Source organism: Mustela lutreola, chromosome 1 (assembly GCF_030435805.1).
Source record: "Mustela lutreola isolate mMusLut2 chromosome 1, mMusLut2.pri, whole genome shotgun sequence".
NCBI lineage: Eukaryota > Metazoa > Chordata > Mammalia > Carnivora > Mustelidae > Mustela > Mustela lutreola.
In genome coordinates, this window is record NC_081290.1 from 288,708,099 (window position 1) to 288,760,266 (window position 52,168).

The 52,168-nt window shown below is 64.0% G+C and overlaps 2 protein-coding genes and 1 long non-coding RNA gene across 3 annotated transcripts; 2 read left to right on the forward strand and 1 right to left on the reverse strand.

The window, feature by feature from the left end:
- Window positions 1–4,731: 4,731 nt before the first annotated feature.
- Window positions 4,732–14,302, forward strand: CTSD (cathepsin D). The gene is made up of 9 exons (XM_059151475.1): window positions 4,732–4,892; window positions 6,789–6,948; window positions 8,857–8,980; window positions 9,376–9,494; window positions 10,654–10,880; window positions 12,511–12,633; window positions 13,000–13,144; window positions 13,249–13,347; window positions 13,426–14,302. Exons 1-9 carry the CDS (start codon window positions 4,825–4,827, stop codon window positions 13,591–13,593), a joined length of 1,233 nt encoding a protein of 410 aa, XP_059007458.1. The 5' UTR covers window positions 4,732–4,824; the 3' UTR covers window positions 13,594–14,302.
- LOC131817814 (uncharacterized) lies at window positions 6,893–8,380 on the reverse strand. Its single transcript, XR_009348590.1, has 3 exons — window positions 8,297–8,380; window positions 7,180–7,321; window positions 6,893–6,981 (listed from the first exon to the last, which is right to left on the reverse strand). It is a non-coding gene; the product is annotated as an uncharacterized LOC131817814 (long non-coding RNA).
- Window positions 14,303–18,380: 4,078 nt separating the features above from the next.
- IFITM10 (interferon induced transmembrane protein 10) lies at window positions 18,381–25,409 on the forward strand. Its single transcript, XM_059151500.1, has 3 exons — window positions 18,381–18,638; window positions 19,059–19,511; window positions 24,780–25,409. Exons 2-3 carry the CDS (start codon window positions 19,269–19,271, stop codon window positions 24,927–24,929), a joined length of 393 nt encoding a protein of 130 aa, XP_059007483.1. The 5' UTR covers window positions 18,381–18,638; window positions 19,059–19,268; the 3' UTR covers window positions 24,930–25,409.
- Window positions 25,410–52,168: the final 26,759 nt, after the last annotated feature.

The window sequence follows — 52,168 nt, forward strand, 5'->3', positions numbered from 1 at the left end:
TCTTCACCGAGGCCCATCTCTGACGGCCGGGCTCACGCCCCGTTGCAGCTTGGGTGGGTTTTGACAAGTGTAGGGAGTCCCGCGTCCGCCCTTCCAGTCCCGCACGGCGTAGTTTCCCGGCCGCGAGGTTCTGTCCTCCTGTTCCCTTCCAAACTCCCAGCAACCAGGGGTCTCGCTCCTGTCTACACAGTTTGCCTCTTCCAGGACGTCCCCACGTTCAAATCACAGAGCGTGGGGTTTCCTTCACGTGGTGAGACACGTAAGTTGCCTCCGTGAAGTTTCATGGCTTCCTAGCTCACTCCTTTTCTGTGCCGAACGGACCAGGGTTCACCCATCCACTTGCCGAAGGGCCTCGGCTGCCTCCGAGCGCTGGCAATCACGACGACACCTTCTAGAAACATCCACGTGCAGGTTTCTGTGTGGACATCAGTCCTCGACTCCTTTGGGTGTGTGCCATGGAGCATGATGGCCCATCGCGCGGACGCGGATGTTCGGGGCTGTGCCTCCCAGAGCCGCTGCAGCATCTCGCGTCCCCAGCAGCAGTGGACGGCCGTGTCCGGTTGCCTGTGTCCTCACCGGCATTTCGTACTGTCCGGGGCCGGACTGTGGCCTTCCTAGGAGGCACATAGAGTAGTTTGAGGTGCGTTTCCTACATGGCGGGAGCGCCTTCTCGTGTGCGAACGTACCCTCTGGATTCTTCTGAGGCCACGTGCCCGTTCAGGCCTTTGGCCCATTTTTGAGTGGGTTGTTTGTTTTCTTATTACCGTGTTTGGAGAGTTCCTCACGTACTGTGGAGACCGGTCCTGTACCAGATGTGTACCTCACCGCGGCGTTCTTCTACGTGAGGGTCGCCTTGTTCTCTTGACGACGTCTTTGGCAGGTTTGGCATTTTTTGTGTTTCCTCCTTAAACAAATCTTCGTTGGTTAAATTCATGATTCCAAGAGCAAGTAGACATTCTCCTGCGTCTTCTTCCCCCGAGAGGATTCTCCGCTGGCGTTCGGGTCTCTGACCCCCCGGGAGTGGACGGCCGTGTATGGTGTGAGGATGGGCTCGACGTCCTCCGACCCGTCCGTTCGTGGAGAAGACTGTCCTTCTCCGCAGGTGCGACTCTCCCCTGTCCCGGACGTCTACCTGTCTTCTCTGGGTCAACACCACGCTGTCTTCATCACGGGGTCTACACCCCGGCCTGACACTGCTCTCCTCGAGGTCAGATTGCTGAATCCAGGGCCAGCGTGCGGTCCCATCCTCGCCTGCTCCGCGACGGGGCACACGGCACGGCGGGCCACAGTACCCTCCGACGGCTCTCGGCCGGCTGCCAGGCACCCCCTCCTGGTCTCTCCTGTCCCGGCTGCTCAGGCTCAGTCTTCCTTGCTGCTCCCTCTCGATTCCCTCACCTCTCAGACTCGAGCGGCCCGGCGGCCTTCCGCGTCTGTGTCTACACCTCGCCCCGGCCGCCTCCAACCTCAGGCCCCAGCTCCCGCAGCTGCTGCCCGTCAACAGCGCCCCTTGCACGTCCCAAGGGGCACGAGCTCAACCGGACGCATCCAGAACAGAGCTCCCCGCCCTCCTCCCGGGTCCCCTGCTCCCGCCTCCCTTCCTGGCTCTGCCAAGAACACGCTACCCCCCTGGACATTTTGCCCAGAGCCCAAGTCAGCATTGACCCCTCTCTCACACAGCACCTGTCCAGCCCATCGGGGAATCCTACTGCCTGGCCTCAGAAATGGGTCCTGAACCGCTTCTCCCTGCCTCCTGCCCCACCGCCTTGACCCAGGCACCGCCTCCCTCCCGCCCCTCCCCCACCAGCCGCCCCAATCTCAGAACAGTGGCAGGGAGATGCTGGTCAAGGCCCACCTCTGCATCCGCTCAGGACCCTAAGCTCATCCCCCTCAGAGGCAAACCAGGGGCCTCCCAGTGGCTGCAAGTCTGAGTGCCCCAACAGGCGGGCCCGCCTCTGACCCCTTCCCCGGAGCTCAGCTGCCTCTTCCCCAGTCTGCTGACCCATCACCTGCTTCGTCGGCTCACATGAGCTCCTCTCATGCAACGTGTTCCTCCTCGCCCCTCTCGCCCTCCCCGTGCCCCAATTCCCCCGAGCTGTCCCCGACATTTCCTTGGTGCCCCGAGCAGTGCCTGGCACGCGATGGTGCTGGACGGTTGCACAGGAGAGAGACAAATGGGTGCACAGGGTCCCAGGGGCCTGACCCGTGAGGTGTGGGAGTGGAGGTCAGATGGATGTGGCTTCTAACCCACTCTCATTCTCCGGCTCACCCAGGCCTACCCTACCCATCGGGGCCTTGGCTCTCCCTGCTAGAGAGTCCAGGGTTGGGCAGGACAGTCTCTAGACACTGGCCCCCACCCACCAGGAGTCCGAGACACCAGAGCCATACTCTGGGCTCCTCACTGCGTTCAGATTTCCAGGACACTCTGCACCTGCTGAACGGACTTGGGAGTCCTGTTCCCACCCCCCCCCCCAGGTTTGCCCTAGGGCACCTGGTCAGTGGGCACTGGAATGCCCTTAAGCCCTGTAGTTCTGTGCCGGGCCCACTGCCTTTGGTCCATCAGGGGAGTACGTCTCCCTAGCCTTGCCTCACATTTAGAAGGGGCAGGGGCCTTTTGGGACCTTTGCACTTGCCTGAGGCTAGAGGGATTTGGGGCACACCGGGCCCCAGACCAGAACAGCTGTGGAAGGAGGGTCATGGCGTTGTCTGGAGCTGGCTGGAGGAGGCCCCGTAGGGCCCAGATATGCCCCCCAGGGAGGGAGCCCCGAGTTGCCTTCTGGGGAGCAGCTGCAGGGCCCAGGGGCGGCCTCTCCCACTCCTTTTCCGCCCCAAACCTCTCCTGGGTATTGGTGAGGTGAGGAATCAGGGCACCGTGGAAAGTCTTGGAGGGAAGGAGCACAGAAGTCAGCCAGGAACCCTGAACACCACTCAGGACCAACGGATTTTGGTGGGCACAAGACTGGGTCTAGGGGGCCTGTGTATCTCTCCACATGTCACTGTCCAGGAGCGCCCCCCACCCCATGCCAGGCCTCGCTCTGGGTGCAGGGGGGTCACGGGAACAGCACAGAGACAATGTCCTCCCTCTCTGTGGAGTAGCCGGACACTTGGTCTCTCCAGGCTTTAGGTCGCCAGCGGTCCCTTCCCTGCTCAGGGAAAGCCCAGGGTCTCCGCCTGGCTGGCACCTGCCCCAGCCAGACACAACCGGCTGCCATGTCACACCGCTGGGCCCTCTCACCGTCCACACTGTGGCTGGCTTTGTAAGTGCCCTGTGGACGAAGCAGATCGCCCCCCGCCAAGGCTGTTTTCTCACATCTATATCTGAACATCACACCTGTAGTCTTGTGGGCAGTGGGGACCCAGGGGGACACCAGCTGGGACCACCTTTGAGCGCATGTGGTGTGCAGCCCATCGGAGCCCAGCTGCCCCGTCTGAGACAGCGGCCCACCAGCAGGGAGGTGATAATGTCCCGAGTCAGGGTCCCACTCCGGGGCCTGCACACCTGGGGGCAGATTCTGAAGGCAGGGGTGTTTGCCAGCTTCCCTCCTGGCCCCAGTCCTCATAGCTGGAACCGAACCAGGTGAATCTAGTACAAACGGGCAACAGGCAGGTGTGGAGGCAGGGCGAGGCCGTGGTCCTTCATCTGTGGCCATCAGGCTGACCGGGGTGGAGGGTGACGGCTGGGGTCAGGGTCCTGACTGATTCGGTGGTCGCAGAAAAGATGGGGACTCCCGTCCGTCCTGCCATGGGCCACAGAACCCACTGCCCGCCTTTAAGTGGGGCAGCCCGCAGCGTGAGAACAAGTGCCCTATAGGCGAGTCCCATGAGGAAATGTCCTCATTGTTCACACCTTCTCAAATGTCACCTCCCCAGAGGGGCCTGCTCCCAGCAAGGGTCACTTTCTAGCACATTCTCAGCATGCACCCTCTCCAAAGTCACCTGCCCAGACTCCCTTCCTCTTTCATGCTTGCCCGGCCTCTGCCTGGAGAAGTGGACAGGGCCCTCCCCTCCGACAGCAAGCTGGCATGCCTTAGTGACTGGGGGAGGTGGGAGGTCCTGGAGGGCCCAGGGTCACTGCGGCCCCAGTAGGGCTGAGCACGGGCCCTGGGGAGGGACTCTCCCCAGGCTGGTGAAGACGACCCCAATCGCTCAAGGTGAGAGACCCGGCTCCTTATGTGATCCCGCCGCCCAGCATCCTTGGAGATGGGCCTGGAGGGGACCGTGGGCCCCCAGAGGACGGAGGACCCGAGGTAGGGTCAGGCGGGTGCTGCTCTGGGGAGCTGGAAGGGGACGCCTAGGAACGCTTGGAGACAGGATGAGGTCTGCTGGACTCCGGGTCGAAGAAGAGTGGCTGGCGGAGGTGGACGAGGAGGCCTGGGCGGAGGCCGGCGCCGCAGCAGGTGCAGTGGAGGGGGGCGGGGCTGGGAAGGGCGGCGCGGCCTGGCCTCGCGCGGCGCACGGCCCGCGGGTTCGGGGCGGCGACGGAGCCGCGGGCTCGGGGGCTGCCCGGCTGCCGGTCCCCAGGGTCCCAAGCCCGGTCCCCCGCCGCCCCGGCCCGCGTCCCCCGCCGCCCCGGCCCGCGTCCCCCGCCGCCCCGCCCGCGCGCCCCTCGGGCTGCGGCGCTCCGGGAACTCGCCGGCCTGCGTGCGCGCCCTCGAGCGGCGTGCGCGGCCCCGCGGGGGGCCGGCCCGGATGGCCCCGCCCCGGCCGCGGCCCGCGTGACCCGCCGGGTGCAAACAGCGCGGTCAGCTGACTCGGCCGAGTGCGCCGTCATCCCGGCTATAAGCGCGCGGCCTCCCGGCGCTCGGCTCCGACCCCGCCGCCGCCACCATGCAGCCCCCCAGCCTGCTGCTGCTCGTCCTCGGGCTGCTCGCTGCGCCCGCCGCCGCGCTCGTCCGGTGAGGCCCCGCGCGCCCCGGCGCCCTCCGCGCGCCCCGGCTCCGGAATGCGGCCGTGCGCCCGCGCCGCCTCCTGCGGGGCCCCCCCCGCGGCCCCGGGCCCCTTCCTGCCCTGCCGCCCTGCGCTCGGCCGTGGGGGGCGGCGGCTGCGCGGGCGAGGGCGGCTGGGGCCCGGGCCGACCGAGCGAACCCAGGACAGGTGCATCGCGGTCCCTGCGCTCGCGGCCGCGTGCGGAAGCCGGGACCCCCGCGTGCAGCCCGCACAGCCCCAGCGCCCGCTTGGCCGCCTCCTTTGCCGGCTGTGAACTGGGCGTGGTTGCCTCGGTCTGTGCCGGGGGCTCTGGGGCGGGGGACCCTGTGGCGCGGGGAGCCCCCCGGCGTCTCAGAGACACAAGGGAGGAAGCCTAAGGGGAGGGTCTGGGGGAGTGGCCGGGCTGCAGCAGCCTTCCGCACCGGCCCCTGCCCTCGTGAGGACCACACCTTCCTCAGGCCCAGGACCCTGTCCCCGGTACCAGGGCATCCACCGCCGGGCCTGGATGCGGCGAGCCAGGCCCAGGACCAGCACGGCCACCGCCCACCCTCCCACTCTTGCCAGGCAGCCTGCTTTCCCAGATGGGGGGGGTGGGTACAGAGGGCCAGCCCCTTCTCTCCCTGCACCCACCCTGCCCCATGGGGCCTGGTGCCTGGGAAGGCATCCTTGTGCCTTTGCCATGGGCCTTTTGCCCGGGGGCAGGTGGGTGAGGTCACAGAGCTGTGGGAGCTGGCTGGGGGCCGAGTGGGACTCACCCTTGCCAGAAGGCCACTCTGCGTGGGCTTTACCATGGGCTGTGGCTTGGGGGCACGTAGCCCCAAATGGAGTCTTTGTGGGGAGGCACCTGTAGGGCTGCGCCTACCCTGGTGCCACCCACAGGCCTCCCCGCCGGGAATGGACGGCCGTGGGGAGCGGAGGATGCGGCTGTGCGGGCCTCGCAGCCAGACCAGAGCCCCTCACACCTCCTCCTGGCCCTGTGGGACTGATGGCACCTATTTCCTGGGTTACTGGAGGGCGTGTCCCCTTCCCCCAGGGGAGAACTGTGGACTCTCACAGCCTACTAGGTCTTGGGCAAGAGCCCATCTTCCTTAAGCACGCCCTTGGTGTGCCAGGAAGGGCCAGCTGTGACCTTGAATTCCCAAATCACCTGGGCTGGGAAGACCTGCCGTCCAAGGGTTGGGGTGTGCTCGGGGGTGTTTTCCTGTCCCCTGCACCGTCGGAGCTGGGAGCAAGCTGAAACCCAGGAGCAAGGTCCCAGGCCAGAGAGGGACCCACATGCACAAGAACCGGTCACCTGACCTCAACCCCGTGCTCTCTCTGCCCAGGCAGACTGCCAAGGCTGGGAGGGGCTGGCACTGGGGGAGCCGTGGGCATGTCAGGGGAAGGCAGACCCAGAGGCAGAGACCTCCACCACCCCAGGGCAGGCCTTGCCTTCCTGGGGTCTGCACCGTGATGGGGACAGAGGACGCATCGGCAGGAAATGAATTCACTACTGCGAGGGCCCTGGGGGGAAACAGGGTCACATTGAAGGTTGGCCAAGGAGGGCTTCTCGGAGGTGGTGTTGAAGTCCCATCTGATGACCAGGCATAGCCTGCCCTGGCGGCCGGGCAGGGAAGTGGGCACCACCTCTTCATGGGGGCTGCGTGGAGAGCAGCAGATTCGGAGGGCAGGTGAACGGGTCCCCTCAGAGGGCATGGGGCAGGTGTGACGCATGGGCGCCCATGCCCTAACGGACCCCACGGGCCGCTGTCCCGGGAGGGACCGGAGGAGGCACCGACTGTGGACAAGGGATGGGGGAGGGTACGGAGCAGTCCGGGGGGAGGAGGAGGCGAGCCCTGATGAGCCCCTTTCGCTCCTCTTGACAGAATCCCGCTGTACAAGTTCACCTCTGTGCGCCGGACCATGTCGGAGTTGGGAGGCCCCGTGGAGGATCTGATCGCCAGAGGCCCCATTTCAAAATACTCCCAGGGGGTGCCCAGTGTGGCGGGGGATCCCGTTCCGGAGGTGCTCAGGAACTACATGGACGTGAGTATGGGGCTCGTCCTCTCGGGGCGTGGGCTGGGTGGACAGCAGGCCCGGGTTAGGACGGAGCTGGCTCTCGGGGAAAGCGCTGAGTGAGTGTTCTGGAAGCCCTCTCCTCTGCACCTTGTGGTTTTGCAGGAGTCACCTGCTCCGTGGGGGAAGGGGCTTCTGCCCAGCCCCGCCCTTCCCTGCTGGGTGCTCCTCCCACTACCCCCGCCCCTTGGGGACTCCCACCTGTGTCCTCATGAGGGTCCTGGCCCTGGGGGGCGGGGCGTGCAGGGAGGTGGGGGTGCCCTTGGCTTCTCCGGGACCTCTCGCGCTGCATCCCACTGACAAGGGCATCGGGAGCTGTCTTGTTCTTCAGGCCAGCCTGTGGCTGTGGGGGACAGGGTCACAGCTGCAGATAAGCGAGCTGGGCCCGTGGCCATCAGCTGGGTGTGGAGGAGCCCAAATCAGACTCAGGCCCCAAGGGGCTGCCGGGTCCTTGTGCTCCGGTCATCCGGGCCTGCCTGTCCAGGCCTAATTAATGGCTCTGGAGTTCTTTTGTTTCTGCCTGTCCTGCTGGAAGGCCTGGCGCTCCCCATGACCCTCTCCTGCCTCCACCCCTCCTTCCTCACTGGTCAGCAGCCAGTGCTAATCGCACCCAGTGCTCCTCGAGGGGCAGACAGGTTGGAGTCGGGACATGCTGTAAGCCCCAAACCAAGCCAGGGCTGGGTCAGCCTGGTCCCAGCTCGGGGTCAGGTCCTGGGACCCGGCCTGCACCTCTGGGGCAGCCCAGGTGGCGTCTTCCTGCGTGGCCCGCCCCCGCGTGGTGGACCTAGCTCCTCGCTGATATCCGGACGCTGGTCCACCTGGGGTTGGGACATGTGGCCATGCCCTCTGCCCTGTCTGGCCGGAGCACCCGCTGTGCCAGGAAGCTGTGGCCTCACAGGCATGTGACTGGGCTGGTGGCGGGGGGGCATCTGTCTCGGGGCCTGAGCAACCAGTTCCTGATCCCCTAGTGCAAGCTCTTGTGTGGACACACACACACACACACACACACGGAGATTTGCTGAGTCATCCCCCAGCCCCCCAAATCTGGACACTTATTTCAGGTCATGAGGCAGCAGCTGCTGCTTGTCCCTGGAGCCAAGTAGCAGGAGACTCGCTCCTGCAGGGACTGGAGCCGGAATCCCTTAGTGACCCAGGGCCCAGCCTCTGTCCCTGGAGAAGGGGTGCCCAGGCTGGTAGGGCCCAGGGGGCCCCAAGCACACGTTTTCCTCCAAGCCACCGTGTCCTCTGACCTGGGAGAGCCCCAGTGACCGGGTTTCCCTTTGAGGGTCCAAGGGGCATATGCCCCCTTCATGCTCACCTGTGGCTCAGTGGCCCCGGTCTTCCCACAGGCTGCCTCCTCCCCCGTGTACTGATGAAGAAACTGAGGCCCTGGGTGCGAAGGCAGGGTCTCTTGGCAGGGAGGGATCTGAGCCAATGCTCTGGCCTCCAGGGTGTACCTCCTCCCTTTGGTTGTCCTCATGCCTCTGCCTAGGAGCCCACCAAGCTTGGTCCGGTGGAGCAAGGACAGGGTGGGAGTGAGGTGCCAGAGGCAAGTCCTGATGTGCCCCCCGCTGTGGGGAGGCAGTCGCCCCTTGCTGGGGGCCTGGGGCAGAGGTGTCTTCTCGGCAGGTCCTCCGGGGCCCTGGGTCCGCCGAGCCGCTGTGACTGCTGGTCTCACCTTTTACATGGGGTGGTCGTCCCCCACCCTCACGTGTTCAGGCAGGAATCCACAGTGCCCAGGGGTGTGAGGACCAAGGGCCGCGGAGGGGCGGGAGCGGAGCCCGGGTGTCCGTCCTCTGGCCTGGGCCTCGCGAGGTCTGGCCGCAGGCTAACCAGGGGCGCGGTGCCCACGGCCCTGACGGACCCCGCCCCGCGCAGGCGCAGTACTACGGAGAGATCGGCATCGGGACGCCCCCGCAGTGCTTCACCGTCGTCTTTGACACGGGCTCCTCCAACCTGTGGGTCCCCTCGATCCACTGCAAGCTGCTGGACATCGCCTGCTGTGAGTCTCCGCGCCGCCTCGTGCAGCGGGGGTGCGGGCAGGGGGACGGGGCCTGGCCGCCACCTGGCAGAGAAGCAAGCCCCCCACCCCGGGCCCCGGGCCTTCGGTGGCCCTGCCTCGGCCCCTGTCGGCCGCGGACGCGTCTCGGCCACACCGGGTGGGCCTGGCCCCGCCGCCCTGCCCCAGGGCACCCCACTTTCCAGGGGAACCCGTTCACGGCAGCCTAGCTTTGCGTCCTGGCTGGGACCGTGGCGGCAGAGGATGGGGCAGGGCAGGCCCGACCACTGCCGCCCGACACCGAGCCTGGAGTCACGGGTCTGGCCGACACCGGCGGGTGGCCTGGTGGGGGGCTCCACAGCAGGCCGGGCGGCGGCTGACGGGCCTCGGCCGCGCAGGGATCCACCACAAGTACAACAGCGGCAAGTCCAGCACTTACGTGAAGAACGGCACCAGCTTCGACATCCACTACGGCTCCGGCAGCCTCTCCGGGTACCTGAGCCAGGACACCGTGTCGGTGAGTCCCTGCTGACGCTGCCCCGGGCCCCGGCGCGGTGACAGCCCCCCAGGGCAGGGCCTCTGAGGCGCGAGCAGGAGCGTGGCGGGGGGCGGGGGGGTTGGCTCGGGGCTCGGGCAGCGGACCTGGTGCTGTGCGTTTCTGGGGTACGTGCGCCGTGACAGCCTGAGCGCTGTAGGGAAAGTGGAGCCACGAGGGCGTGGGTGTGAGAGCCGCGCGGGCCGAGTCTGGGACCAGGACCCAGAAGCGATTCAAATGAGGCTCCTCCTTGGGTCGCGGCCGACAGCTGGGTGGGGGAGCCGGTCGCAAGGGACTGACTTCTGTTCCGATACCTTGGCCACTGGGAGGGGAGGGCAGAGATGTGCCGGGGGTCCCCGTAGAGGACACTGGCGGTCCCTCCGGGCACCGTGCCTGCCGCAGAGAATCTTTGGGGTGAAGCAGGTAGGCAGGCCCTGGACGGACCTGCCCACGCCTCTGTGAGACCTCTTAGTGTGCAGCCACCAGAAGGGTCAGGACTGAGAGTCCTGGGGGCAGAGGAGCAAAGCAGAACATGGCACAGCCCCTGCCCCGCGGCCTCTGGCCCCCCAGCCCCAACCCCAACCCCAGCCCCAGCAGGAAGGCGATGGGGCATGGTGGCTACGGCCCCTCCTGCAGCGGCACGGCCCCTCCCCGGACCCACCTGCCCTGCTGGGGTCTCCTCCTGATCTCTGTGGCCCAAAAGAGGATGTTGGCGAGGACACTGCCCTGTGCCCGCTGTCAGGGTGTCGGCCCCAAACAGCCCGTTTCTCCCCACATCCTGCTCAGTGTTTGTCAGCTGCTGCCTGGCCTGTGGTGGGGGAGGGGTGGTGTGGCCTTGAGTCTGCTGAGTTGGGTCATAGTTGGGTCATGGGGATCCAGTAGCCCAAGGTCAGGAGCAGGCCTGGGTGGGGCTGGCCCAGGGCCCACCTATCTGTTAACTCCGATGGCAGCTGTCCTGACGATCTTGGACCCCTGTGTCCCTCTACTCAGCTGTGTCCCCACCCGGTGTCGCCAGCCTTTCCTCCTGGGTTTTGTGCGAGGTCGCGGGTGATGACTGGGGCTTGGGTGCACGCACACGCGGGGCCTGGGGCTTGGGTTCCGAGGTTCCCATGGCCCGCTGACCATCCCACTCGGCCCACAGGTGCCCTGTAAGTCAGGTCTGTCGAGCCTGGCTGGCGTCAAGGTGGAGAGGCAGACGTTCGGGGAAGCCACCAAGCAGCCGGGCATCACCTTCATCGCGGCCAAGTTCGACGGCATCCTGGGCATGGCCTACCCCCGCATCTCGGTCAACAACGTGCTTCCCGTCTTTGATAACCTGATGCAGCAGAAGCTGGTGGAGAAGAACATCTTCTCTTTCTACCTGAACAGGTGGCGTGGGAGGGGCTCGGCCCCCGGGTGGGAGGGGCTCAGGCCTCACCCCTCCTCCCAGCTCTGCGGGGCTCAACACTGGGGGCTTGGGCTGCCCACCTCCCCTCTCGGCACCGGGCTGCGGCTCCTGACCTGCAGCCTCTGATCGGGAAGGGGACTGGTCACTCCTTTACAGACGAGTGGGGAGCCCTCTGGGCAGGCTGTGGGGCCGGGGCTTCCCGTCAGCAGCTCGGGCTGTGGGCCCAGGATCTCCCTCAGTGGGCCCCCATCCCGCAGAGCCAGATCTTGGTCAGGGCTCATGGTCAATCAGCCCGGGCTTCCCTGGGTCTGATGGTGGGCGATGTGGCCCCAGAGTCACTGACGGCCCAGAGGGAACAGAGCCACAAGCTCCAAACTGTGGCCAGACCTCCAGAGGTGAGGGGCTTCCCAGAGGAGGTGACCCCGGTGGGACCCTCAGTGCCAGATGCTGCTAGAGGGAACCACGGCGTAGGGTTGACGGTGGGGAGCGGCCCCCACCAGCCACCCCTTGGCAGCTATGCCGAGTGTCCCAGTGGCCTTGGCCCTGCACGGAAGGGTGGGTGATCTGTGTGCTGCGCCCTCGAGAAGGGGCCCCCGTCTCCGTCGGGGCAGTGCCACAGGTCCCGATGAGGGTGTGCCAAGGACGGATGTAGGTGACCCCCGACGGCTGGTGGCCACTGCCCGCACGCCCCCTCCTCACCCTCGGGGTCCAGCCCCAGGCACTCCGGCCGAGTGCCTGCCCGGAAGCCTCCCCTCTTGCCCGGCGCCTGCTGTCAGCATGGGGGCCACCCTCAGGGGTAGTTCAGCAGCCACGTGAGGCAGAGTCCCCTGCCAGAGGCCAGGTGACCCCAGGCCGCTGACTAGGGTGGGGTCTTTCCCGTGAGCCCTCGGGCCCAGGCTCAGGCCTCCTGGGTGAGGGTGGAAGGGCAGGGCAGCAGGTGCGGAGCAGATGGAAGCCAGCCGTGGGGTTTCCCTGCCGGGATTTCAGGGGTGAAGCCTGGGGGAGGGCAGGCGGACGGGGCTTGGCCTGGTGTTTCTGAGTGGGGCCCGGCCGGGAGGAAGGTGAGTCCAGCGCAGAATCTGGAGCAGTCTGGAGGCGGGAGCAGGGCCAGCAGTGCAGGCTGTGTGTGGGGAAGCTGAGAGGTGAGGGGGAGCGGGAGCAGTTGGGTGAGGGCAAGGGCATCCTTGGGAACAGAAGGTACAAAGGCCCTGGGGCAGGAATGAGCGGGCTCAACTCCCCGTGCTGCCCAGTGCCTCCCCCAGAAGCCTTCCCTGGTTGGTTTTTCTCAGGCAGCTGCGGCCCCCTTCCTTGGGCTCCTAGCATTCACTTCCCCCTGGCCGCTCGCCTGCCCCCGGCCTTCCTCACTGGCGGGCTGGGCACCTCTGCAGGCCTCACCGGGTGTGGGGTCGGAGCCCTGCCCCTCAAGAAGGGAGTCCTCCCCCTCCTGTGCTCCCTCCAGGTCTTTCCGTCTCTGCAGCGCCGCCCACCCCTCCTGGCTTGGCCCCAGCGTGTGGCTGTCCTGTCAGCAGTCAGGCTGGACCCACAGGGCGGGCGTGGGCAGCCCGCGCCCCAGGAGCGAGCGTGGCTGACTCCCACCCTCTCTTCCCCCAGGGACCCCGGCGCGCAGCCCGGGGGTGAGCTCATGCTGGGCGGCACAGACTCCAAGTACTACAAGGGTCCCCTGTCCTACCTCAACGTGACCCGCAAGGCATACTGGCAGGTCCACATGGAACAGTGAGTGCTGGGCAGGGGGGCCGGAGCTCGGACCTGCGGGGAGCCTGGCGTGCGGGGCCCTGCCCAGCCGCCCACTCAGCCGACCTCTGGGTAGCTACAGCCCTCCGGCCCCTGGCCCTGGGTGTCCGTTCCCACCTCCTGGTGCCCAGCTGTGCTCCTGGCCCCTGGGCTCTGACCCTCCGCTTGCGATCTCGAGGCCGGCAGTTAACCCGCTCTTGACCTCTTGAGTCTGTGCCGCCGCTGCGCACAGCCAGAGGGGGGGCAGGCAGGATCCCCGCAGGGCTGCGGTGTGGAGGTAGGACTGTCCCCCAAGGCCCGCCCTGAGCCCAGGCCCAGGCCAGCGTGCTCACGCCCCCTTCCCTGCAGGGTGGACGTGGGCAGCAGCCTGACCTTGTGCAAGGGAGGCTGCGAGGCCATCGTGGACACGGGCACCTCGCTCATCGTGGGCCCCGTGGACGAGGTGCGCGAGCTGCAGAAGGCCATCGGGGCCGTGCCGTTGATCCAGGGCGAGGTGAGCGGGCCGGGCCGCGTGGACGGGGTGAGTGGGCCGCGTGGACGGGATGCCCCCACCGCCCCTTCGGTGCCCCCCGAGCTGTTCCGTCTTCTCTCCCTCAGTACATGATCCCCTGTGAGAAGGTGTCCACCCTGCCCGAGGTCACCCTGAAGCTGGGCGGCAAACCCTACAAGCTGTCATCGGAGGACTACACGCTCAAGGTCAGCGGCGGCCGGGGCGGGGCGGGGCGGAGGCCCCTGGGGCTGCGGGCCGGATGCTGACCACAGTGGCCGGCCCAGGTGTCGCAGGGCGGGAAGACCATCTGCTTGAGCGGCTTCATGGGCATGGACATCCCCCCACCTGGCGGGCCGCTCTGGATCCTGGGGGACGTCTTCATCGGCCGCTACTACACCGTGTTCGACCGGGACCAGAACCGCGTGGGCCTGGCCGAGGCCACCAGGCTCTAGCTGCCCGCCCGCTGGGGAGTAAGGGGTCCGCAGGAGGAGGCTGGCCGCCCCCGCCCTCCCAGCCACCCCTGCCACACACACTCACGCTCAGACTCACACTCACAGCCCAGCTCTGCAGGCGCCGGGCTGTCGGGCTGCCGTTTTGTTCTGTGGTTTCCCCGGCCTTGGCGTGTCTGTCTGTCTAGTAGAGGGCGGGGTGTGGGGCAGCAGCCGCTAGGCTGACCCCGAGTCTGGAGCCACGTGACTGACTGGGAAGCCCCAGCCTGGCTTGGCCGCCCGTCGTCTTGCAGCCGGGACCCCCCTCCCCCAACCCACCCCCAGCCCGTGCCTCGGGGGCCTGGCTGCCCCGGCAGGACTTCTGGACTGAGCCCCCACCCCAGGCCAGGCTGTTCTCTGGGCTTCTCCTCCTGGGGTCTGGCCTGGGGTCCAGAGCGGGGCACTGCTGGCCCATCTTCCCGTGTGGCCCATCAGGAAGGGGCCCCGCCGAGGCCTAAGGACAAGCAGGAAGGGTCGAGACTCAGGGACAAAAGGCAGCCTTGTGATGCCTTTGGGGTCCTCCTGGGGCTCGACCCCATCCAGGAGGGCGTTTGCTGGTGCCGGTTGGGGAAGAAGGAGAGGAGGGGGGCTGGTGCCACCTTCTGTGAGCTTTTCCCCTCTTGAGTGACCAGGAGCCAAAGTGAACATGGAAATACAGTCGTCTGGGCCTCTCTCTTCTGTGTTGGCGTGTTTTGTTGGGGGGGGGAGGGCGGTTCTGAGTCTGGCCGTGGGAAGGAGCTGGAGTGGCTGGTGTGAGGCCGTGGTTCCCGAGGGCTGACTCACAGCCAGGCGGGGGGCGGGGGGAAGCTTTGGAGGTGCCCCGGCTCCCAGCCCCCAGCCCTCAGACCCCCTGCCCTGAAACAGGATCCTGGAGGCTCGAGCTTGCTGCCCAGCCTCGCTAGCGGAGGCCTGGCGCGTCCTGAGGGCTGGGGCCTGGAGCCGCAGGATGTGGCCTTGGCGGGAGGGTTGGGGTGGGGCCGGGCGAGGTTGCCAGGGCCTGCTCTGGGCACGGGTCAAGGGGAGTGGCCCAGGTGAGTGGCTGCCATGCTTCCCCGGACGACATCTCACCAGCAGCGGGGCCCCGGGCTTCCCCAGCCCCCTGACGCCCATGAGAGCCCAGGACGCGAGCTGGTGAAGGGCTGATGGTGAGTGGGCAGCCTGCCTCCCTCTGGGCCTCCTGGCCACATCTGGACGCCATCTCTGCGCAAAGCAAGTCGATGTTGGAGCATGCCGGCCTGGGGGCCCGAGCCTCAGGGTTCAGGGGTCCCAGGTTAGGAATCGCCTCAGGCTGCATTGACCTCCCCGCAGATCTGGCCTCTTGGGAGTTCACTGAGGGGGGCTTGGGCTCATCAGCCCAGAGGCAGCCGCACAGGCAGGAGGTCTGAAGGGATGAATAGGAGTGTCTGAGCCACTGGGACGATGCCCGCTGCGATCAGCCACTCTGGACACTTGCCTGGAGCCTCCCCCACCCCCGCAGGTGTAAGGGAGATGGCAAATATGACCGATGTCCGCGTCCTGGGGCCTTCTCAGCCTTCAGTGCTGTGGCTGTCCTTGGCCTGGCCCTAGGGAGGCAGGGACTGCACCCCACAGCCAGGCCCTAGCTGGCTCCTTCAACAGACACTCGACCAGATTTGCAAGGAGGCTTACAAACACATGCCCTGTGTTCCCCGCACCGGAAACATGAGCAGGGAGCCGGCGGGCCTGCTGGGGAGATGGTGTCATCCAAGCCTTTGTGCCCTAGGACACCTAGAGTCAGAGCTGGCCAGGAAGGAGTCAGCCCTGCCCCGCCCCCACTTCCAGTCCCTGCTGGCTGCCCTGGACCTGCCTCTGCCTGCCAGGGCCTTGGAGGGCGGCTCCCACGCTGCTGGCCCTGCCATTGTGACCCTCAGCTCGGGGCCACCTCCACCCCCTCTCTGGAACATGGGGGCGAGCACAGCAGGGTGGCCCTGTGCCCAGGCTGAGCCTCCAGCCCCCATCCGGCCACGGATCCGGTGCCGACGCTCGAGCCCAGGACCAGGACGACTGCCCTGTGCTGCTGGCTGGGTCCTCTGGACCCTAGTGTCCGACTCCCGGCTCACATCCAGCTCTGTGACCCAACCCCAAGCCTCTGGTCTGACCCTAGAAGCTGGGTGACGATAGGCCGCCCCCCCGCCAGCCCAACACCTGGCCCCAGTCCCGGCTGGCCGGCCGTGCTCTGCGCCAGTCCAGCAGGCTCCGGGGCACATTTCCTGCCTCTACCCTTGCCCGGAGGACGCCCGGCCCGAGGAGAGCGCCTTCCCTCACCCACCGGGTGGCGGCCAGCGGGGGCTATGGCTCCCTCCCCTCGCTCCTGCCGCTCTGGGTCCTGGGGCCCTGAGAGGCAGCCTCAAGGCTGTGTGGAGCAGAGGGCCCCGAGCCCGCCCTGGGACCTGGGGCAGGCAGCCCTCCCCTGCTGTCTGGGGACTAGCGGGCTCCTGTGCCCACCAGCCGCGCTGGCCGCCGCAGCCGCCCCCGGGCCGAGCCTGTGGCAGGTGGGGCCGCGGGTGAGCTGGGCGAGCTGTGGCTCCGCATGTCTGCCTCGGCTGAGGCCTGGGGTGCAGGCCACGTGTGCCCTTGGGAAGGGGGCAGCGGGTGCGGCATGAGGGAGCACCGACTCCTCGTCCCCACCACCGTCCCCACCCTCCCCATGCCTGTGGGCTCTTGGACCGGGCCGGGCCCTGCCGAGGGCGTGGCCGGGGTGGGGGTGCGGCGCTGGTTCTTGGGGCCTCTCCCGCTCACCAGGGCTTTCATCAACCTCCTGGAGGTCCCTGGGGTTCCGGACAGCCACGGAGGAGGCTGGACCAGGGTGGCCGGGGGCGGGGCTGGCAGGGGAGGGCTCGGGGAGGAGCTGGGGCCTGTCCAGCGAGGGGGTTCCCAGAAGGCCTCAGACTCAGAGAGAGGTTTGGGGAGAGCAGGGCTCGGCAGAGGCCCCAGGCAGAGGCGGGCGAGCACTGCCCCTGAGAAGACTCGGGCTCGGAGGAGAGGCTCCTGGAGACGGGAGAGGCAAGTCGGCTGGTCAGGGAGCAGCCAGGGCCTCTGAGGGGACAGGGGCTTGGGGGAAGCTGGGGTGGGGGGGGCGGAAGTGTAGGGCTACCACACACAGGCACAGCTTCTGGGGGGCTTTGGAGGGTCTGGGGTCTGTGGAGGCTGGTGGGTTGGTGAAGAGGGCACTCGCACGGGGAGGGGAGGGGCTTCGGGAGAGGCGGAGAGGGTTAGGGCTTCCTTTTCCCTTGCTGATGGGACTCACTGGGACTTTTGCGGGAAGGAGAGGTCATCTGGGGATAAGTGTGAGAGAGAGCAAGAGGGTGTAGAGTGACTGGAGGCTCTCAGAGGGGGCTGGGGCTGCGGCTGGGCAGGGGGTGTTGGCTGGAGGAAGGGGCATCTGCCAGGGTTGCGGCCCAGGTGGGACAGGCAGGACTGGCAGAGAGACATGGGCAGGTGAGTGGACTTGTCCCCACAGAGACAAGTGCCGTTAGGGGCTTGGAGAACATCTGGCCCCATGGGCTGAGGGAGCCAACCAGTGAGAGGTCAGGGCCTTCAAGACTGGACGCGTGAGGGCTTCACATTCAGGAGGTCGGGCTGAGGGGTCTGTCCTGGGTTGCGCAGGGTCAGAGGGTCAGGAGTCTCTGTGGGGTCAGAAAGGGTGGGGCCGCTTGGAGGCCACCAGGGTCCAGCGACCGCTGGATTTGATAGCCTCTGGTGCTAGGGCCTCTGCTAGGGGCCACACTGTGCAGAGCTGGGTGTGGGGTTGGGGCTCAGAGAGAGGCTCCATTTGGGGGTGGGCTGGGGAGGAGTGCAGGTGGGGGTCCCTGGGCTCTGGGCAGGGTGGGGGCCCCGCCAGGCCAGCACTAGTTCTTGAAGAGGGACAAGGACTTAGACGTGGGGAGAGGAGGGACCGGGCAGTGGGAGAAGGGGCAGCGGAGGGGAAGGGGCTCAGCCAGCCGCCCGGGGCAGCGGAGGGGAAGGGGCTCAGCCAGCCGCCCGGGGCAGCGGAGGGGAAGGGGCTCAGCCAGCCGCCCGGGGCAGCGGAGGGATGGAGGGTCTTCCTCCTGGAGAGACAGTGGCCAGAGAGACTGGGGGCCCAGCAAGAGGGAGGGGCAGGGAGGCAGGGGAGGCTCAGCGTGGGGACACCGGGTGGCACTGTAGGAGGACCCATCCCCGCAAGCCCCCCCCCCCCCCACGCCGGCTCTGTAGCCCCCGAGGGTCCCGCTTCCCGCGGGCGCGCGCGGCCCCCACCCTGCGGGCGGGAGGAGGCGGGGAGGTGGCGGCGCCCGCCGGCGCCGTGAGTCAGGCTGGGCTGCAGCCGCGCGGCCGGCCTGGCGCTGCGGAGGGAGCGCAGGAGCGGGGACAGCGGCGCCGCCAGCCCCGCGTGCTCCCCCCGCCGAGGCTGGGCCGCCGGGACGCGGAGCGGCGGGACAGACAGCGAGCCGCGGCCGGCGGAAGGACGCGCGGAGCGCGGCGCAGGGGTTGGCCCGCCCGCCAAGGAGTCGCCAGCAGGTAAGGGCGCGGGGCGCGCCGTCCATGTGGCCACAGCAGCCCTGGGCCGGTACCCGGGTGACGGCGCAGACCCCCCTGGGGTGGGGGGAGGGCGCGGGGCGCGGGGGTGCCTTGGTGCCTGCCTGGACAAGTGCGCGTTTCGCGGAGTGTCCTTTTGCGTGTCCGTGGCACCGGCTTGGGGGCTCCCTGCGAGGGAGCGCTTGGGGTCCCAGCAGCCGCTCTCGGGCAGCGATGGGGGGCGGGGACGACGCGCACGGGTTTGAGGCGCCCGCAGTGGCCATTTCCATGCCCCGGCGATTGCGTCTGAGCCTGTGTGGCTGTGTGTGTCCACGCTGCGTGTCACAGTGCAGAGCTGTTTACCTGGAAGCATCTGAGCGCAGGGGCGTGCCCCGGGGTCTGGAGAGCCTTGGGGTCCGATGTGTCAGCCGTGTCAGCCTGCCAGTGCTCCGAGAGCTCTGCTCGTCCTGCCAGACCGTGGCTGAGACGCTGTCATTGTGGGTTTGCGTGTCCTGTGTGTGCCGCGGCGTTAGGGATGCCGGTGTGCTCTGTTGCACAGCCTGTCGGCTGGGGCGTTGCTGGGCATAGGGGGGTGTTGCTGTTGTGGGTCAGTGGGTGAGTGTTTGTGCGCAGACGGCAAAGTGAGGAAAAGCCCCCGGTGCTCCTGCCAAGGCTGCTGGGAAGGGCTTTGGCATCGGGGTGGCTGGGGCAGGGGGTGGGGAGGCAGGTGGCAGGCGGGCAGCTGGCTGCCTCGGTGGGGATTTCCGTCTCCTTTGGGGCCGCTTGTGAGTCTGCAGGGGAGATGCTGCAGGACACCGGGGCAAACCCTACAGGGCGGCAGGACCCAGCTCGTTCTTCCTCTCCCCCTCCCTCCCTCCCCCCCTCCCTCCCCCTCCCTCCTCTCCCCCTCCCTCCAGGCCCAGGGCCCCGGCCAGTGCCCAGCCTCGCTGGGAGCCCCGGCCAGCACCACGGACGGCGCCCAGGAAGCTCGAGTCCCCCTGGACGGGGCCTTCTGGATTCCAAGGCCCCCGGCAGGCTCACCCAAGGGTTGCTTTGCCTGCGTGTCCAAGCCCCCGGCCCTGCAGGCTCCGGCGGCCCCAGCCCCCGAGCCCTCAGCGTCGCCCCCCATGGCGCCCACCCTGTTCCCCATGGAGTCGAAGAGCAGCAAGGCGGACAGTGTGCGGGCCTCGGGCGCCCCCCAGGCCTGCAAGCACCTTGCCGAGAAGAAGACCACGACGAACCCCACCACGGTCATCGAAGTCTACCCGGACACCACCGAGGTCAATGATTACTACCTGTGGTCCATCTTCAACTTCGTCTACCTCAACTTCTGCTGCCTGGGCTTCATCGCGCTGGCCTACTCCCTCAAAGTGAGTGGGGCAGGGGAGGGGGCCAGAGCAGCGGGGGGTGGGGGGGCAGGCGGGGGCACCTGGTGGGATCCAGAGACACATGGCTGTCGGCTAGCTCTGAGCCGGCAGGGAGGGGCTGCCCTTCCCAGTCCTGAGCTGCGGAAGCTTCCAGGCTGCCTTGCGGGGCTCAGGGGCCCCGGGCTTGCATTCTCTACCCAGCCAGCTTCCTCCTTGCAGAGCAGACCCAGGGCTCAATGTCCTATCCTCTGGGCCAGGGTCGCTGAGCTGTCCCTGGGGAGGCGGGGATGGAGCCAGCTCCCCGATGAAGACCCTTGGAGCCCTTCCCTGTTGACAGGAGGACAGCATGGAGACCTTCCTCTCCAAGACCCTCCCTGGGGCCCTGAAATCAGGCAGGCATTCAGAAAGAGCCCACGGTACACAGGGTCTCGCTCAAGTCACTGCTTTTTGCCTTCCCTCTCCCACACGGTTTCTAGACAGTCTCTCCTGGTGGCCAGAGTGCCCAGGGACAGAGAGCCACAAGCATGTCCCATACACCCCTGACGCCCAACCTGGAGTGGGTACAATTTCCAAAAGCCCCTCACCGCTGGGAGAGGAGCTGGCTGGGAGCCAAGCAGGGTGCCAGGAAGACGGGCCTCATGTCCCCGGGACAAGGCCGAAAGCAGTGGACTAAGATTGCAGGGGAGAGGCTGTGGCCCACTCACATTTGAAGCGGGGAGCTCTGGGCAAATGTGTAAGGACTGAAGGGCCCCACGGCCAGGACCCGTCTCCCTGTCACTCGGAAGGGACCGGCTCATGTCCGGCCAGATCGTCACGGTCCCCAGATTGCGGGTCCAAGCCCAGGTGCGCGTCACTGATGGCGGCACCCAGTGAGGTGGGGGCTGAATGTGGGGCCGGAGGGAGGGGAGGCTGGCCCAGGAGGAAGGGCGGAACCTGGCCGGCTCTGCCTCTGTGCATCCCTAAGCCGCACCCCTCCCCTGGCCTCCCGCGCCCCAGCCACCTGGCTTTCCCCACCTCCTGACTCATCGTCAGCGTCACTGCCGCCAGGCGTACCTTCGCTCCCGGCCTGGGCGCTGAGCTCCGAGCTCCGCCGTGTGGGGCCCGAGTGCGTGTGTGTGAGTGTGCATGTATTCACGAGTGTGTGTGCCCCTGTAGCGTGAGTGTGTACGGGTGTGGACGTGGAAGTACAGTTGCCCGTGTGAACATGTGTGCGTGTGAACTGTGTGTGTCATGGGCTTCAGTGTGCGTGTGCAATAGTGTGTGTGCGTGTGTGTGTACACGCACGTGTGTGCCTGTGTGTGTTGTGGAGGCAGCAAAGGGAAGGGGCCCTAGAGATTGGGGGCTGGAGGCCCCAGACCGCCCTCAGCTCTGGATCCATGGGGGTGGGATTGTGGGGGCAGCCGGCAGGGCTCTGCTTGCCCAGGGGTCCCTTGCCAGGCCCGACAGCGGCCTGTAGAACGGGCCCGGAGCGTGGGCTCCTGTCCGGAAGCTGTCCCCTCCCCGCCTTGGCTTGGCTGTGGCGCGGGCTGGCCCGGGGCCGGCCCATCTGGTGCAGGTTGTAGGTAGGTCACAGATTTCTCAATGGTGCCGGATTTGCACTGGGGTGGGGGTGGGTAGGAATTAGTGCTTCTGAGGGGCAGATGGGAGTCCACAATGACTCCCCCTCCCCAGGGCTGCTCCCCCACGTCCTTCCTGGGGGACAGCCAGGGAAGGAAAAGCTTGAGGCTTGCAGGGAAGGGGGTGGAAGGTGAGTTGTCTCTGGCCTGAGCGGCGGGCAGGGGGCAGGGACAGGGCGGGCGGGCTGGCTCTGACTCCTGCCCCTGGGAACGTGTCCATCTGTCCAGCCCGCTGCATGCCCCCCAGCCCGCTGCACCCCACCCCATGTGTAGCCAGGCAGGGCCACTTCGAGGGCGCCAGATGGGCTTGGGGTCCGAAGGCCTGGGCCCGAGTCCCAGCCGGGTCCCTGCGGGCGGTGGGCTCTTGACGGGCGCCTCACCTGAGCTCCTTCCTTCATCCGCTCACAAAACAAACCGAGAAGGAGCAGCGTTCGAGTAAGCACACCTGGGCAGGGCCGAGGCTGGCGTTTCGTGGCTGTGAAAACCCCTGTGTCCTTGTCTGCCTGTGACTGTCTGTCCACCCGTCACGCCGTCCGTCTGCCCTCTCCAACCACAGGGGCCAGGGCGGTTCGGGGCAGCTGGGCGTGCAGCACACAGACTGTGAAGCCTCGTGTCGCGGAGCCTCGTGTCCGGGGAAGGCAGAGATGCAGGAGGTCAGCTCTGCACTTGCAGTCAGCACGAGTGGCTCGTAATGACCCTGGCCCGCCCCGCCCCGTTAGCCCAGAGTCCTCACCTCAGCACTCAAGGCTCTTCAAGCTCCATCCTCCGCCATAGCTCACCCTCGCCGCCCGTGCCCTGCCCCATCCCCCCCGCACACCTCGGTCAGCGCGTGCCGCTCCCGCAGCCTGAGGGCTTTCTGTCCGCAAAGACTCCACGGACTCACTGTGGCCGAGCCCCCGCTTCCCAGCAGGGACCCCCCTGCCGCAGGGTTGGCCATGGCAGGGGTCAGAGGGTGCTGTAGGAACGAGCGGAGGGAACGGAGGACCCCTCCAAGACAGGAAGTGCCCCCATGTTTCAGAAAAAGAATACTTCATTCCTGATTTGGGACGAGTTTGGAGCCAGGTGTGGGAGATGGACGGGAGGGGGCATCGTTTTCATCGGGCAAGGAGGGTAAGGGGACAGGTGTTCCAGGACATGAGGGTGGGGCGACCTGGGAGTGGTGCAGGGCCCCCATCTTCTGTGGGGGACGAGAAGATGGTCCCGGAAAGCCGGACATGGCCATGCAGGGAGGATTTGAAAAATTATATGAGGAGTTTGGATTTCATTCTGTGTAAGACACAGAAAGGGAAGATACGGCCAGGGCTATAAAACCTGCAACCCACGTGCAGGAGAGGGACAAGAGAAGCCCAGGGGCAGAGCACAGTTAGCGTTCCAGTGCGGTGGCCAGGAAAGGAGCGCATGGCATGGGTTAGGGGAGGGATGGGGGGCAGGAGAGGAGAAGCAAATACAATGACACGGTGTCTGCTCAATCTGGCATAAGAGATCATGGACCTCCCGGTAACAGGAAAGTAAAAGAGGTTGGTTAGGAGGGACAGTACCATGACAATTTTTGTATAATCATATTTCCCCATTACTTGTTTTCTGAATATCAACATCATCCACCACCCACCCACCCATCTAACTATCCACCCACCCACCCAGCCACCTGCCTGTCCACCCACCCACCCACCCACCCACACCCACCCATCCAACCATCCACCTGCCCATTTATCCACCCACCCACCCGGCCACCTGCCCATCCAACCATTCCACCATCCATTCATCTACCCCCCCCATCTACCCATCCATCCATCCATCCATCCACCCAACCGTCCATCCATCCATCTACCCATCCATCCATCCATCCATCCATCCATCCATCCATCCATCCATCCACCCAACCGTCCATCCATCCATCCATCCATCCATCCATCCATCCATTCACCCACCCACCCAGCCACCCACCCATCCAGCCATCCAACCACCCATTCATCTACTCACCCATCGACCCACCCAAAAATCCAACCATCAAACCATCCACCCACCACCCATCCATGCATCTGCCCGCCCACCCATCCACCTACCCATCCAACCATCCATTCACTCAACCATCTGTCCACCCACCCATCCAGCCATCCACTCATCTAACCATCCACCTGCCCATCCATCCACCTGCCCATCCATCCACCTGCCCATCCATTCACCAACCCACCCACCTATCTACTCCCTCATCCAACCATCCACCCACCAGCCATCCACCCATCCATCCATCTGCCTGCCCATCCCTCCACCCACCCATCCACCCAGCCACCCACCCATCCAGCCATTCAACCATCCACCATCCATCCACCCATCCAACCACCACCCACCAAATCATCCACACATTCACCCATCCACACAGCCACCCACCTGTCCATCTGTGCATCCATCCATCCATCCATCAATCCACCCACGATCCCTTATACATCGATCCACCATCTTTTATTGTCTTCACCCCAACCATATAATCACGGAACCCTCCATCCATCTGTGTTTATAGAAGTTCCTTACGCTGCCTCCTCCCTTCCCTACTCTCCCCATCTCATCCCACCGTTTTACATATCAGTGCACTTAACTATTAACCTAACCTCAACTTCTAAGTAACTTTCTCCATCTTACTTACCAGCTCTACCTGTCAGCCATCCGTCCGTCCATCCTCCGACCTAACACATCAGCACACCCGTCATCCTTCCGCACTCCGCCATCCCCTCTGCTCCTCTAGCTGAGCCAGGCGCACCCATTGCCACGTCCCTGTCTTCACACTCCTCCTTGCTCACTTGCGCTCCGTTACCCTCAAGTCATCTCCTCCATCCCTGAGACCCGCGCACTATTTTTTTCTATTTCCCCTCCTTCTCATCTGTCCACATACCCAGCTACACTTCTTTGGACTTTGTGGAAGAGAAAAGTGCCGAAGAGAAGGAAATCCCAAGATTTATCCTGGGTGAGGGTGGCCTCCTCTTCAGGAATGTCTCTTCCTAACCAGAGAATCTTGAAAGTGGGTCCAGCTCTGCCCACGGTCACTGTCTTCCCAGGACTTCCTGGGCTCCAGCTTACTCCCTGTATCTTAACATCCCTTCCTAGAGACTGTAGGGACTACCACTTATTCCGTCTGTGCATAGCGCCTATTTTCAGGTAATCCCTATTAGTTTTAGATTAGGCACTTCGTTCAGAATAGAGCACACTTATATCCTCCATTGTCTGATCATAAAACTCTGCGACCAGCTTCCTTCTGTATCTTATGTGTTCATTTATGGATTCCAGCTTTATTGAGATACAGCTGACATGTGGCACTGCGTGAGTCCGATGATGTCCACGGCGTGGTGATCGAGACGCGCACCTGCCGCGTGACGATTGCAGCAAGGCGGCTGGTTAGCACGTCCATCATCACACACAATTACTGTTTTTGAGGTCTGTAGGTTTTTGGTGGTAAGAACACTTCAGGTGCGCTCTCAGCAACACTCAGTCAAGTCCTAGAGCGTTGTCGACAATCCCATTATATTTTAAATAATTTCAGACCTACCGAAAAGTTGCAAAAAGAAATACAAAGAATTCGTGTGTGCCCTTTGCACAGAAGTCCCCGGTACTAGCCTTTTCCTTCTCTCTGGCCACTGGCCTCACCTCCTCCCTCTGGCCTCAGGTCCGGGACAAGAAGCTTCTCAATGACCTGAACGGAGCAGTGGAAGACGCCAAGACGGCGCGACTGTTCAACATCACCAGCTCGGCCCTGGCGGCGTCCTGCATCATCCTTGTCCTCATCTTCCTGCGGTACCCGCTCTCCGACTACTAGGGCCTGCCGGGCCCCGCCGGCCGTGGAGACAAAGCACTGAGACATGTCCGTTGTCACGCCTGCTGTGACACAAGATGCGGTGTGGTTGGGGCTGTTCAGGGCACGTGCCCTGGAGCCCCCCTAAAGCTGTGACCTGGGCAGCGAGGCCATCAGAAGCTCTGCGCACTACGGGGGCGGGAGCTCGGGGCCAGCCCACCCTCTCTGCCTCCTGACCCTCCGCCTCTGCCCGTGTCTGGGGTCTGTGCGGCTGCACCCTGGCTTCCACTGGCTGCCCTCCCTGGCCTCCTGTGCCCCCCCAAGGCTCCTGGGGCCCCTCTGACCTGACACCTAGGAAGAAGGGCTTCTGTGGGAGCTTCCCAGTTTGGGGGTGCTGCCAGCCTCTGGGGACTCACTCTGTCTTCTCTGACCCCACCCCTCCGAGCTGTGACCCCGCTCGAGCTCTGTGTCTGTGACCTGTCAATAAAGTCCCTGTCTGGCTCCAGCCCAGCCTCTGTCCCACAGCCGAGCGGGCACGGGGGGTTGACAGTGTTGGGAACCCCAATCTGGCACTGCCTGGTGGTCCAGGCCGCCAGGGCTGACTCTGCCGAGGAAGCTTTGCTCCGTGACCTGGCAGTCTTCTGCCCGTGAGGCCAGCAGATTGAGCTGGGCATTGGCAGCGGGAGCCCCAAACACGAGCCCCCTAGAATGTTAGGCAGCACGAACACAGCTGCCCACCTGGCTGTGAGTTAGAACAAAGAAAACCAGTGCCTCCCCCCGGAGGGGACAAGTCCCGTGGCACGGGGTCAGGCTGGTCTGGGGAACCAGGTGGTGCTCCAGGCAGCTCAGGAGCTGAGAGGGAAGGTGGTCTGCAGACTTGACCCCCGGCCTACGGGCGTGCTCAGCAGGGCGTGCTTTGTGGGTATTGAGGATGGTGCTTTGGGAGCGTCAGGACCCCTTGGGGGGGACAAGGCGGGGTGCACAGCCCCTGGTGTGTGGGCCAGGGCTGGGGGTGCTGGGGGAGGGTCTTTAATATGTCTCAGAGGCGAGGTTGAGGGATTCTGGGGACAGGCTGGGCGTGCAGTGCGGCGGGCAGGGAGGAGATGGCGGGTCCCTGCAGGTCAGACTGTGCCTTAATATGGGGACCCAGGAGGGCCCTGTGGGAGCAGAAAAGTCATCTGGCCTGAAGCCGTGGGTTTGGAGGCTCTGCGGGGAGCCCAGGCGGCCTGAGTAGTGCCAGCCGGCGCGGAGCCCGAGGAACACCGCCTCTTGCAGGACGGCTGGCGGGAAGACGGGCATCCCGAGGGAAAGCCAAGAGTGTGGGGCGCTGAGGATGGAGAGGCCAGAGGCGCCGGCTGGGTTGAGGGGCCTGTGTGGAGGGAGCAAGCAGGGAGGGGCCGAGCTGTGCTTGGAGCGACGGGGACGTAGCCGTGAGTGTCCTTGAAGGGAGAAGCGAGGCAGGGGTCCCAAGCCTGGGGTGGCTGGTGACGGAGAGCCACTGGGAGCAGGCCTGGTGACCACGGCGGTCATGAGGTCCCGGGTGTCGGAGTTCAGAGGGTGCAGATGGGGCCCTGTCTGGCGGCATCCAGACAACAGAGAGTGACCCCTTCCCCCAGGACAGAGGCAGAGGAGCTATGGGGCCAAGAATTGGGGTTCCCCTCCGATCTTCCTGGGAGAGGGGGGCCAGCCAGGAGCAAGGCAGGGCTCAGTGGGTAGTGAGATGTTTGGCGTCTTTTCTGGGCAAAGGAACTGGGCGAGGGGTGGGGCCCTGTGCTCTCAGTCTCTGGAGCGGGCAAGGGTCAGCTGACGGCGTGCATCCTGGGGCCCGTGGTTTTCCCATGTGGTGTCCCGCTGCGGCAGACTCACCGGGAGGAAAGTGTCACCAGGGCTGGAGAGCAGGACACCAGGCTGAGCCTCCACTGAGGACGGGAGGGTGCCGGCCAATCCCCAAAAGGCCAGGCTTCTGGGACTTGAGTCCTGGTGGGTCCACAGCTCTACGTGCCGAGTCGGGCTGCACAGAGAGGCTGGTATTTCTGTGAGGGCCAGTCCGGCAGGGCCCGGGAACAGCAGATCCGGTCTGAGGACATGGTTCCCAGGCGAGAGGGCCTGGGTGAGTGGGCAGGACTCCAGCCCCTGGCCTGACCCAGAAGCCCAGGAGGAGGGGTGAGGAGGGACGGAATACCATGCCATGACCCCTGACCCCAGACAGCGGCAGGTTAGGGGGTGCGGAGCTGGGACCCCTGCATGGAGTTAAATGTGGTCACCCCATGGAGGGGAGCCTTCCAGATGGTCCCCAGGAGAGTGGCTGGGGCGGGGGGTCTTCCAGAGCCTCCAAGGTCACACCCAGGTGGGTTCCCATCACTGCCCGGCAGCTTTCTGGAGGACGTTGGGTCAGAATGCCATGCAGAGGGCACCCGGGAAGCTGGCGACCGCGTGAACCTAGGCCCTGCCCTGCGGTCGCGGGGGCTTTACTGTGCCCGGTGGGGCCAGGAGCGCAGCGCTGAAATGTTCTTTGCTCATTTTCCTGGAGCCTTTGCTGCCGCTGGTGGGCTGACCCCCGGGACGGTCCCTGGAGGAAATGCCACCCCCCCCCCCGAAGGAGGCCTTGGCTGGCTTTTCCCTGGGCCACGCCCCACCCAGCAAGGCTTTGGGCCTCTTGTTGCCAAAACGGCCCAGTGGCCTTGCAGGCAGCGATGTCGGTGGCCTTCCCAGCAGCGCGGGGCCGGAGCCCGGAGGCGCCGTCTCCCGGACCTTGGACGCAGGAGAGGGGCTGGCCCTCGCTTGGGGGTGTCTGTGGCGGGGCCTGGTGGCCCCTCACCCCAGCAGGCGGGCAGGCACGGGGTCGGGCCCCAGTCTCTGGCCTCCAGGTCTGTGTCTTTGTCCCGCAGGCCCCCGCGCTTCCCGCCCTCCCTGCCCTGCCCCGCCCCACCCCCTCCCCACAACTGTCCCTGCTTTCACTCAGTCTTGCTCAACGTCGGGCCGGCAGTGGCCGCTTGGAAAACACTTGCAGGAACGAGGGAGCTTCCTGTCCCCCACGTGCCCCTAGTTCCTGCGTCTCTGGGGGCGCCTTTCCCTCCCCCTCCCCCACGCTGCCCCAACGGGCCTGCCACTGACCTCGTGACCTCCAGCCCACTGTCCCGCTTCAAAGGGTCGAGACCAAGTGGCTGAATGGAAAGTGTGTGTAAAGGCCGAGACAGGCCGTGTGCGTGTGTGGACGGGTGAGCAGGGGTGTGCGTGTGCGCGTGCGCTCCTGTGTGCTGAGGGGGTGTTGTGCGGTTCACCCCTCTTCTCTGGACTCTTCTCTGGACTCCGAACCCACAAGCTCTCTTCACCATGTGCTCTCAGCTCCCCCCCTGCTCCCACAGACCAGAGACCCCGGCTCAGATGGGGGCACGGGGTGGGCAGGAGCCTGACGGCGACAAGCCATGGGGCCCGGGAGACGCTCACAGGACTCTGGGAAAGCGTGCACTCGGCGCAGACCAGCTGTTGTGACGGAAGGACACGACAGGGCACGTGGGCCAGCACCAGATGCAGGACTCGCCCAGCCCCGGGTGCGGGGAAGGGGGTCGGGCCCCGTCTCCCCAAGCCTCGCCAGGCTCTCCCGCATGGACGCTCAACCTCCACGTACGCTTCTAACCCAGTCTCATCGTCGCGGAGACCAGCCCCCCGGGACCCCCGCCCCCTGCTGCCCGCCCTCCCCGTTCACTGATCCCTCCCAGGTTTGGAGAGCCGTCCTTGGTGATTGCCACCTAGCAGGTGGCCCTCTTGCCAGGGACCGTCTCCGGGCTGCGCTGGGACCTTGGAACCCGAATTACCGTAGCTTTGTTGTGAGTCCACAACCCCCGGGGCTCCCACAGCGGATGTCTGCAGAACTGCCTGGCAATTCTGCTTCTCGTAGTCTCGGAATTAGAGAATCAGCTTATCAAGCAGGGGGGAACCGCACTGGGATTCTGATCAAGTCCAGAGACACATTTGGGAGGAACTGACATTTTTATAAGCCTGGGTTTTTCAAATCTGGAAGCATGTCATCCTTTTTTTAAAAAAAAGAGATTGATTTGTTTATGTATTTATTCAAGAGAGAAGGCGGGGGACATGCAGACAGAGAGAGAGTCAAGCCGGCTCCCAGCCGAGCGTAGACCCTGACACAGGCTCCGTCTCACGACCCTGAAATCAAGATCTGAGCCGAAACCAAGTCGGATGCTTAGCCGACTCCATTAAGTGAGGAGCCCGCCCAGGAGCCCGCCCCAGCCCGAGTCGCCCGGCCGCCCCACTCGAGACCTTGGGACGCTCTCCCCAGGACACTCTAGTCTCCCGCATGGAGGTCTTCCACAGAATTTGTCAGATTTGTGTCCCGATATTTGACTTTGACGCCGTGGTAAGTGCTACCGTGTGACATGGTCCCTCCCCGGCGTCTGCTGCCCATGTGAGAGGCTCGGTCCCGTATTCCGCGTCCTTCCTGAGACGCTCTTTGTTTTTAGGACATGCTTCTGGAACTTCTGCATTTCCCGCGTACCCAGCCCCGGCGTCCGTTCGCCAGCAAACGCGCAGTTCCCAGTGCTCCCTTCTAACCCGCGGCCGCCACGTCGGTTTCCCTACTTCCCTGGACTTCCGTTCCGCGGTGACCCAGAGGCCGTCCCTGCCTCGCGGATGAACCGTTCCAAGCTGCTCAGTTCGGGATGACATTTGCTCTAGGAATTTGTCGGCCGCCGCTACGACATGAAGGACCTTCCCTGTTGTTCAGAATATGCTAATATTGACATTTCTGCCGAAATGCCACGGACAGGAGAAACCTTGCAAATTCTGCAAAAGCATGGACTACAAGTACGAGAGCGACAGGAACACGGGTTTGGGGGCCGACGGCTCAGACCCCGGGGACCTCTGCGACTGGCCAACGGCAGGCGCCAGCTGCCCGCAGTCCCCCGGGGCGGGCGGCCGGCGCCCCCCGTAGTGCCCCTCCCCACGGCTACCATGCGTATTTCCACCTGTCCTGAAGGGTGTCGCTCCAGATTTCACCCAGTTTAATCCCCCGACCCAGAGCAGAACCCTTTCCAGACTTCCTGAGCACGAGGGGTGTCTTCTCCGCTTCCCCACCCGCACCAGGGCGTCTCCCGCACAGGACGCCCCGGGCTCCCCTGACGGTCTTCATGTTCCCCAAGACCTCCTCTCTCGCCGTGACCATGGTAACCTCAATAATCTGACATCGTTGATATGCTGGGGGAAATCGGGTCTGCACACTCGGGGTCCTTGTTCCGGACCAAAAGCTCTTTACTTACCCATCACTTCGGGGCTAACTCACATCTTGTGCGCACGCATCTTAGCAGAAATGGTGTGATTTTATTAAACGAGTCCCAAATACGATCGAGTCATTTTCCATGCCTTTTCATTTGATTTCATGATTTCCCTCTTTTAATAAGTTCACTCGCAAGGTACATCATTTGATTCTCTCCAATATTCAAACAACCTGGCAGGCCTGAAATAAATCTAAAATGCTCCTTTTCACTGGGTGTGGTGCAAAAACAATGAATACTGTTACGCTGAGAAGAAATTTTAAAAATAAATAAATAAAATGCTCCTTTTGTGGTCGTATTGTAAAAACACTGCTCTGTGTGTCGGGATTTTTCTTCTTTGCCTCTGAGTCCGGGAGTGCGGCGGACTCGCCGCTTCCCTGCGGCACGCCGTCCTGGTCAGTCCGGACATCAAGGTGACGCTGGTCTGATTTCCATCAAGGGGTTTTATTTCTATTTTGTATTCGGTGCATGAGCCGGTGAAGCCGTGGGCCCGGTCTTCTGCGGGGGGAGGTGTGATTCGTTTCAGTGTCTTTAGTAGTTCCTCTTTCCCTTGGTGCCCGTTTCCTCATTCCCGCCTCTGGTCTCTCGCCGCAAATCCCGAAGTCATTGGTGCCCACGGTCTCTCACTTCTGCCTAGACACCAGCCACCGTCTGACCTGGGACGCGGCCCCAGGAAGGCGCTGACCGTTCCTGCCACCGTTAGTGCAACCGCTTCCGTTCCACTCCTCACCCTCCAATGCGCTGCACAAATAAATAGGAGAAGGGATATTTCGTCGTTACGGCTTCAAAGACGCGTGTTCCTCGCTCAGCACGACCGTGTGGGGTCAGCGCGTGTGATGTCCTGCGATGTGACCTGGACGCCCCACGGGGACGTGCCATGCGGCGGTGCGACAGGGGCCGGCTCCCCACCTCTGTCCTGCCCCGTGGCAGAGCTCGGAACTGCCGGCGTGCAGCGTCCGCCCCGCCGTCCCGCCGTGTCTCCGAGCTGCGAGTTCCCAGTTTCTGTCTGGTAAAGCAGTTTTGGTGTTTGGGACGATGACTTTGTCTTCCGGTTCGTCGCCAGCGGCAGGGTTTTCGCCGAACGGCGGAGTCGTCTCGGGCCCAGGTGCGCGTCAAGCCGGGGGTTTTGCGGCTCTCGTGAACTCACCTCACTCTCCAGGCTTCGACGTGTCCTCGCTACGTTTGACGGAAGCATTTGAGACGGCTGTTTTGTGGGTAGAAGGAGCCAAACGTCACACCTTCAGCCTCAGACAGGACTGGGGGCGTCAGCAGCTGCAGCCCCGCAACGGCGCTGCGTGCTCGTCCATGCCGGGGAATGTTCTAGTTCCGTGTTCCCCGGGAGCCGAGCACGAGGGCACAGGGTTTCAGTCTTCGGAAATGTCGGGTCCCTCAGTGCCGCTCTCCTGCTACTGTGTCAGAACGTCCTTCTAAACATGCGCTTTCGCACATCGGAGTCGGGCTTTCGGCGTGACCTGCGGGTCGGATTTGGGTCTTCCGTGCGCTCGCGGGCTTCGCGAAGGGGGCAGCGGTCGGCCAGAGGCTGCCACGCCCTGAAGCCTCACCCTGTTGGCCCTGACGCCGCCGAGGGGCTGGCGGGGCAAGTCCTTCGCGGGCGTCCTCCTCTGCCGGAGACGCCAGTTTCCGCGCCCCGAAGCCCGTGCTCGGCTCCCCGTGTCCGCAGCCCGGTCTCGCCGGCGCGCTTCCCTCTGCTCCTTCCGGATCAGGTGCAGGTTCGTCCCACGCTGTCTCGGCCCAGGCTCCTTCCTACCTTCTCTCTCGCAGCCGTTTCCCCGGGGACATCCTCGGGAGTCCCCCGGGGTTCATTCCCTGGAAGACCCAGACGCGCAGGAGGTTCTGAGAGCATAGGGGGTGGGGGGGGGGCGTGACTGAGGCGCCCCCATTCCAGCTGCTGGAGGGGGCACGGCGGCTCGGGGAATGCCCTGGAGACCCCGTTGTTAAGGGTTTCATGGGTGACGATGGGCAGAAGTCGCGCTGGAGGAGAGCCTAGGGCAGGTGTGATGACGCAGGTGTTTGGGGAGCTCAGGGCACAGGCCCCCAGAGACAGCAGAGTCGGCCGGCTACGGCCCGTCCAGTGACAAAGAACCAGGATGTGAGGGATCCTGAGAACAGAGATGGGGACACACGGATGGGTGCATCCGAGGACACAGACTCGGCAGCCACCTGCGGAGGTGGAGGTGGACCCCCTCTCAGGTAGGAGCCAGCCCTCCCGGACCCTGGAGGATGCTGTCGAGGCCCCTCCCACACTGGGCAATGCCTGTCCCCGCAAGCGTGTCCCCATCTTGTCACCTGGCTGCCAGGTGACAGGGGCCGCTTCTCACGTAATGCCGGCAGCGATGTGTGGGGACTGATAAGGCAGGGGACACCGTAGCCCTGTAGAATCACCCAACAAGCAGACATCCTGGTAGGGTCTGGGGGTTGTCTTGGGATCAGACTTCTTTTTCCATAAAAAAATTAATGTATGATTTACATACAGTAAAGTCCCCCGACCTTTCAGTTTTGACACATCTATGGACACCCACCCCCCACCAGAGCCAAGATGCAGAGCAGATCCACATCACAAAAAAACCCCCCGTGCCATCTTGTGGTCAAGATGTGGGCCCCTCCCACCCCAGGCCCTGGCAATCACTGATGACTTTTCTGTCCCCAAAACCTTGCTTTTTCCAAAACACCATCAAAACGGCATCATGCAACCCATCCCCTTTCTAGTCTGTCTGCTCTCGGTCTCGATAACGCCCCCGAGCCCCTCCTACTGTGGCAGGTGCCACGAAGAGGTCCCCGATGCGGCTGTCCCGCCGTGTGTCCACCCCCAGGCAGAGGGACCGTCCCAGCGCCCCTGCCTGTCGGTGGTCACAGATCAACACCCTCACGCAGGTAGTGAGTGGACATGGACTTCTTCTCCCCTCGGATCAGTGTCTGTGAGCAGGACTGAGTCACGAGGTGTGTGTGTCCATTCTAGGAGGATCCGCCCAGGCCATCCCGCGAGGCACAGTCCCCGCTGCACTCCAGCCAGCGGCTCCGTCCGCGCCCGAGCCGGCGTGGGCTGTGTTCATTCCAGCCGCTCTGCGAAGTCCGCAGCGTGTCCCTGCCCGCGGCTCTCACGTGCGTGTCCCTCCTCACTGGCCACGTCGGGGCCCCCCTCTGCGTCCCTGGCCGTCCGCGTGGCCCCTTTGGGGAGGGGCCCCTTCACGTCCTCAGTCCACGGCTTCATACCGCTGCTTCCGTCTTGCGGACGGGGGAGAGCGCGTGTTGTCGGGGCGCGGCGGTGTGCATTCTCGGGCGTCTTCTCCCGCGGGGCGTCTCCTCCCAGCGGTGCCTTCCGAGCCGGGGCTGCGGGCTGAGGCGGCCCGGTGCACGTTTTCAGTCTGCGGACACCATTGCGGAGACGTTTTGCCCAACCGGGGTCATGAAGATTCTCTATCACACTTTGCATTCCGACCCGGGACCCGCGTGGAGGGGTTTCTGCATTTGGCGCAGGACGTGTGCCCCAGACCTCGTTGGCGCGTGGGCCGTCCTCCGCCCACGCCTGCTGAGAACACCGTCCCCTGTCCTTTCGACCGGGAGCCCGTCCTCAGACCTTGTGTTCGGGCTACCCTGCCTCCCCCGCGTGCTGTCCTGGCCTCGGCGCTGTGGACGCTGCGGGCCGGCCGCGCCCTGTCATAGGGGCCGTCCCAGCACCGTGGGCTGTCCCTTTGGTCCCGGAGGCCGACGCCCACGGTGCAGGGCGGGCAGGGCGGGGTCCCCTGAGGCCTCGCTCTTCCTGTGCGGATGGCCGTGCTCCCCCGGGTCCTTACGGGGTCGTCCCTCCGTTTGCGTCTGTGTCCTGATCCCCCCTTCCTATAAGGACCCCGGTCCCACGGGATCAGGGCCACCCTGAGGACCGTTTTAACCTGATTACCTCTCAAATGAGGTCCCATTCTGAGACCATGGAGTTAGGGCTTCAACACGTGAATCTGGGGGGCACACACAGCCCAGTCCACAACGGTTGCCCCATCAGTGACTTCTCAAGAGTCCCCTGCATTGGGGGCACATGCCCAGCCGTCCCCTCGGGATGAGAGCCCCACGTGGGAGACAGAACCAGCCTGGCAGACGGGCTGCTCCGGGCCTGACCCTCAGCAACACCGGGGCTGGTACAGGCGTGTTCCTTCTCCAGGAGCATTTCTTCATGTTCCTGTCATCTTGGGGTCTGGAGACGGTCCTGGACGCAGTTGGGTCAGTTAGAGTTAAAATTTGACTCTTTTTTCCACAAAAAAAAAACCCATGCAACCCTGAGAGTGAACCCTGGTGTAAACCGTGGGCTTCCGGTGAGGACGGCGTGTCCGTGCAGGGTCGCGGGCACACCTCGTGGTGGGGGCGTGGGAAGTGGGAGGCTTGTGCGGGAAGAAGGGTGCGTGGCCATGTGTCTACTTTCCTCCTAATTTTGCTGCGAACCAAACACTATTCTAAAAAAGAAAGTCTACTTTAAAATAAATAACGTCTGTTTTTCAAAAAATAGCTCCCCTCAGGGCGCCTGGGGGGCTCAGTGGGTTGAGCCTCTGCCTTCGGCTCAGGTCATGATCTCAGGGTCCTGGGATCGAGCCCCGCATCGGGCTCTCTGCTCAGTGGGGAGCCTGCTTCCCACCCCCCCTGCCTGCCCCTCTGCCTGCTTGTGATCTCTGTCTGTCAAATAAATAAATAAGATCTTAAGAAAAATAGCTCCCCAAATGAAATATTTAGGTAAAACCCAGTTAAACGCAGTCAGAATTGGTCTGCTCCACGTGACACGAAGGAAACCAAAGACGCCCCACCAAGCGGCTGCAGGGACGGGCGTGCGGGTGGGAAGATCCAACACCAGAACCGTGTCCACGCGCCCCACCCTCGTGGGCAGATTTAGTGGGATTCCGGTAAAAACCTTAGCGGAATTCTCTCGTGGATAAAGACAAAATGAAGTCTGTGGTGACACATGCGGCGGGAAGCCGAAACAACTCTGAAGATGGAAATGAAGCGGGAGGAAGGTGTTCCCCGACTTTAAGCCCACGTTAGCTACACGGGCCCTGGCCAGTCGTGCGCAGGGCGGTGCGGGGCGCGGGCGCTGGGTCCGGACACCCTCGAAGTCGCCCGAGCTCCGACGGAGGCACAAAGGCAGCCCGCTGGGGGACAGGAGCAGCTCGCAGCCGCACCGCCGAGGCCGGAGCCCACGTTTGTACGGAATGAAGGCTCTGTCCCTCACGGACCCAAATGCGCAGCGCGTGCAGGGGCGGCGTGTTGGGAGCGGAGCCGCAGACGCTTCTGTGAGCCCGAGTCGGAAGCGCAGCGCGCAGGAGAACCAAGGAGCCGGCGGGAGTCGCTGCGTCCGGGAGTCGCTGCGTCCGGTCGCACGGGGGACGGTAATGCAGTCCCTCTGTCCTGTTCTCGCCGAAGGCAGGAGGGAAAGCCGGCGTAGGGGTGGGGGTCACCGACCTGTCCCTTTGCAAGGGACGTTTGTCTTCTTCAACTTCTTCACCAAACATCTAGCCTTTGGGGAGCGCATGGTGATCTTAAGAGGTCACTTAGTAATAAAGGGACGGGGACTGTGCCCTCAGCAGGACATCACCGGAGCTACACAGATCGCCCCCGTTGGAACAGAAAATATCAACGGTCACTCAGTCTTTGGCAATGGCTCAATTGTCATCTCAAATGAAGTGACATTTGTTCAATAAAAACCTACTAAAAGCTGGTACAAACCGTGAGTCTGGGGTGTTTGAACCAAGACAGGTGCCTCCCTCCCTGCCCCGGCTCAGCTCCGCTCTGGACCCCGCCCCGTGGCGGCGAAGCGGGTCGCCCTCCGCACTTTGTCCGCACCCCTCATCCTGCCCCCAGTCCCCGGGTTTCGAGGCTGCTTCTGGGTGAGTGTGTCTGAGAGCTGGGGGCACCCCTCCTCCTCGGGTCCCTCCTGTAGGACCTGAAGATGTCCCTTTGGTGGGGGGAGAAGGGGGGGTAGGGGACACGTTCTCACACCCGGACCTCAGACGCTTCCCACGCTCTCCTTTGGACAGTGGGTGGAGGTCCACTGTCCCTCCCCTGGGAGTGCCAGCTGCGTGCAGGCGCCCACCGTGCAGGGCCATTGCCTCCGGTCCTCCTTCCAAAGTCTGGGGTGCGAGCCCATGGGGGTCACCGGAGAGCGCCCATGAACCCTGCGGCTGCACTGACCTTCAGTAGCGAACGGGCAGCGCCCACAGGCACCTAGGAAAGTCAGGGGGCGGCCCTCCGGGGCTGAGGGCAGTGACTCCTGAGGTGCCGGAAGGTTCCTGATCAGAGGGCGGCTCTAGGAGGGCTTGGGAAAGGCCAGTGAGCGCTACTGCCCAGGGCCCCGTCTCCCGTGGCTTCACTTCCACATGGTGCGGCAGCAGCAGGAAGCAAACATGTTGGGGTCCGTGCCAGCCACGCCCGCGCACGCCTGGGACCAGGCGGTCACTCTTCTCCACACCCACCCCCGCGTTTGCTTCGCTGTGACCGTGACCGCCCTACTTTAATACGTCCAGCTGAAGACTGAAAAGGATTTTGCTTATTACCCCACAGCTACATTTCTTTAAAGATTTAAGGATCCAGGATTTTTCGGGTTGTGTGCCTTCTGGTGTTTCTGGGGCGCAGCCTGGAAGAACCAGGTCTTCCCCGTGAGGGCAGCAGGTCCCCCTCCCCCGCCCCCCTGCTCTCCTCCGCAGACTTCCCAGGCTGCGCCCTCTCGCCCCGGGGGACAGGGCAAGGAAGACCGATGGCTGGGAGGCGGCGGACCTGCCCGCTCCCACGCCCCCGCAGAGACTTTGATGTTGAGGCTGACGCCTCTCCCGCGGGCTCTCCGAAGCTCACGGACATCTTCCCCTGGCCGAGCACCCCAGGAGGCCAGCGTGGTCCCGCCAGGCGGGTACACCTGCTGAGGGGAAGTGTCCAAGTCTTCGCACGGGACGGGCATCCTTCCCAGCTCGGGCTAGTTGAACTCTGGCCTCCCTGACCTGGATGGCATCCCGTGGGAGAGGCTCGGGCTGGCCACACCCGTCTGCGGACAGCGTCCCTGCGGCCACCGGGCAGTGTACTGGGCAGTGTTCTCCAGAGCGATGGATCCGACAGGATGTGTGGATAGAGAAAGACGCTTATTCTAAGGAATTGGCTCATGCCGCTGTGGAGGCGGGGAGAGCCTGAAGTCTGGGTGGGAAGTCCAGCCCCGGAGACTCAGGTGGGAAGCGGGTGTGAAGACGAAGGCCTTCTGCTGGCAAATCAGTAGGAGCCAAAATTGCTGATGGAACCCAGAGGCTGTCCACTGGCAGAATTCCCTGTTGCTTGGGGAAGTCTGTCTTTTGTTCTATGCGAGCCTTCAACTGATTGGACAAGGCCCACCCACACCAAGGCCCATCATCTGCTTTATTCAAAGTCCACAGATTGAAATAGCATCTCATCCCAAAACACTCTCATGGACGCTTCAGGAGTAACGTTTGACCAAAATATCTGGGCGCCATGGCCCAGCCAAGCAGACACATAAAATTAGGCCTCACACTCGGGAATGTGTAAGTCACATCCTTGCTCTGTGTCAGACCAGTCACACGTTGCGGGGACATTGACTTCAAGTCCATTGTCCTGCGGGTGAATGCATCCAGCTTTAGACTTGCAGAAGTGCTGCTCTTCCGAATCAGGCCTGTGACTTGGTCCTTCGAGTCTCGGTGAAGCCGGCCTGGGGACCCCACGCCCTGTAGGGCGCCCTCTGCTCTGGGGCCCATCACCCCGTGTGACTCCTCACTCTGACATGTCATGAGGGTGATGCCCTGTGAACCTCTCTGCTCCCTCTCCTCGGCGATAGGCCTGTGTGGCACCTCTTGGTTGCTAGGGAGATCACAGCAAAAACCGGGCTCCTTGGCTGTCGTCTCGCTGGGCCCGGGACCATGACGTCCTGGAGCTTTCCTTTGGGGGTCATACTCTTGCAGAACGCCTGAGATAATCTACACCTTCTGGGTGCCTCCGCTAGCACCCCAGCAGGGCAGACCAGCATCAGGCCTTGGGGACGGAGTGACGCAGCTTAGAAGCCAGCTACGGGCTTACTGGCTCTGTAACTTCAGGAAAATTCCTTTCCATCCTGGTTGCCTGTTGTTTTAACGATCAGTTGGGACACAGTATACAAACATTCTCCGGCTTGGCACATGACGCCCAATAGGTTCCCATGCGGCCCAGCACAGGACACTCAGAAGTCGGCTACATGTTGGTTGACCACGGTTCTCAGATGAAGGGGGACGCTGCATCAGGTCCAGATGAAGCGGCACCTCTGGCCTGCACAGAGCACGCCTGGCCGAGGACAGCCAGGCAGAAAGTTGCATCGTTTCTGACACCCAAGGCTGGTCCGCGAGACGTGGGGCAGCTGTCGCCTCCCAGCACGGAGGACGTGCGCCTGCCGTGACGCCTCTGTCCGCCCGCCGTCTTGCATAAATTGAAGCCCGTGGCACCAGCTAGAGCTTCTGTCCTGGTCACGAGCAGGACATGCCGCCGGAGGGAGGGGTTAGCAGTGAAGCTGTCCACCCGCGCCCTGGGTCTCCCCCAGGTGTGTGCCCGCTCCACGCCAGGCTCAGCCCCGGAGATGCGGAAGCCATGGCACCAGCCTTGCTGGAGAACAGTGGGCCACCCCCTCCCGGAGCAGGGGCTGGGGCCGAGGGTCTTTGTTTCCCTTTCTGCTGTGCACCCAGGGCGGAGCAGAGAGCCTGAGACACAGCAGGTGCAAGACAATGGACAAGCAGAGTCCAATGACGAAGACATTAGGGAAAGAACCACAATGAGAAAAAGGCTGGCAGGTGCAGAACATTTTATTTAAAGGGACTGAAGACCCAATTGGACCCTAAGAGTTTCAGCTAGAGCTTGCACCCTTAGTTCTGATCGTGGCTGCAGGACTGGCTCCGTGGTGACCACGACGGAAGGGACAAAGAGTGAGGGTCACCAGGAGCCAGCAGACACGGAGGTAAGTGCTTGCGGAGGAAATTTCAGGTGCAGGTGTTGGATGCCGGGAGGGATGGGGTGAGGAGGATGAGGGCCTCCTGATAAGTAACTGCAAAGGGGGTCACAGGATAAACCAAGGACTATGACAGGGCCATTTCCATCCTTAGGATTCAGAGAAAACTGTCCCTGGGTCGAGAGCAGCCCAGAGTAGAAGTGAGGAAGGAAGTCTTCCTGGGGACCCTGAGCTTACCTGAGTCTTATGGTCAGCATCTCAGATCTTGCACTGACAGCAGACGGGGACACAGCAGCTGGACTGGGAGCAGCAGGGCTTGCAGCAGCTGGACTGGCAGCAGCAGGGCTTGCAGCAGCTGGACTGGCAGCAGGATGACCCACAGCCTGAAGAGCAGCAACAGGGTTTGCAGCAGCTGGACTGGGAGCAGCCACAGGAGCCACAGCCCCCCTTGCAGCCCCCACATGAGCCACAACCCCCTTTGGAGCCCCCACAGGAGCCACAGCTGGAGCAGGAACAGGCTGGCACACAGCAGCACACTGGCTTGCAGCAGCAGACGGGCACACAGCAGCTGGAGCCACAGCCCCCACAGCCGGAGCCACAGCCCCCACAGCCGGAGCCACAGCCCCCGGAACAGCCACAGCAGCTCATGGTTCTGGTGGGTTGAGGGTGGAGCAGGTCAGAGGAGCAGGTGCGGAGGACAGTGCTCAGGTGTGGGGCCTTCTGGGCCGGGAGCCCTTTATACACCTGCCCAGGGTCGGCTGAGATGCTGGACACACGGTCACTTCCTGGTTCCTGTTGTGTCACTCCCCCAGGGAAATCGTATTTGTTTGTTTGTTTTTCATCTGAAAATAACCTCAGTGCTGTCGTAGTTTTGCACTTTTCCTTCAGTCCACCGTTTCCCCTCATGTGCTCCCTGACAGACGGGAAAGCCGTCCGTGTGTCCGCGGAAGGTGATGGGAGCAGGGCTCTTGGCTTGGAGGCCGGGCTCATCTCAGCGACCTGTATTGGTTCCCTGGGGCTCCAGAGCAGGCGGCCACAGGTGGAGGGCTTGACAGCAGACGTTCCTGCTCCCGCAGCCTGGAGGCTGCAGGTCCTCGGTGGAGTCAGCAGGGTCGTGGGCTCCCTGAGGCTCTGCGGGAGGATCGGTGCTGCCTCTTCCGGCTCCTGGGGCTGCCGGCATCCTTGACGCGCCCTGCGTCGCGCTGGAGCCTGACCCCTCTTCACGTGGCCTTTCTCCCCGTGCGTCTGCACCTCACCTCTCCTCTTTGCTCTCACGAGGACACCGGCCTTCAGTTAGGTCGTCACCTTGTCCGGGACAACCTCAGCTTGGCTCCGCCTGCAAAGACCTGATGTCCCAATGAGGGCGGATTCTGAAGTTCCAGAAGGACACGGTTCAATCCCCTGCACCGTCTCATGACGTTCCTGACGTCGCCCCTGGTGCCGCCCTGACCGTGAAAGCCCAGGGACTGTCCACAGAAGGCACAGGGGATGGAGTCCAGGGAAATGCTCTGGACCGGTCAGTCCTGTCCTGCCTGTCGCCTCTGGGAAGAACAGGACTGAAGGTCAGGACAGGACCCAGGACTAGGAAACGACTCGGGATCAGGACAGAATTCAGAATCAGGGTGGCACTCAGGGTCAGGACAGGGCAGGACTGGCTGGCTCAGGAATCACTTGTTTAGGGCTTGGAGGTGGTATTTTGTTCACCTCTTGCAAGATTGGACACGCTCCAAGTGGGCCCGTAGAGCGAGGAAGCAACGGCAGCGTGCCACGGCGCCAGCAGCTGAGGGGCCCCCGCTCCCGTCAGGCTGGATTGGCAAGGGGGGCCCACGCTGTGGACGAGGCCCTGCTCCCACCCCAGGTGCAGGACGCAGCCATGAGCCCAGGAACGCCACCCTGGGCAGCCCAACATGACTGCCAGACACGGTGTCGCTGACGGTGGTCCTTCAGATGCTGGGGGGCAGAGGCGTGCCAGTGAGGTGTCCTCGGAGGCCCGTGACAAGGGAGAAGGGCAGAGGGCAGACGTGGAGGGTCCCCGCACCGAAGGGGGCACAGACTGAGGACCAGCTTCCAAATTCACGGGACCTCTGCGAAAGGAAGCTGCAGAGGCCCTGGTCTGAAAACGGAAGAAATTCAAGAGCAGATGGGGCGCCCGGGGGGCTCCGTCGTCGGACGTCTGCCTTCGGCTCGGGTCATGATCCCGGGTCCTAGGATCGAGTCCCACATTGGGCTCCCTGCTCGGCGGGGAGTCTGCTTCCCCCCGCCCCTCCCCCTGCTCGTGTTCCCGCTCTCGCTGCGTCTCTGTTAAATGAATAAAATCTTCAAAGAAGTCAGGAGCGGCGGTGGCCTCACACCGGTCGGGACGGCCGCCGTCCGAAACCCAAGAGACGACACGTGCCGGCGAGGGTTGCAGCAGACGGGCTCCCGTGTGTGGCGGGTGGGGATGCAAACCGGTGCGGCCCGGCAAGCCCAGGACGGCCCTGCGAGCCCGGGGCCTCTGTGGGGTGTGCCCCTGCAGGGAGGGAACCCCTTCCCTCTCACAGCGAGGTCTGCGGCGCCCTTCGCCGCAGCATCGTTCACAGCAGCCAAGGCTCGGACCCACCGACGGGCCCGTCGGTGGATGGAAGTAAAGGAAGTGTGACGTGCACGCAAGGGAAGGTCACCCGCCTTTAAAGAAGAAAGGAATTCTGGCCCACGTTATAGCGCGGGTAAACGGGGAGGACGTTGTGCTGAGACGAGCCAGAGGAAGACGAACACCTCATGGCTTCCCTTCCATGTGGGGGGAGACGGCCGTGACACAGAAACGCAGAGTCCAGGAGGTGCCGGAGAGCGGAGACCAAGCCCGCACCCATCCGCCGGCCTGTGCGTCCACCCGCCCCCAGCAGAGGCGTCTGTGCCCACCCCTGCCCACAGCCTCTCAGGATGGGCCGGGAGCTGCAGGATGTCCTGGGGGGGCCTCAGGCCTCATGGCTGGAACCGCATCCCTTGTAGAGCCACAGACAGTGCAATCTCCATCTCCACTCCCTCTAGCCGTCGGACCTGAGCCATCCTGGACCCTCTCTGGGCCTCTGTTTGTCCGTAAGGGGGGACTCGGTGAGGGAAGGGGAGTTTGCCAGGTGACAGTGAATGAAACAAAAATAGAGCCGCAGGCCCCAGGCTCCGAGCAGGAGCGCAGGTGTCCGCTTACCCGTGCTCTCCATGGACTCTGGGGTCCGCGGTCTGGCATGGTCTCTGTTCCTCCCAGCACAACCTGCACCCCCCAGAGCACAGCCCATCCTCCAATGCCCCCCTAGAGCACTGCCCAGTCCCCAGCACCCACCACGCTCCCCTGGCACAGCTGCCCCCCATTCCTCCCGAATCCTCGGCAGGCCTGAGGGTTGAGTGCAGGGTGCTTGGAGGAACACGGGGAGTGGGAAGAAGCGGTGGGAGCAGAAGGCGTGGGAGCCCCATGCTGAACCCCTGGCGCCCGTGAGGCCGGGCCTGCACACACCCTGAGAGGGGGGCAGGCCTGCCAGGGGCTCGGAGGCCAGGACAGCCCGGAGCCAACCGTCCTCCGCCCAGGAGAGGCCTTGGGGTAGCCCCACTGGGTCCCTCCCTTTCCTGCCGAGCTGGGTATTGAGGCCTGCTGACCTTGCCGCGCTCCCCCAGGGCTGACTGTGCTCCCCCAGGCAGGGACGGGGCAGGGGAGCGTGCGGAGAGCAAGGACCCCCCTGCGGGTCAGGCAGCTCCTTGTGCGGGCGCTCTGGGCGGTCTGGGGGGCTGGCCGCCCTCTGGGTCACCACAGCACCTGCCGTCCCTCCAGCGCTCCCCTGGGTTCCCCGGGCACTGGCCGCAGGCCCCTGGCACAGGCCTTCACCGTCTCTGGGTACCCCGCAGCCCCGCCCCTGCCCTCCTGCACCGGGGGCCCACACCGAAGCTCCCCATCCCCATCACTCGGGGGCTGTGTCCTGGGTAGACTCTGGTCCCCACCGTGACTGTCCCCAAGTTACCGACGCTCTCTGTGGCTCCCTTTCTCCCTCTCAAGTCGCCCTAGGCATCGCGCCCCGCCCCCCGCGCCGTGAACGCGCGCCGTGAACGAGCGCCGTGAACGCGTGCATCCCTCGGGCAGGTGCAGGCCCGGCTCCGCGCGCTCCGGGGGGCGCCACCTGGTGGCAGCATCTGCACATGCGCGGTCTCTCCCTGCGAGGGCTCTGCCTGGGGAGGGTGACCTCGGGGGTCTGGGGCCTGCGGGAGTGCCCCTGCCTCCCAAGGAGCCGCGTCCCCGGGCGGCCAGGAGGGACGGCGGACGTGCCTGGAGGCTCTGCTCCGCTGGCCGCCCCGGGCGCGGGCGAGACACGCGGAACCAAAACCGCCCAGAAGCGTGCTGGCAGGTTTCGATCTTCCCGACCTCAGCGCCTTCCAGGCTGCTTGAGAACGAACAGCACATCCTTAAAATGTGGTTTCTGCGGCTGCCTTCCTGGGGCCGCCCGCTGAGCCGGCACAGCCGGAGGTCTGGGCGAGGTCAGGGAGAGCGACTCCGGGCAAGTGTGGGCCGCGCCCGCCGTCCGGTCGCTCAGAGTGGGAGGCAGCGGGCTGCGTGAGGTGGGACCGGAGGCCCCCGACGGTGCTGGGACAGGGTGCCCGTGGCTCCCGGGTGGGGGTCGCGTGGGGCTGGCTGAGATCTCAGCCCTGACCCCGTGGGGTGGGCTCCCCGGCTTCCCACCTGCCATGGGGGTTCCCCTGCCGGGGTCCTGCCTGCTAAGGGCCTGGGTGTCTGTCCCCTCCTCTCCGGCGCGCCTGCACCATCAACTTCGTGGGCCACGGCCGACTTGAGGAAAGGCCCTGGGGAGGAGGGGCTCCCTCCCGAACTTTCCCACGGACTGGAGAATTTACTCTTTCCGCTGGCCAACAGCCGTGGAGTCAGACCCCGTGGACGACCTGGCGGCCTGCTCGGATGGAGAAAGGGCCCTTTGTCCCCCAAGCTGGGTGACGCTGATGAGGGCCCCAGCCTCTGGCTTCGGTTGCTGACGGACGACCCAGGATGGACGGCCTCCTCTCGGGGCTGCCGTGGGGAGTCACAGTCACGAAGGCACCTGCCGGCCGCACCACCGTAAGGTGGTGGCCGCGTGACGTCTGCTGCTGCTGTGCACCCCTGCTTCCCGGGCCCTGGTCCCTCCTAAGACCCACTGCAGCTCCCCCTCCCCGGACAGCACCTTTGACGCCTGCTACATGGTCCCAGCAGCTCACCCAGCTGAGACCCCACAGACAGGCCCTGCCCTCTGTCCACTGCTTACAGTCCTGGAGGTCGAAGCCCGAGGTCAGGGGGTCAGTGGAGGGAGGCTCCAGAGGGGACCCCCTCCGCCTTCTAGGGTCCTCCCTGAGGAGAGGCGGTGGTCTCTGCTTCGGCAAGGACACGAATTCTACGGCAGGGCGCGCCCTCCTGACCTCATTTGCCCCAAATCACCTGCCAGAGGCCCCACGTCCCGACACCCCATGGTGGTTGCAGAGGACACAGTTCCGGCCACAGCGCGCCCCGCATCAGATCAGGACAGCTGGCTCCACTCCAGGCAGCGGGACCCAGACCAACCTGAAACCGGGGCCAGCCCCTCCCTCCTCGGCGTGCACCACATCCCTCCGCCAGGGTGGAAACCCTTTCTCTGCAACTCCCATCCCCGGCTCTGCACACAGTCGGTGCCACATAAATGCTAGATGTGAGGAGTGGGTAAACAGCTAAGAAGGAAGGTCGATGGACATGATCTCTGTGGCCAAAGCCAGGGGACAAAGTCTTGGCTCCAAACACCTACACACACTGTGCCTGGGGCCCTGCCCTGAGGGCCTGATTCAGTCCTGGGGTCGGGACCCTTGGAAGCCCTGCAAGCACAGCCCAGGACGGGCACACCTGGGCCTGGGCACTGTGGGCATGGGAAGGCAGTGTTGGATTCTCCACGCTCAGCCCTTAGCCAGCTCCACTCCTCCGCAGACCTAGAGCCAGGCTGGGGCCACCAAGGTGGGGGGACATCAGGCCAGGACCTGGAGGTGGTCACAATGTCCTGAACTGATTGGTGATTTGCTCTTAGGCCGCAGCAGGGCGGGGCCATGGGAGAGGGGGACACACAGGGCCTCCAGCCAGGCTGCGGTCATCGGCCCTACATCCAGAATCACAGCGTCCCACCAGCCCAAGGATTGCTTTTCCTCGAGAACCTTCTCTGGGACGAAGCCACCGGTTCTGGACACCGAGACGAGCCTTAGTGTTCCCCACGGCCGCCGACAGCCGCTGCAGGCCACGGTGGGTCAGCGGGGCGGGGGCCTGCAGGATGCGTGTGTGCTCCGGAATGACGGAGAGGGGCCCTTCCCAGCCGTGACAGGCCGGAGGGGCGATGACAGGTTCAGCCCCCGCACGACCATGCACACTGCGTCTCTGCATCAGCGCCGGTGACCCGTGTTTATCGTTCTCCGCCCGCCCGTCCGCGTGGCCGCTGAGAAAAGACAGGGGCTTCCTCTTGCGACTTCACACATGGAGGCACGGTTGGCCTCCGTCCCCCCGAGCACGTGCCGCTCCGTCATTAAAGAAAACACAGGCTCTGAGAAACCGCCCGAGCTGGGTTCGCAGCCGCCAGGCCCGAGTGCGGGAAAAGGCCAGCTCGGCGCGACGTGCAAGCTTGCCGCCCGCCCTGCAGGAGAGCTTGAGGATTCAAGCACCAGACCCGCCGGAAAGGAGCAAAAGGGAACGTCCCCCCCCACCCCCACCTCGAGCGGGAGACCTGGAACCGTCTGGTCAGAGCCGCAGGTCAGAAGGTGCTGAGACTACCGTCCAGCTCGGCACATCCCGTGCTTTCCCACGACAGAGAGGCGGCATTCGGACCCGTCCCCGGGTCGTGATTGTGTGTGAGGGGGCAGCTGGAGCCACACAAACTCCGAGGGAAGGGGGCGGCAGCCAGACAGGACTCGGGTCTGGGTCACAGCTACCCCAGGATAGAGCCTTAGACCCGTGGGGCCGGGACCCAGGGGCAGCCGGGCTCAGGCACTGTCTTCTGTCCCCTGAGCCATGGTGGCCGACGGGCTGACGCGTCTGGGTCTCTGGATGGGGAGCTGCAGACAGCCAGGGTCTGGGGAGGTCGGGTGTCCCCGCCGACTGCTGAGTGCTGGAATTGGGGGAGTGTGTCCGTGCCCGACAGGACGCAGTAGACGACGCTGTCTGCGGACCCACTGCCCTGAGCCGGCATGTGGGGGTGCCCGGCGGAGGACGCTGTGCTCCCCGACCTGGGTGTTCCCGTGAAGCACCGGTGGGGTCACACCCCTGGGCATGGGACCACCTGCGTGTCCAGCAGCCTGAGGACAGAGACACGAGGACGTGCCGTTCAGCAGCGTGTGGGGCCAGAGGGGTCTCCTGGTCCAGAGTGGGGGTCTGCAGAGGGAGCACTGGCCCCCAGGAGCGTGAGGAGGGGGCCCGAGTCCGGAGAGCCCCGGCGCCCCGGCCCCTGCGGTCGTGCTGCCCGGCATCCGAGGGTGAGAGGGACACTAGGCCCAGGGGAGGCAGCACACGGCCCAGGGACCCTGGTCGGGGAGGGCAGAATGCGTGTCCCGAGGACCACAGAGGACCAGCTAACTGCGGGAGGGGCCGCGCTCCCAGGTGACAGAGGAGGAAGGGGGCGATTGTCACAGGGGAGGGGACGGTGGCGGGACGTGGACTGGAAGGAGAGGTGCGGTCCAGCCCCCGGAGAAGGAGGGCCTGAGGTCGGCCTCTGGGGCCGGGTGCAGCCAGTGGACGCCTGGCCTGGTGGGGAGGGGTTCCCGGGAGTCTGGGGACAGCCGCAGGCGTCTCTCGCCACACCCGCAGCCCAGCGGCCCCAGGAGCAGCCCGGCAGCCCGTGGTTCTGGCCGCCCGAGGGCAGAGCGGCTCGGACGGGCAGGTGCGGAGGAGAGAGGTCGGGGCCTGCCGTAGGGGACAGGAACCCTGTGAGCCCTCTGTGGCCGTGCCTTCCCAGGGCCCCTTCTGTGACCCCCGGCCATTCCTCTCGGGCTGCCCCGACCCCCACACGCCCCTGCGCTCGCTGTCACTGCTGTGGACCCCGGGTCCCCAGTGCACGGGGCCCTCGCTCGGTCTGTGGACAACCCCGGGTCCCGCCGCCCCTTCCAGCCTCTGCTCTCAGGACGCCCCAGAGGCTTCGGCCATGGTGTCCAGCGTCCTGCCACGACGCTGGTCGCGGGGGCTGGCGAAGGCCTCCCGGCCTCCTCCTGGGGCCTGCTCCCCGGGCCGACGGCCGGCTGCGTTGTCTCTACCTGCACGGCCGGCCCGGGCTGCCGCTGACCACCCGGGTGGCCCGGCCGGGGGCTGATGCGTCCCCCAGATGGGGCCGTATTCGGAGATGGCGAGCCTCGCGTGATGGCGCAGACGGTCCCCGGGGACCCCGCAGACCTGCAGAACATTACCCCAAATGAAAGGGAAGGAGAGGGAGAGACAGACGCGGTGTCCTGTAAACAGTCTGATTTCTCGATGTAAACCAGATTCGGGCCCGGGACGTCAGGTAAGCGTCTGTGCCAGAGCCCGGGCCCCCCACCCCCGGGGAGGCCCGGCGGTCTGCATCGCCTACTCTGGGACACGTCAGAGTGACCGCCGAGACATTTCGTAATTAGGCAAAATTGGTCTTGCATTCCTTCCCTAAATCCCCCAGATCTCCGCAATTTCAGGTCTTCTCAAAAACGAAAACATTTGGTAATTCAATGACACAAGTGAAAAAAGCATAGGATGTTCTCTCAACTGGAAAATACCAATTAAGGAAGCAATTCTGACTTTCCACCCACCTCGGGCCGCGCGGGGAGCTTCTCTCCGGGGAGAGGGGTCTGCGGGGACCGGGGCCCCGCGAGGGCCGAGGCCGGGGCTGCTGCCGGCGGCTTCCCCGAGAGCGCTGCCCCGCGTCGGGCTCCGGGGAGGGCCGGGGACGCAGGGGAGGGGTGCGGGGGGGCCCTGCCGTCTGAGGTGGACATTTGGGGAGGGCCCGAGACGGCCTCCCGCTGTGTGGCAGCACCAAGGACAGTGTCTGGGCCCTGGGCAGCCGCGGGGGTGGTCGGTTTCCCTCAGCCTGGCCGTGTCCCCCACCTGGTCGTGGCTCCTGCGGGACCCCGGGCCCCTCTGCGGAGGGCAGGGCGCTGAGCCGGACGCAGCCGCAAATGGGACGTCAGCGGATGCTGCAGAGGTCACGTCAACCCCGTTTGGTTCGTCGCACATGGCTGGTCTGTCCATGTCATCTGTTTGACAGAAACGGTGGGAGCGTTGGACGTCCCCTCAGCCGCGGCCGCTGGCTCTGGTGGCCTTCCCTGGGGGTTGTGCTGTCGGTTAAGTTCTCACCTGCCCGTTGCTGCTCTTCTCTCTCACACGGAGGGAGAACGCGGTGTGTTCTCCTCTTCATACTCATCATTAGGAGGAACCTCTTTATTTTGAAATAGTTAGAGATTCGCAGGAATTTCTGACACAGGGACACTCGTGTTCCGTTCAGCCATCCTCCCCAGGGGACATCCCAGCCAGCTAGCAGCCAGATCCGGGCAGGAAGCTGGCCTCGCCGTGGCCTCCTGCGTCACGTGGCAGCTCAGTGACACGACTGTCCATCCCGCCACAGTCACAGCCCCCTTGCTACACGTGACCTGCCTCCTGTGGCTAAAACAGCGTCATCCTGAGAATGAGGCGTGGGCAGAACCACACGGCCTGCGGTCTCGCAAGGTTGGGGTTCTCTTCCTGGAGCAGATGGCGGTGAGATCCTTCGAGGTCGTCGTGTGTGTCCCCCGTGGTACGTGTGACAGGTGTGTCTCACGGTCTCCAGGGCAGCGTGTGTCCAGCTGTCAGCTATGCAGGAGGCTAGTTTGCAGCTGGGCTATATGGCAGCTGCGACGAGCCGTCGTGAGCGGTTTCCTGTTTGCGAGCTCGGGTGTCCGTTTCTCAGGGTGCGTGTTCGGGAGCGGAACTGCCCAGCCACGGGGTGAGTGTAGGTTTCATTTTTTAAGAAACTGTCCAATGACCCTGCAGGGACCCTGGGGTCGCGTTCCACAGTCCCAGTAGCTCCTGTGGCCGCGATCTCCCGGCTGCCGGTGGCAGCTCCGGCCGATGTCCCGAGTCCGTCTCTGAGCGACTCTGACGGCCAATCGGCGGCGACCTGTGGCGCTGCCGGACCCGCCCGTCCCCGGTAGCCAGTGTCGTGCACATCCGTGTGTCTCCTCGCCCCCCCCCCCATCGCCGGCGTGTCTCCACATCCGTCCCTGTCCCGCGTCGTTCCCGTCCGTTCTGTGTCCGGGTGCGCGTCTGTGGTCGCAGGTGTGGCTGGGAGTACTTTCTCCCGGTCGCGGGGTCGCGGGCTGCCCGCGGGGCCTCCGGCAGGACCAAAGTTCTCATTCCGGTGCAGTTAACGGCATTCTTTCTGCCGGACGAAAGTTTTTAATTCTGACTAAGTCTAACTCACAGATTTAAAAAATATTGTAACAGATCGTGCTTTGGGGGTTACGTTTAAGAGCTCTGCCCAGGGCCGGGTCCTGAAGACTTTCTCCTATTGTTTTTAAAGCCTTTTATTTTGTGTTTAAATTTATGATCCACTTGGAGTTCACTCTTTTTATAAGGTGGCGTGAGGTTCCGGTCAGGGGTCTTTCTCTCCCCTCCACGGACGTCCGGTTGCGGCAGCACCATTTGCCGAAAAGCCCGTCCTTCCTCTGTCGCCGGCCAGCTGTGTGGCGCAGGGTCAGCCGTGCCTCTGGGTCCCTCCGCGGGCTCCATCGCGCCCCTCCCGACGCACACGCGGTCGCTGCCGCTTCTCAGAGCTCAGCACGCTGCTCGTTCCCTCCACCCGATTCTGCTTTACAAAAAAAGTGGAGCTGACCTAGCTTTCTTGTCTTCTATGAATTTTAGAATCGGTTTTTCTCTTTCCACAAAAAGATTGTCCCTGTGCTTTGATAGGAACTGGGCTAATTCCGCACGGATCAAGGCAGAAAAAATCCCGACAACCCTTTCCTATGCTCACCAGCGTCATGAGGCACATGGTGTCGCCCGCGCTGTCGCCGGAAACCCGCCCCTCTGTGCGCAGCATGTTTTTCTGTGCAGCGCCGGTCTCTGATTTAGGGATTTATGTAGCCAATGTGGCGATTGGGATATCAACATTTTCACTGTTACATTTGCTTGAAATGTGTTTTTCTGGTCTGCGGGGGCCGCGGCCGAGAGATGTTCACGGAGGAAGAGCCGAGCCGCGGACCCCGGCATCCGTGCCTGTCTTGCCGACCCCTCCCGTGTCCTGCAGGACATGTCTTAGGTAAGTGTGGCTCTGTGGGTTCTGGTTGCCTTCAGCTTCCTGCCGTGTGTCGGTCGGGACCCAGACATCTTGCCCCCGATGAGTTAGTGATCACGGCGATGGCCTTGCCGTCGTGGCCACGGGCTATCCTGCCGACTGGGGCACCACTCGTCTGTCCGTCCGTCCGTCCATCCATCCCCTGGTTCCGCGCCACCTCACTTGCTTCTGACCCCGAGTCCGCGCGCTCGTGTCTGTTTGGAAAATGATTCTTGTTATTCTTTCTTTTCATGTTGCTTTCGAATCCGCCCAGGCCTCTCCGCGGACACACTCTTTGCTGAGACTCTGAGGGAAACTTGGTCACATGGAAATCATCGCTTAAGTGGGATGGAATGAAATTTGTAGGTTCACACTCGCAGAACTCAAGTGAAAAGTCTTTCCAAGCATAAAACAAAGGATTTCTCACCCTTTATTTAAATTTGGGGCGAGTCGACTCCTAAGACTTTTTTTTAATTAATTTTTTTCATCTATTTTAGTTTTTCTCTTGGGAATTCCCTATCACTTATGAATGGGGAGAGCCACATGTTTTCTATACACGGCACACAAAAGTCTGTTGGTTTGTGGTGTCGAGTGCCACACGGGTGTTTGCTCGCCGTGGCCTCCCTGCCCTTAGACGTTCCGCGCCCGGTGACCCTCCGTCCTGTCCCTGCGCTGTGGCAGCAAAAAACAATAATAGAAGCTGCTTTCTTCAAACGTTTCCCGTTTACCTGAGGGCCAGTGGCCATCTCTGGTGGACATCTCTCAGAAGACAAAGATACTGGCAACCAGTCAGGCTTCCCCTTACTTCTAAACACCAAACATTGAGCTCGGAGTGTTTGGGCGTGGAACTGTGTCGACCTTACAAGCCTCTGCAGCTGAGGATCCAGACACTCACAGATCAACAGTTCAAGACGCTTTGGGATTACCCAAGCAGGTTGTTTTCTGTCTATCCTCCTGGAATAACTCGTATTTGGCTCGGCACCCAGACGTAATAGATGCTCAATAAATAATCCGTTGCATAAATGAATGAATGACCAGCAAGGACATGGAGGCCACCCCACTCCATGGCCCGGGAGTGGCGGGCTCGCTGATGGGGGTGGTGGACACTGAGGAGCCCCGGCTGGTGTCCAGGCCCCACGCGGAAGCCTGAGGCCGTGACCGCTGCCAGAGATGCGGCCCAGATGCGGGAGCCGTGCAGCCAGACACGCCCCCTACCCTGAGGCCCTGCCGCAGGCCACACAGCCTTGCTCTGGTCTGCGGGCGCCTTGGTCTCTGCCATGCATCACGGGCCACTGATGGCTTATGAAGTGACAGCGAGGCAGGTCCAAAGATGCCCAGATGGCGGGAAGCCTGTTGTCAGGCAGCTGCATGGGGCATGTGCACACGGCAAGGCTCTCCCACCGGGACGTGACAAAAACAGACCGGCCCGCGGCGGGACCTGGGGTGGGGGAAGCAGGACACATGCACTCACAGGGGAGGAATTCCAGCAGGTAAATGAAAACACACCGAAAACGGTCGCGTGGAAACAACGCAGGAATCCCCAGCGGCCCGGGCAAGATGCGGCCAAGAGCAGGACGCGGGCGAGAGCCTGTGCCCGGAGCTCGTGGCAGAGGACGGTGCGAACCGCAGCACGACGGGGAAGACAGTGCCTGAAGGACAGTGGCCACGGTTCCCCCAAAGTCCTGAGAGACGACAAACCACAGATTCCTGAACCACGGAGAGCCCCCAGCCGGACACACG

Bases quoted from the DNA above. Each gene is read 5' to 3' on its own strand.
- CTSD (XM_059151475.1), top strand. From the start codon at position 4,825: ATGCAGCCCCCCAGCCTGCTGCTGCTCGTCCTCGGGCTGCTCGCTGCG. The intron at 6,949-8,856 runs GTGAGTATGGGG...CGCCCCGCGCAG, and splicing joins TGCTCAGGAACTACATGGAC to GCGCAGTACTACGGAGAGAT. The intron at 10,881-12,510 runs GTGGCGTGGGAG...CTCTTCCCCCAG, and splicing joins TTCTCTTTCTACCTGAACAG to GGACCCCGGCGCGCAGCCCG.
- IFITM10 (XM_059151500.1), top strand. From the start codon at position 19,269: ATGGCGCCCACCCTGTTCCCCATGGAGTCGAAGAGCAGCAAGGCGGAC. The intron at 19,512-24,779 runs GTGAGTGGGGCA...CTCTGGCCTCAG, and splicing joins CGCTGGCCTACTCCCTCAAA to GTCCGGGACAAGAAGCTTCT.